Source organism: Barbus barbus (assembly GCF_936440315.1).
Source record: "Barbus barbus genome assembly, chromosome: 36".
NCBI classification, from domain to species: domain Eukaryota; kingdom Metazoa; phylum Chordata; class Actinopteri; order Cypriniformes; family Cyprinidae; genus Barbus; species Barbus barbus.
In genome coordinates this window covers 24,597,221-24,669,309 of record NC_136714.1, presented here as the reverse complement: position 1 = coordinate 24,669,309, position 72,089 = coordinate 24,597,221, and the positions used below count along the sequence as shown (strand labels likewise).

The following is a 72,089-nucleotide window of genomic DNA, read 5'->3' as shown; positions in this document are numbered from 1 at the left end:
CTGACACCCATTTCAGGTCTTGGAGTTGCTACTAATGAGCTGATGAGTTGAATCAGGTGTGATTGATAAAGGAGACATGCAAAATGTGCAGTGTTGAGGAGGCAGGAACGAGTTTGGGAACCCCTGGTTTAAGGTATTAACTTGTCGGGTTTTACAGTGCACAGTATTTCGCTTCACATGACATTATTTGATGGACTAGAGTGGTGTGGATTATTGTGATGATTTATCATCTGTTGCCCATTCACTCCAGAGGATCCATTGGTGAGCAGGTGATGTAATTATACATTTCTCCAGATCGGTTCTGATGAAGAAACAAACTCATCTGCATCATGGATGACCTGAGGGTGAGTAAAGTTTCAACAAATTTTCATTTTTGGGTGAACTATTCTTTTAACTACTTCAACTGTGGTACAAACCTATTATTCAACTTTGCTTACCACACTTTGTCATAACAAAGAGACAAAAATAGTCTATTGTTGCTCATGCATGAAAACAAACTATCTGAGATGTTGTTAGACACTGACTGTATTCAAATGAACCTTTGACCATAAGTTCATACACCACTGCTGCGGTTTAAAAATCTGAATATTATTTTTGGGAAAAAAATATTTTTAAAGATCTCCGTAAATACATGTATTTGTAATTGCACTGTAAGTCTAACCCTTTCAAGATAAGAACTCTTTAATAATTTTTTTTTTATTGATAGTTTTTGCATGAATTATTTTAATTATCTTTTGTGCATCTTGGAATTTTTTTTAATCATTGTAGCAATGCATACTGGAATCTTGGAATTCTATCTTTTTAGGATACGTGTTATACTGGTCTTGTGATGTTAAGCATACAGTCTTGCACAGTTATCAGTTCTCAAATATATTTTTGCTTCAAATCAAATGTAATTCAGTTTGAATCAAATTCTTCATCACAGTGCTGCAACTAAACTATGTTGTGAAGTTTGTTGGATATGTTGAACTGCACCTGATCTTGATGCTGTGACTCGTTTGCCGTCCCTGTTTAGGTAAAAGAACGCCGCCAACAGACAGATGAATGGCAGACTTCTGAAAATATAAATGATCACAACCTCCCGCGAACTACCTGTGAAAAACAATTGATCTTTTAAGACAATAAAACCTAACCAAACATCTGGTGTTTGTGGCACACCCTACGTTTTAGAGAGAATTTGAGGGAATTGCACAAAACTAAAAAAGGAGAAAACCTAAGTTAGAAAAGCCAAAAACACTAATAAAAAAAAATAAAAAATCCACGTTGTTTCTACACTATCAGAAAAAAATAGATACAAAAGCTGTCCCTGGGGTGGTACATTTTAAAGAAGTATTAATATGTACCATTTAGGTATGCTACTATGTACCTTTTAAGGCACTAATATTCACCCTTTAGAGGTAAATAAGGTACATAAAGTGTATATTTTGAAAAGGTACCTAATTACTGTATGCTGAATTTTTACATCGAAGACAAAAAGTATCAATATTCATAGTATCTTACCTTTAGGATCCAAATAATTATGCTTCTCATCTTCTGGATTTCTCTTCGGATTATCAAGTACATCTGGCTTTACTTTAATGAGAAATATTAATTTTGACACTTGACAAATAGCCTGCTAATTTAAGAAACTATTATACATTTAAAATATTCTGAATGTATTATTAGACCGAGACAACAGAGAGTGACCAGACAGCACTGAGAAACCCAAATCACTCACATGATCCATGACACACATCCAGATAATAATTAGCCAAAAATACATTCAGTAACATGCTATAAGTACTCACCGACTGATGGGTTAAAAAGTGTGTGAACAATGACTGTAAAACAGCAGAAGAATTTGATTATTTCTTTATGCAACAGTCTAATATTGCTTAAATGACACTGCATGTCTTCCATCTCCAGTTGTAGTGTTAATGGGTTGGAATTTTTGTGATACAGTCCCAGTTGTTGAATGAATGAACGTGTTTTTATTTCCGCATATTCAAGCAGGAATGGTATTTCCTGGAAAAAAAAAAAAAACTAACAACCTACATAAGTTTTATTCAATAGACCAGTTCAGCATTGGTGATGCCTGTGAAAGGATTTTGTGCTGAAATTCTTTCTGGGATAAGACTTCCAGACTGGTTTTATTTCAGCAGCAGGGGCCAGTTGTTCAAAAAGCTTAATCTGGATCTAAATTAATCTGCCCCCTGGTGATTTGAATGAAATTTAATAATCAGTCTTTTAATAACTTACCAGTTGTTGTCGTTTCTAGTTGATCGTCTTTGACAGATAGAGCTGTTCCATTACCTCTCCACTGCATCAGGACTGGTATGTCTTGAGTTACTATACAAACATAATGACCTGTAGCATTTTTAAGTATGTTTGTGAAGTTGAGTATTGAACAGTTCTGTGTTTTAGGTTCATAGAGTTCCTGCTTCATATCTGAAAGTCTTGTCTCATCGATGTACCAAGTAACTTTAACTTTAACTTTGATTTTACTCCAGCAGCAGGTGATTTGAGCAGAATCTCCCTCTTTCACAGTGAGGCTGGATGGACTCTGAATCACAGACAGCTCCTCGTGCTCATATGAATCTGTGACTGAAAAATGGTAAACAAACCATTAACATCTGCATTTATTCATAAAGTAGATCAATTTGTGTTGATCAATATTTCTGGCATTATGCTGTACATTTGATATTTAGAAACAACACCTACAATTAACTTTTCTTAGTAGTATATGAAAAGTGAATAAGAGGTGTGATTGAAGCACATAATGTAATTATGTTCCATAAAGGAGTCCTATAGTTCATCATAAAAAATAACAGCTACTGTAAATTCTTAAACAAAAACATCAACATCTTCCTCATATTAGCTGTATATAACACGCACCCCCTGGCCAAAAACAAGTCACCATTTGGATTTAAATAAGCAAATACTTTAGAGTCTAGCTTTATAGTCCACTGTATAGCTTTTCATTTCTTAATGTTGAAAGATGTCCATATTGCAGGATGAAAACGCTAAGATTCATTGGACTCAATTTGTGAAGTAGTGGTTCAGTGAGCTTGGGGAATCAGTTTATGAATTGGTCACTGTGGAGTCCTGAGCGGAACCATACTGAAAGTCTTGAGGATGTTCTGGAGTCGACTTTACACATCAATACAACATTTCGGCGAACAATAAATGCAACTCTTGACGGAAATAAATGCTGTGATGTTGCATGAGGTTGTTGAAACAATGCCACGACAAATGCACACAAAGCTAAAGGGGATCAAATAAAATACTAGAGTGTGCAACTATTTTTGGGCAGGCAATGTAAAGTCTATAAGGCCACATAACACACTTATGACAAAAAGAAAAACTCTGTATGGTTGTTCCTGGTCTTTCATATTTAGGGAGGATGGGATGAGGGATTTTTTTATTTTATTTTTTTTTTACAATCAATCAAAGCAAACACAAAACATAGCTACACTGAAAAAAAATCTTATGTTATTGTACGGGTACATACATCATTGATATGCTGACATACCAATATTTTAAATTCTAATATGATCTGTAATAAAAAAAAATATATCATAAAACAGAAGGCAATATGTAATAAAGTTTGTAAAAAATTAGCTCTTGCATGAATTATGGTTGGTAAACATGTATTGACAGATAAAAAAGCCAAAACGCCATCAGCGTAACATAGCAAAATAATGCTATAAACCCTGCCTAAGCAAAGCACACCCTAATGTAATAAAACAGATAAGACACATTAAATAATAGGTGTTTAGGCCGGATGGGGCTCTTACCGCTGAAGCAAATGCAGGACAAAATGAGCCCACAGATCAGAGGGCAGGAGAACTCCATTTCGAAGCGTTTAATCACAAATCCAAACTAAGATAACATGCGCTGTCACACGCGTTCACATTTAAACACACCATCAGTCATTACTTCCTCGAGTATCAGTGTCAGTGTGCCCAAAGCTTCATCTCCCCCCTCTCTTTCACTTCTGTCTTCTGGTCAAGGTGTGAAGTGTGCAAGTGTGGCAGATAGATCATAGTTAACCAACAACACCTTTCATTCTTCCCAATATTATCAAAACGCATCTAACTTTACCCAGTACTTACAATGAATTTCTGTGTAACTCAATAAATGACTAGGCTGGTTTGATTTACTAAAATAAAAATGATAAAGTATACATTTTACTGTTATAAAATGTCCTGCTCATTCTGATGTTGAAATTTATATTCAGCATAACACAATAAATGGATGCACAGGTAGTTTGCTAATGCAATGATGACATTTTAGTGTTTAGTTAAGTTCAACATATCAATTTAACTAATTGACATTCTTAACGTTGACCTCCAGAATGGCTAAATGCATGCTGGGCACTTCATTAAAGACTTTATGCTCTCCTGCCTGCAGTCTTTGTGAGTTAATGAAGCCAGCTGCAGCGGTTGCTTTGGTTTGGGCCCTTCAGCACTGGGGTCTGCTCTGCACTGATGCACGTGACGCACAATGATTGTTTTCCGCTGCTGGTTTGATCACCGCTGTACTGCTTAAATAGAACAGCAGAAGCAATGATAACCTGAACGACACAAGCTAGTCATTAGCCACTGAGATAGAGATACTGTGAACAATTAAACAACAACTTCAAAACATGATTGTATTACAAATGTATACATTTGTGCATGTATTGACATTCATTCCAATACTTTTTCCTCAAACGGACACTCATTCCACAAGACCTTCCAGATCCGAGCTCATTATGAGCTCTAAATTATTTTAAAGATCATACCTCAGCTTCATCCATTTGATACCACAGGGCGTCTTCTCACAAGGTACTTTGCCAGGAAGTGGTCAAGACACCATCTTGATAAACAGGAAGTCCATCAATGGCTGGGTGGGCTTGTGGTTATCTATCTGTTACAGAATATGTCTTTTAAAACCTCTCAAACTAGTCTATTAGAGAAAGCTGTAGGGAGTCTCATTTGTGTCCAGTTGTTTCCTGTTTTCAGTTAGTTCAGTTAGATTTTCTGATCAAGAGGCTGAATTTATTTGATCAAAAATACAGTAAAAACAGTAATATTGTGAAATATTGTTATAATTTAAAATAAATTCTTTCTATTCAAATATATTATAAAATGTAATTTATTCCTGTGATCAAAGCTGAATTTTCAGCATCATTACTCCAGCCTTCACTGTCACATGATCCTTCAGAAATCATCTTAATATGCTGATTTGCTGCTCAAGAAACATTTATTATTATCAATATTGAAAACTTTGGTTTTTTTATCCATTAAAAAAAAAAATCTCCATTTTAAAAGTATTATGGTATTATTGCATACCTTGAAGAACATTATAAACCATACGAATATGATAAACTTTTAATACCACAATATGTATATATCATATTGTACCGTTGTTCTAACATCTGATAGCATGGCTGTGGCTTTAAACAGCTTTGTATTCTCAGGTGGAGAGAAAGTAGAGGAAATACCCCTTCAGAAAAAGCTCAAACAGATCTGAGTCTTCCTTCAAGCACCGCCCCACTAAATTCCCAAAACAACAACAAAAACCTCAAAAACAACTGGAAGAGATTCCCCCACCTGCTTTAACTTTTTATCCAAGCAGATAAAGTAAGACTCACCATTTTCCCAGAAATCACACTCACTCTAGAACACAACATTTCCACACATCAATCTCACCCCAGCAAACAATTATTCTTTGTCCTCCACTCAACTGAGAGCCTCTCAGTAATAACCTGCAGCACATTCCTCCATTATCTGGCTCCTCCCACATTTGCACTCCCTGAACGCATGGCAAAGACTGACAAATTGTTCAATAAAGTCGTTATTTTTGTTTTGTATTTTCATAGCTTCATAAAATTACGATTGAACCACTGATGTCACATGAACTATTTTAACAATGTCCTTACTACCTTTCTGGGCCTTGAACATGTCAGTTGCATTTCTGTTTATGGAGGGTCAGAAAGCTCTCAGATTTCATCAGAAATATCTTAATTTGTGTTCCGAAGATGAATGAAGGTCTGGCATATTTGGAACGACACGAGGGTGAGTAATTGTAAGGGACCATTTGAAATATTGTAATTATGTTCCTTGTATAGAAAGTATGGATGAATTGTTATGAAATAATGAAGATGTATGTGATTTGATTCGTGATTGACATTTTCTGTATCTTTAATGTTTTGTACTCTGCGCGTGTTTACCTATTGAAATCGGAAGTCATGAATATTCGTGCTGAAATTGTTCTTCTTGGACACCGTAGTGATCAGGTGGACTAATGAGCTTAATAAGGTGGCGGGTGGACTAATGAGCTTAATAAGGTGGCGGGTGGACGCTATTGTGAGACGCAGATTGTTGGAGACTATATTGTTTTAATGTGAAGTTAATTCGACTCACGTCTGATGATGACGAAAGGATTATTCTATTTGATTTGCATTCCTTGGTGAGCGCAGCGAGGTATGTTGATTGTAATTAAAGAAATATTTGAATGTTTGTGTAATGTAATCTATTGTGATGCTTACTTGTGATGTTTATGCAATTCAACATGTTTTTGAGTCTGTTTGAATTATGAATTTGTAATTTGTATGTGTTACAACAGTTTTCACGATGCTGTGGGGTGTTGTGAGTCGCTACAAGATGTACAGAATAAAGATGCTGATTGAATACGTTGCATTGTCGTTGTGGTGAAGTTAAGAAAACCTCACGCATCAGTCGAGGCTCTCGGATCCAAGGGACTGCTACAGTAATTATTGACAGAATTTCCATTTTTGGGTGAACTATCCCGTTAATGTTACTGCATTTGACTTACAAATTTGCTTACACAAGGTAATGTCCCAAATTATTATTATTTTTTATAATTTTTTCTTTCTTTCTTTCTTTTTTATTATTATTATTATTTCTTTGATCTTTTTTGTATTTTTTGGGGAGGTTTTTTTTCTCACCTTGTAATTTATAGTCTTTATCCAAATTGAGACTATTTAATTTTTATACATGTTCCTATCAGCGTCATTTATTTATTTATCTATTTTTCGATAATTTTTTGTACTTTTGGGGGAGTTTTTTTTTTTCACCTTGTTACACCTGTGATCAAAAATAGTGTAGAAAGAATTTACACTCAGAAATTGAAGTAGGATGACATTATAAATTATATTTTCTTGTAAAATATACTCTAATCATCTTTTATTTGCAACCTTGAAAAATATTTTTTTACAGTCTAGGCTACAAAAGATACATTGCTTGCCAATTACTTGTTATGCTATGCTATAACCAAATATTCAATATCTTTATCATCTTGTTGTCTTTCATTTAGCACATGAATGAATGATCGTCAGAACCTCGGTTTTTTATTGTATATAGCGAAAAACCTCACGCATCAGTCGAGGCTCTCGGATCCAAGGGACTGCTACAGTGAAAACTCGACGCTACATTTAGGTCGTCTGCTACACTACAAACCTGTCTTCGAACTGTCGGGGATTGTTGTTTTACGTATTCAAGTAAGATCGTAAAATTGATACTTTAAGCAAGCAACGACTGCAGATGCGGTGAGAGACCTTTTAACGAATAATTGTCGTATGTCGGATTTCATTGTTATTGTGATTTTCACATGAATATATAAATTATAGGCTCAAATGTTTAAGAATGAAGTGTTGTTAAGTTACAATTATTCATGAAACGTTAAATGATTTTCATCTTTAAATTTGAAATTGTTCACAACTTTCACCTTGTTGAAGTTAATTTGAATGGGTCATTCAAAAGGTATTAAGCATAATTTTTGTATTTCATGATTGATGTTGTTAATTTTGTTTGAAAAGAAATGATGTCATTGTTAGAGGAAAAGGGAAATCCTGCTTGTGGGGAAACCTTAAGTCCTGTAGAAGAACCTTTGATAGGAAATGTAGATGAGAAACTCATTGTTAAGCAGAAAGTTCGCTCTAGTTCTCGTGAACGACAGCTTACAGAGAAAGGTAAACAGATGCGTGAACAGGACGCGAAAAAACATTTAAAGGCATTTTTTAGGGCCTATGAATCCTGGAAGAAGGTAGCGAGAGAAGCTAGGATAAGACTTAAGGGATTTTGTGTGAAAGATGACCTTGATAATATAAATGAAACCGTTCAAGGCGGATATGATTGTGTAAATCAAACTTATGAAGTTCTTCAGCGCAATTCTCTTAATACCTTAGATGTTGTGCAAAAGATGGATGCTTGTATTACACTAACTACAGAAATACGTGATCTTGTTTCTAAACGATTTGAAGTTGGCCTAGATCAGGGGGGTTTTAAAGAAGTTGAGAAGGAAAGAGTGCGAATGATTTTAAATAAAGATGAATATAATCTATTTTTGGCAATACAAACACAGAAGGCGTCATGTCCGAGAAATTAGACAATTTGTCAGTCATATTAGTTCTAAAGTTTTTAGTAACAGAGTGGATGCAGAAGTAGATCTTGCAGCTAAATTGGAACAAGCAAAGTCCATGCAAGAGATACAAGCTCAGGCAGCTAAGCTTAGTAAGCTTGAAAGTGAACAGAAACTTCATGAGTCACAGATGGTGGCAAAAATGAAACTAAAGCAAGCTGAGAATAGCCTGAAGCTAGAAGAGGAGAGAACGAAGTTAAAAATTATGCAAGTGGATATGGATGTTAAGGTTGCTGCAACCCGGGTTCGAACATATAATCAAATTGAAGATAACGTAACGAGAGAACCTAATACAGCTATTTTCACTGCTGGAACAACTTTGGATGCAAATTTAAATGAACATACAACGGTGGCATTATCTCAATCACATGCTACATCTCAGAACTTAACAGCTGACTTAGCTGAAGCAATTGCAAGTTCATTAAGTCTGAATCGTTTGCCTGTTCCTGAACCAACTATTTTTGCTGGTGATCCCTTGAAGTTCGTAGATTTTAAGATGTCATTCACAATTTTGATTGACAGGAAACCTATCCCTATCAGTGAAAAGATGTTGTATCTGAAAAGCTATCTTACAGGAGAAGCACGTAAAGCCGTGGAGGGATTCTTTTATCGGAGTTCTGAGGATGCATATGAGGGTGCCTGGACAGTTTTAAAGGACAGGTATGGAAATCCATTTGCTGTGCAGAAAGCCTATCCAGACAAGCTTATGAAGTGGCCTAAGATCGGTCCAAATAATTTTTTGGCACTGAGAGATTTTGCGGATTCTTTAAATAGCTGTGCAGAGGCTATGCCTCATGTTAAAGGATTGACCATTTTAAATGATAGTGAGGAGAATCATAAGCTGTTGAAGAAATTACCAGATTGGGCGGTACGCAAATGGAGTAGAATTGTTGTAGAAGAACTTGATGCATCTGGAGAATATCCAACGTTTAAATGCTTCGCTGAGTTTGTGCAGAAGGAAGCTCGTATTGCCTGTAATCCCATCACATCTTCCCTTTCGCTGAGCTTTAGATCAGTAGATGACAAGCTGCCTAAAAGGGCAAAGACCTTTAGTACGAGTGCCCAAATGAAAGATCATAAATCGAAGACTTCGGAAAGGCCATCTGTTTTTAAGCCAAAGCTGCCATGACTTGTTTGTAAAGAGGACCTTCATGGCATTGCGAAATGCCCGACCTTTGCTGCATAAAGAACATTTATATATCAGAATTATTTGTGTTTTGGTTGTTTAAGGAAAGGACACATTACTAAAGATTGTAGAACGCGGCATATCTGTGGAATATGTGGTCGACGCCATCCGACCTGTTTGCATGGGGAGAGAGAGAGAGGAGGGCTAGGGAAGTAGTAAATGAAGTTTCTACTCCCTTAGAAGGAGAAACTGGTCAGGATGTCCACAGAGTTTTGTCTTGTGCGCTAGTTCGTAATGCTTCTGCCACTTCTAGCATTGTCCCTGTTTTCTTGTCATCTGTAAATGAACCTCAGAAAGAAATTCTTACATATGCTCTTCTTGATACGCAAAGCGATTCAAGCTTTGTTTTGGAAGATCTTGTTCGAGAGTTGAATGTAAATGCTTGACCATTGCAACTGAAGCTAAGTACATTGACTGCTACAGATACTGTAATAGCTAGTCAAGGTGTGCAAGGACTACGAATTCGAGATTTTCATTCTGAAAAATATATATTATTGCAGCAAACATATACACGTGATTTTATTCCTGTTGATACGTCTTGTATACCAACTAGAGTCACAGCCCTGCAATGGTCTCATCTTCAATCTCTTGCGAATAAATTGCCATCACTACAAGATTGCGACGTGGGACTATTAATTGGATATGATTGTCCTTCGGCTTTGGCTCCTCTTGAAGTTGTCATGGGAGGCGAAAATGAGCCATTTGCACAGAAGACTGAGTTGGGATGGAGTATAATAGGGCAGTTAATCCTCATTTGGATAGGCAAGGAGGTCAAAGATTCGTGCACAAGAGTTTTGGTAAGAGAAACGCCAGTTCCCTCAGCTACAGATATTTTGAGAGTTTTGGAGTCAGACTTCAGTGAAAGGAATTCTGAAGGTAAATATATCTCTCAAGAGGATGTGCGCTTTATACAGCTTCTTAGAGAGGGTATTCATCAGAAGGAGAATGGTCATCTTGAAATGCCGCTTCCATTTAAAAGCTGTAGTCCTCCCACTTTACCAAACAATAAGAAGTTGGCCATCATTCGCTTGCAGCATCTACAGAGAAAGTTAAGAGTAAACCCACAGTTTTATGATCATTATAAGACCTTCATGGAGGAGGTGATCAGAAATGGTGATGCAGAGTTGGCCCCAGAAGCATCTGTGGGAGATAATGTATGGTATATTCCTCATCACGGAGTTTACCATCCAAAGAAACCTGACAAGCTAAGAGTTGTCTTTGATTGTTCAGCTAAATTTCATGGCATCTCCTTGAATGACACCTTATTGAAAGGACCCGATTTGATTAATTCCTTGGTGGGAGTTCTTTGTCGTTTCTGAAAGGAATCAGTTTCCATCATATGTGATATTGAAAGGATGTTCCATCAGTTTTTTGTTGTGCCTGAACATCGCAAGTATTTGAAGTTCTTATGGTGGGAGCATGGAGATCTTGATCAAGAGCCCAAAGAGTATCAGATGACAGTTCATCTTTTTGGTGCTGCCTCTTCCCCAGGCTGTGCTCATTTTGGTTTAAAATATTTGGCACAGTTATATAAAGCCAGTAGTATAGGATATGGTGCATGTTCTTATTTGAGATATAAGAACGATGAAAATGGAGTCCATTGCAGTCTCATCATGGCTAAGGCTAGAGTTGCTCCATCAAAGGTCACAAGCATTCCTCGTTTGGAACTTTCAGCTGCTGTGACTGCTGTTAGACTGAGTGTTCTTCTGAAATCAGAGCTCCATATTGAGATTGATGAAGAGTTCTTTTGGACTGATTCTCAAGTTGTTCTTTAATATATCAATAATGAAGCGCGAGGGTTCCATGTTTTTGTGGCAAACCGAGTCCAGTTGATAAGAGAGAACACCAATCTAAACCAGTGGCATTATGTTTATACGTCAGAAAACCCAGCTGATTATGCCTCTAGGGGACTTCGTGCATCTGATATCTTGTCAACAAATTCCAAATTCTATTCCAACAATTGACCTACTGGTTGGTGATCCAGAGGTTAAAGCAGTTAAGGTTTTTGTTACAAGAAGTAATGACTGTGCAGAAACTCTTGATTGTCTGTCAAGGTTTTCATCGTGGACAACACTTCTTAAGGTAGTCGCAAGAATTAAGAGATTGAGGTCTAAAAGCAAGAATCCTGATTTTGTGACCTCTAAAGAGCGTGAGAGTGCTGCTAAAGCAGTAATAAAGCTTGTCCAGTCGCAGACATTCAGCAAAGAGATAAAGGTGCTTGAAACTGAAGGAAGTCTTCCTCGTTCTAATCCTATTTTTAACCTCGATCCAATATTGAGAGAGGGTATACTTTGTGTTGGTGGAAGACTTAAGCATTCGTCTCTTAGTGAAGCATTTAGGCACCCATATATTCTGCCAAAGGATAGTCATATTACTCAGCTTATTTTGCTACATTATCATTCTCAAATATGCCATCAAGGTAGAAGCCAAACTCAGATGGAGCTCAGAGCAAATGGCTTTTGGATTCTAGGCTGCAGTAAATTGGTGGCTAAATTGATAAATGGTTGTGTGCAATGTAGGAAGGTGAGGCGGCCAGTTGAAGAACAGCGTATGGCTGAGCTCCATAAAGACCGAGTTGAAGCATCTGCTCCATTTACATATTGCGGAATGGATTGTTTTGGACCTTTTATTGTTAAAAGGAATCGTAAGGAGTACAAAAGGTATGGTCTGATATTCACTTGTTTTTATTCTCAAGCTGTCCATCTGGAAATGTTGGAAGATCTTTCCACAGACTCCTTTATTAATGCCCTGCGCTGTTTTATTAGCTTAATAGGAGCTGTGTGCCAACTCTATTGTGATCAAGGCAGAAATTTAATCGGAGCCAGAAATGAACTAAAGGAAGCACTTAAACAGTGTGATAACCAGGCTTTGCAGAAATTCCTGGTTGAGAAACAGTGTGAGTTTGTCTTCAATTCTCCATCTGCAAGTCATGCTGGTGGTGTGTGGGAGCGCCAGATACGTACCATTCGAAATGTATTGAATGTTACCTTGGCTCAAAGCTTGGGAAGACTTGATGATGCTTCTCTTAGAACATTCTTTTATGAGGCCATGTCCATCGTTAATAGTCGTCCTCTAACAGTAGATGGAATAAATGATCCTAACTCCCTTGAGCCTTTAACGCCTAATCATCTGATTCAAATGAAGTCAAAGATTGCTTTTCCTCCTCCAGGAGAATTTGTAATGGAAGATGTGTATGGTACCAAACGTTGGCACCGTATTCAGTATCTGATTGAACAATTTTGGAGTCGGTGGAAGAGAGAGTATCTTTTGAACATCTCCATGCGGCAGAAGTGGCATGTGGCACGGCGTAATCTCAAGGTGAATGACGTAGTCATGATAAAGGAAGATCTTTCTCCGAGAAATCAATGGCAGTTGGGACGAATAGTGGAAACTACTGTGGAGAGTGATGGATTAGTACGAAGAGTGAAAGTGCGAGTTAGTGAACAGAGATCATTAGGAAAACATTATCTTCCATCTAAATCCTCAATTATAGAAAGACCAGTTCAAAAGTTAGTGCTCCTGCTTGAAAGTGAAAGATGCAGCGCAGTAGAAGATTAACGTACACATTTGAGTATTTATGTTTAACCTAGTCATGTCAGTATAATTAAATGCTTCCTTGCATAAGGTGAATTATTAGATGGCCCTTAAGAATTGAAATCATGTACGATTTATTGGTGTATTTATGATGTCATGATTGGTGGGAGTGTAAGGGACCATTTGAAATGTTGTAATTATGTTCCTTGTATAGAAAGTATGGATGAATTATGAAATAATGAAGATGTATGTGATTTGAATCGTGATTGACATTTTCTGTATCTTTAATGTTTTGTACTCTGCGCGTGTTTACCAATTGAAATCAGAAGTCATGAATATTCGTGCTGAAATTGTTCTTCTTGGACACCGTAGTGATCAGGTGGACTAATGAGCTTAATAAGGAGGCGGGTGGACGCTATTGTGAGACGCGGATTGTTGGACTCTATATTGTTTTAATGTGGATTTTATATTTTGTGTCACTTTGAAGTTAATTCGACTCACGTCTGATGATGACGAAAGGATTATTCTATTTGATTTGCATTCCTTGGTGAGCGCAGCGAGGTATGTTGATTGTAATTAAAGAAATATTTGAATGTTTGTGTAATGTAATCTATTGTGATGTTTACTTGTGATGTTTATGCAATTCAACATGTTTTTGAGTCTGTTTGAATTATGAATTTGTAATTTGTATGTGTTACAACAGTTTTCACGATGCTGTGGGGTGTTGTGAGTCGCTACAAGATATACAGAATAAAGATGCTGATTGAATACGTCGCATTGTCGTTGTGGTGAAGTTAAGAAAACCTCACACATCAGTCGAGGCTCTCGGATCCAAGGGACTGCTACAGTAATTATTGACAGAATTTCCATTTTTGGGTGAACTATCCCTGTTACAGAGGAGGTTCCTGTACCGCCTCCCTCGCACCACCAGAGGGAGCAATCGCCTGAGTATTAGTTTTTCCATGAACTCCATTTCCCATAAGGCCTCATACCTGGGACTGATTGCACTTACACCTGCACCTCATTTACACACACGCTTATAAGCTGCTCACACACACAGACTCTTCGTGAAGTCTTGATTTGCCCCGGCTGTCAGTTCTGAGCGTTCTTACCCGTACTTGATTTCTGTAGTTTTGACCCTGGACTGTTTAACGTTATTGATTGTTCTCTACCCGCCCTGACTTGGATTTGTTATTTGGATATGGATTCGGATTCTTGCTGCCTGCCTCGACATACTGCCTGTATTCTCGACTCTGTCTCTGCCTCGCCTCTATTGCTCAGTTTGCTGTTGATTGACCCTGCTTGTTTGACTATCCTTAATAAAGAGCTGCAAATGGATCTCACCCCGTCTGGTTCTGCGCCACAGAAGAATTCGACAGTGATCCAGCGGCCCTCGCGTAACTCTCCAACGAATTATCCGCTCAAGCATCTCAGCTGGCATCACAACAATACCAGCTGAATCAACTGACGACCCTGACAGAGGAGCTAGTTCAAGCATTGCAAAGCATCCGTCCGTCGACAACCAGCACCATGGCAGCCCAGCCATCAGCACACAGCAACCCCACACCGTCACTGCCTTCTCCGGTCAGCCCGCACCTCGCCTTCCCGGAGCGGTTTGATGGGACACCGACTAAGTGTAAGGGCTTCCTGTTACAGTGCTCTCTGTTTGTCAATCAACAACCGCTATTATATCCCACTGAATCTAGCCGCATAGCTTTTGTTTGTTCGCTATTAACCGGGAGAGCGTTAGAGTGGGCAACAGCAGTTTGGCGAATGGATGGTTCCACTTTTCCCACGTTCGAGGCTTTCCTTCAACAGTTTCGGGAGGTCTTCGAACATTTTACGGAGAGAGGAGATGCTGGTGAGCAATTGTTAACCTTAACTCAAGGAAGGAACTCGGCAGCTGAATACGCCCTCTCATTCCGCACACTCGCAGCTCAAACCACCTGGGTCGAAGACACACTGAAACTGCTATTCAGAAGAGGATTAAGGACCGAACTACAGTATGAACTGGCCTGTCGTGACGAGGGTAAGAACTTGAACGAATTCATTGATCTCACCATACGAATAGATAATTTGCTCCGCTCACGACGCTCTACACGAGCCCCAGTCCGTGTCTCTCACGAGACGGTCATGGATCAGGAACCAATGCAGCTCGGAACTACCCACATCACGCCTGAGGAACGTGAACGCCGTATGCAGAATCACCTCTGTCTTTACTGTGGTCAACCTGGACATATGAGGAATTCTTGCCCTGTGCGTCCCTCATCAAGATCTCAACCGGTGAGTCAACATCCAAAAACACCCACTCCTCATCTTGCTTTAATTTACCAGCTCAGTTAATCACTCAGAACAAAGTATTTAAGACATCTGCACTCGTAGATTCTGGAGCAGCAGGAAATTCTATTTCGAGTGAGTTTGCTACTCAGTGCCAACTGAAACTAATCCCCTGTAACTCCCCCTTGGCAGTGGAGGCGCTAGACGGACGACCAATCGGCGAGGGGAGGATCCTTCAGATCACTGAGGAGGCTACACTTCTCATTGGAACTTTGCATACAGAAACCATCCGCTTCTATGTCATCAATTCATCCACACACTCCATCATCCTAGGACTATCCTGGCTGCGCACCCATAACCCTCACATCTCCTGGAGAGAGAATCAGCTCATTCAGTGGGACCCCTCTTGTCAAGATTGCTGCTTGTCCAAAGTCTCAAGAATCCAAAGTAAGATTTCTGACTCCTCTGCTCCAGATATTGATAAACTAAACTTGCCAACCGAGTACTCTGATCTAACCGAGGCCTTTAGCAAAAGAAAAGCCTCTCAATTGCCCGAACACCGCTCTGTAGACTGTGCGATTGACCTTATGCCTGGTACCACACCCCCAAAGGGAAGAATTTTTCCCCTATCACAACCCGAGTCTGAAGCAATGAAACACTACATCGAGGAAGAATTAGCCATGGGCTTCATCAGGCCTTCATCTTCACCAGCTTCAGCGGGATTCTTCTTCGTGAAAAAGAAGGATGGGCGATTGCGACCCTGTATTGACTATCGTGGCCTGAATGAGATCACTGTGAAATTCCGTTACCCGTTACCACTGGTACCAGCTGCATTAACGCAATGCCTATAATCTCATCCGCATTCGTGAGGGGGATGAATGGAAAACTGCCTTCTCGACCACTAGTGGGCACTATGAATACCTCGTTATGCCCTTCGGCCTAGCCAACAGTCCATCTGTCTTCCAGTCCTTCGTAAATGATGTTTTCCGGGACATGCTTAACAAGTGGGTGATAGTATACATCGATGATATTCTAATCTACTCAAACACCCTGGAAGAACATGTCCGTCATGTTCGGTCAGTGCTAAGTCGTCTGATCCAGTATCAACTATATGCCAAAGCTGAGAAATGTGAATTTCACCAGACCAGTACATCATTCCTGGGCTACGTGATCAGCCAGCAGGGAGTAGCCATGGAAGACAAAAAGGTTAGTGCTGTTCTGGATTGGCCTCTACCTCAAACTGTGAAAGAGCTCCAACGCTTCTTAGGATTCGCCAATTTCTACCGCCGATTCATCAGGAACTTCAGTACCATCACCTCACCTTTAACCACCATGACAAAACGCCACACAACCCGTCTGAGTTGGACCACAGAATCACGTCAGGCCTTCGACGAACTTAAAGCCAGATTTACTTCAGCACCCATCTTGCGACACCCAGATCCTGAACGGCAGTTTATCGTCGAGGTCGACGCTTCTAGCACAGGGGTGGGGGCAGTCTTGTCGCAACGTCATGGAGAACCGGCCAAGATGTATCCATGCGCCGCCTTCTCTCGAAAATTGTCTGAGGCCGAACGCAATTATGATGTGGGCAATCGTGAGCTCCTGGCAATGAAATTGGCTCTTGAAGAGTGGCGACATTGGTTAGAGGGATCCACACATCCCTTCATTGTACTCACCGACCACAAAAACCTAGAATACCTCCGTTCAGCCAAACGTTTGAACCCACGTCAGGCCAGATGGGCGCTGTTCTTCACTCGATTTAACTTCTCTGTAACCTACCGTCCAGGATCTAAGAACACGAAAGCCGACGCACTATCCCGCCAAACGGAAGAATCGATTCCTACCACCTTTACTGAGAACATCATCCCCGAGAGCCTGCTCGTAGCCCCCGTTCAATGGGACATCATGACAGAAATCAACCAACTGAACAGTCAAGAGACACCTCCAACCGAATGTCCAGCCAACCTCACCTATGTTCCCGAGACCCTCCGCAAACAACTCATCACCCAGGTACGCACAACACCCAGCTCAGGTCACCCCGGAATCATGGCCACAACACAACTCCCACGAAACCGCTTCTGGTGGCCCACCCAGTTTAAGGACACTGTCACATTCATTCATAACTGCACCAGCTGCGACACATCCAAAACTCCCAGACAAGTACCAGCCGGCCTTCTGACTCCATTACCCACACCACAACGACCTTGGTCACACATTGCTATCGACTTCATCACTGACCTGCCCAACTCACAAGGTAACACCACCATACTCACCATCATAGACCGTTTCTCCAAAGCCTGCCGCCTTATTCCCCTACCCAAACTGCCCTCATCCTTAGAGGCCGCAGAACTTCTTTGCAATCAAGTATTCAGATTCTACAGCCTCCCTGAAGATATTGTGTCTGATCGAGGACCACAATTTACCTCCCGAGTCTGGACAGCCTTCTTCAAGCATCTCAACGTCAATGTCAGCCTCACATCCGGATATCACCCAGAATCCAACGGACAAACTGAACGACTTAATCAAGAAGTTATCCGATTTCTGAGATCATACTGTCAACGGAACCAAACTGATTGGAGCAGATATTTGTTCTGGTCGGAGTATGCCCAGAATTCCCTCACCAAACCTGCCACAGGAATGACTCCATTTAAATGCATCCTGGGTTACCAACCACCGCTATTCCCCTGGTCAGGGGAACCCACCGACCTGCCTTCAGTAACGGAGTGGCTACAGAATAGCGTGGCCGTCTGGGATCAGGCTCACACCCATCTGCTCCATGCAGTCAGACGACAAGAACATCAAGCCAACCGTCATCGACGCCCTGCTCCGGCATACACCCCTGGTCAGTGGGTCTGACTATCCACCAGAGACCTCCGCCTCAGATTACCCTGCAAGAAACTCAGTCCCAGGTATGTCGGTCCATTCAAAATTATTAGACAAATTACCCCAGTATCATTCCATTTGGATCTGCCTGCTAATTATCATGTTTCTCCTACTTTCCATGTTTCCCTGCTTAAACCCGCTGGTGGTCCGAGCGGAGCGACGGAGGAAGGAACCGTATCCCAGACCCCCCCGCCTATCCTGATTGACAGCGAGGAGGCGTACCGTGTGCACGAGTTGCTCAATTCCAAATGCCGCGGGGGTACACTACAGTACTTGGTCGACTGGGGGGGATTCGGCCCGGAGGAGCGTTCATGGGTCAATGCTGATGACATTCTCAACACTAATGTAATGCTGATTGCACTTACACCTGCACCTCATTTACACACACGCTTATAAGCTGCTCACACACACACACTCTTCGCGAAGTCTTGATTTGCCCCGGCTGTCAGTTCTGAGCGTTCTTACCCGTACTTGATTTCTGTAGTTTTGACCCTGGACTGTTTAACGTTATTGATTGTTCTCTACCCGCCCTGACTTGGATTTGTTATTTGGATTTGGATTCGGATTCTTGCTGCCTGCCTCGACATACTGCCTGTATTCTCGACTCTGTCTCTGCCTCGCCTCTATTGCTCAGTTTGCTGTTGATTGACCCTGCTTGTTTGACTATCCTTAATAAAGAGCTGCAAATGGATCTCACCCCGTCTGGTTCTGCGCCACAATCCCGTTAATGTTACCGCATTTGACTTACAAATTTGCTTACACAAGGTAATGTCCCAAATTATTATTATTTTTATAATTTTTCTTTCTTTGTTTCTTTTTTATTATTATAATTATTTCTTTGATCTTTTTTGTATTTTTGGGGAGGTTTTTTTTTCTCACCTTGTAATTTATAGTCTTTATCCAAATTGAGACTATTTAATTTTTATACATGTTCCTATCAGCGTCATTTATTTATCTATTTTTCGATCATTTTTTGTACTTTTGGGGGAGTTTTTTTTTTTTTCTCACCTTGTTACACCTGTGATCAAAAATTACTACACTGAAAAAAATAGTGTAGAAAGAATTTACACTCAGAAATTGAAGTAGGATGACTTAAATTATATTTTCTTGTAAAATATACTCTAATCATCTTTTATTTGCAACCTTGAAAAATAATTTTTTACAGTCTAGGCTACAAAAAATACATTGCTTGCCAATTACTTGTTATGCTATGCTATAACCAAATATTCAATATCTTTATCATCTTGTTGTCTTTCATTTAGCACATGAATGAATGATCGTCAGAACCTCGTTTTTTTTATTGTATATAGCGAAAATTATCCACATGATGCTTTTTATCATTCAAAAAATGAGTTGCACAAGCACAGATAAGGCCTACCACCAATCAGCTCCCAAAAGAAATGAAAAGCCTGTGTTAATAACAACTGTGTTTAACTGTGTTAAAAAAAAAGATAACAAAAAAAGGTCCAATGTTTGGTGATAATATAGCATAATGAGAGATTTACAAGCCATTTTTAACCAGAAACACCAAATTAGGTAAAAGACTTTGAGCACAGTAAAAGGGTTAAATTTGATTGGAAATCTAAACCGTACAGAATCTCAAAGATAATTTTGTTTTCAATTATAATGAATCCTAAAACATAATTTCCAGGTTTAAATTAGATTTTGGATTGCAGATTTTCAGTGCAATTCTTGTATGTTTATGAGAATTAAATCAGCTTTTCTGTCATTTTGTACACCTCGTATCTTCAGATTATTATGACCTTTCCATGTTTTCTAAACCTTGGGCTTCCTGCAAGAAGATGGCACCAGCATTTTGACATGAAATAATCAATGCAGCACCACACAGCGGTTTACCTTTAGATTTCTGACAGCACGAGGGCAGGAGACGATGATCTCATCTTCAAGTCAAGAGCCTTCATATAGCCGTATGCACCTGCTCTTACTGTTTCCTAGCAACCAGAGCACCAGAGACAGATTGATTCTTCAGCCACTTTATGAGTATTGTGTGTCTGATCATGGCAGTTAAATGTTGGCTAATTGAATTGTGTTTTTTTTTTTGCTGAGCACTTTCAAGGCCGATGCCACGTTTGAGCTTGCGTCTCATAACTCGAGCGCTCCCAAAAACATCCTCACAGGCACTTTAGCCAAGACCGTTTAATTCTATTCACCTCCATTCTGAGAGGCCTTATCAATATAACGAACGATCATGTGTTATTATAACACTCACCGATTCTTTCACTGATTTTCTAACACTTCGAGATTCTAGTAACAGAATATTTATAAATATACAGTGACCAAGCTAAATGTAATCAATAAAACACATATAAATAAAGAAAAACATAGACATTCATGTTCTTGAAGTCAACATTAAATCAGACTAGACCCTATTTAGGCCTACTTGGTATTATTGTATACAATTCATTATTTTTTTCAATAATACCAAGTAAATATATGTTTTCATAGTCGTTTACCAAAAAGAAATGCATCTAAATATGTCTCCATTAATTTATAGTCTTTAAAATCAACATGAAATCCAAATTAAGCCTATTTATTTTTTTATACACGTTACTTATTTTAGCATTATTTATATACTATAAAAGTTTAGTCGTTTTGTTGACTGTTTTCATCTTTTTAGTAGATTTTGTCTTTTTATATATGTCTATATAGCTTTTATTAAATTTATTTTGGTTTTAGTTATTTTAATACATTAAATTATGTAAAAACGTAATTAAAATGAGAAATGTTTCTTTGGCAACTAGCTGAAATAATTTTATTTATTTTTTTAAATATCAGTTACCATGTATTTTATTTCAAATAACTCAAATGTTTTTAGTTTTAGTTTAGTTAACTGTAATAACCATAATATAAATTATGGTTCTTGTTCTTATAAAAATTTAAAAAATTCTTATAAACATTTTAAAAAATGAATACTAAAACAAACAATAAAAAAAAAAAATTAAATAGTCCTGTATTAAAATCATTACTTTCTCTACTGATGTAATCAAGGCCCTTTGGGTAAGAAAAATATTAATATTTAATAACATTAATCATTAATAATCACAGCCTAACATTTTTAACTTAATCAAATGCTAATGTACAAATTAAAGCCCTGTCCTACATTACTTGTCAACGAATATTCTGTTTCCCTCAGAATTACCTCACAATACCAAAGTTAAATGTGTTGTGAATGCTGTTTTGTAATGTTTGAATTATGTAAATGGACGCTGTCAGGTCACCTGTACACGTCTTTTCACCCGGTTTAATTGTTTCCCAGTCCTGCTGTTTGAAAACTTGCTGATAAATTATTCACACAACTTTAGGGGGGAATATCTCCCTTGAAGGACATTGTGTGAAAAAGAAAATCAATTTAGGGAAAGGAAGTGTATTTTCCTTAATTCCCAATGGGAAACTCCATAGAGATGTTTGTGTCAACAACAAACTTAAATTATTTGGACGACATTAGACTCACTACAGCAGTAAAAAGTCATTTTTGTCCATGCATTTTTGTGTTGCTGTCCATGCAAAACTGGTCACTATGCATAAGGATTTGTAAGTTTCAAACAGGAAGTGAGTACACATATAGATCCTTGCTTAAGTTTTTTTACAGCAGAGGATTGATGTTGCCCTCTGAATGAACTTCCTGCCTCTATATAATTTCCACCTTTGAATTGATGAAGTCTCTAATATGAACACATATACGTTCATTTCCTCTCTCGCTCAGTGTCTGTGCTATGGGGCAGAAACAGTAAAGTAAGATGATATTAGATACCAACAAATATAATTAAGCTTGCACACACACACACACATACAAATGTTCCCACACAAGGTGATTTAAATTCCCGCTAAGTACTGCTTTTACTTTCACAACATTAATCACTCTACAGTAACACACACATTAACACATTACTATTCCCGTAGTCATGGACACTAATATGGCATATTCAGCAAAAACTATAGAACATATAGAAGTTACTGAAGTGGAACAATATAGTACTGCTTTTCATCCTGTTACTTCACAAACACACACAGCTGTTCATGAGGTCCCACATGTGCAGTGTCTTTTGGGATGCAGTCCTTCATGAGTTTGATTTTTATCCACCTCAGGAACTCCCACATTCACTCCCATAAATGAAAATTAGCTGAAAATGTCCTCACCCTCAGGCCATTCAAGATGTAGATGAGTTTGTTTCTTCATCAAATCTGGAGAAATTTAGCATTTGCTTGCCAGTGGATCCTCTGCAGTGAATGGGTGCCGTCAGAATGAGAGTACAAAAACATCACAATAATCCACTGCACTCCAGTCCAATAATTACCATCTTGTGAAGTGAAAAGTTGTGTATGTGTTTGTAAGAAACAAATTTAACAAAAACATTTTGACTTCAAACCGTCGCTTCTGTCCAAAATGTGAGTCTATAATTCATTATTACATTTCCTCCAGTGAAAAAGTCTTTCTGCTGTTGTCCTCTCACATCAAAATCCACCCACATATTTGTATTTAGCTGTTTTGGACTGTTGTTTTTTGCTTGTAAATGGTGCTTGATTTTGCACAATTCTCTCCTGATTCAGATGAGATTATTTTTTCACTGCAGAAAGCAATATTATGGACAGAGATTCGTATTTTGGCCTGAAGCAACAGTTTGACATGAAAAAAATCTTAATGATGAATTTGTTTCTTACAAACATGCAGGTTTTCACTTTACACAACATTAATTGATGGACTGGAGTAGTGTTGATTACTTGTGGATTATTGCAATGTTTTTATCAGCTATTTGGAATCTCGTTCTGACGGCACCCATTCACTCCAAAGGGTCTATTGGTGAACAAGTGATGTAATGCTACATTTCTCCAAATCTGATGTAAAAACAAACTCGTTTGCATCTTGGATAGCCTGAGGGTGAGCACATTTTCAGCAAATTTAAATTTTTGGGTGAACCATTTCTTTAAAACTGAATAATTTCAACCAAGAGGACGAGGAGCACACTGCTCATTAAACAATTATTATCACGGAAACATCACTATCTTTACATGTAAGAGCCTGATAATGGCTCTATTGCTTTAAGATCCTCACTAGCCACTTGTCTTTCCTACTTTTGTTATTGATTAAATTTCCTGCCCTTCAGGGGTCTGTGTGTGAATAAGACCATAAAACCTTATATTGATTCCCCGTAATGTGGAATTTTATATGGAATCATGAATTTAATGCGAAATATAATCAGCGAAACAAAAGAGGCTTGTTCTGTCCTGCAGCTGAAAAGTGATTTTAATGTGTAAATGACTTCCTATTCAGCTCCACACAAGACAAAGGAGAACAGTGCCCCCTGTTGGCGAATACTATTTTTATTCAATATTCTGCATGTCTGCTGTGCATAGTATGTGAATTTTCTGCACTATGCACATAATAATACCTGAATGAAAACCTATTATATTTATTAAAATGTGCAATATACAGCAGAACACAATGCATGGCATACTGTCTCCCACAATGCACTTGTCTTGACCTTTCATTTCCAGTGTAATAAATGGACCAGAAGTAATATCAACTAATTTTAGTATCTCATTTTTGGCTTATTATGTAATTGATCTGCCAGCGTTTTAATAAAAAATAGGTTAGGCTATACATGTAAAATACTGTATTTAATTTTAGCATATCGTTATTTTTGAGAGTAACATTCAAAGGTTAACATTCAAAGCCTCTTATGCTCATTTTTTAATTAAAAATACAGTAAAAACAGTAATAATGTGAAATATTATTACAATTTAAAAATAACTGTTTTCTATTTGAATTTTTTCTTTTTTTATTCCTGTGATTCAAAGCTGTATTTTCAGCATCATTACTCCAGTCTTCAGTGTCACATGATCCTTCAGATATCATTCTTATATGCTGATTTTCTGCTTAATAAACATTTATTATGGTTATTAATGTTGAAAACAGTTGTGCTGCTTAATATTTTTGTGGAAACTGTGCTACACTTTTTTCAGGGTTTTTGTACGTTCAAAAGAACAGCATTTATTTGAAATAAAAATCTTTTGTAACAAACATTTTTATTGCCATGTTTGATCAATTTCTTGCATCTTTGCCGAATACAATGTTGAATTTCTTTTTAAAAAAATATAATAAATTGCCTACTATATAAATATCAATTAAAATATCCTTACAGCAGGAATTACTCTCAGAAAAATCCATTTGAAGTAAAATATCTTAAAGTTTGCCATTCCAATCAAATAATAATTTAAATAATAATTTGTTCATTGAAACAAACTGTCCAAACAAACCGACTCACTGAAATGAATCGTACTTCTCAGCGCTAACCAAGTGTTCTTCATCGATGTGTAACAGACACTAAAAATAATGGCTGAATCTTTTCTGCGGCACATGATGGAGCAGGATATCTAAAATCCCTCCTGCAGAAATTCAAGTGTATTGGCCGGATATCTGTCTCAGAGACACGCTCACTAACCTCCGTCCTGCAGTAATGACCATCCTCATCAAAAACACTTTACCCACAGTTCCCTGCAGGGTGTGTGAGGTTTATTCTGTGATCTGAGACAGAACAACAAAAAAATGTTACTGAACTGTATTTTTGTTAAGGAAAAAAATCAATACAGCTACTGCCCTTTGCCATAGATATGGGCCACTGCAGAGTAGCTGCAAGATTTTTTAAATAAAGTTATTGTTTTGACACTGAAAATCATATTACACGTAGTACAATAAATGGGTGACACTTTACAATATTGTTTCATTTGCTAGTTAACATGCACTAGAAATAAAAAATACTAAAGTATATATTAATCTGTCAATGCAAATTTCAGCATTTACTAATGCATTATTAAAATCCAAAGTTGCGTCTGTTATAATATTTAATGGACTAACATGAACTAACAATTAAGAATCATATTTATATTAACTAATATAATACACACTGCAAAAAATGTGTTGCTCACTAGTTAATATTAGTTAATGCATTAACCAATGTTAACTAATTGAACCTTATTGTAAATTATTACCAATAGATGTGTTTTCTATATATCCTAAAAATGTCTTTGCCACAAGCCTTAAAAGCAAGCAAAAATGTATTTAAATCTATTTTTAAATTATTTTCTCATATGAAGAGTTTATTTGCAAAAACAGATAAATCCGTTTTCAAAATCATGTTTTTTATTGTGTTTTATTGTGTTAGTTAGCTGAGGGGGGAGGGGGGGGGGGGGTATTTGTTTTCTAACCCAGTCAAAATAACCCAACTGCAGTTTGATTGAGATTAATGGGAATGCACAATGAAAAAACGTGATTTCTGAGAATTATTAAAAACGGAGTTATCTGTTTTTCTGCAAATTAACTCTTTGTATTTTATATAGATAGTGATATTTAATTTCACAGCAGTACCCGTGTTTTAAATACTAGGCGTGCTTTGGTTAATAAATCCAAATATTTATATTAAATTAGGTAACACTGTTAACTTTATTAACATTAGTTAATTCAGTAGGCATTATAAATTAACAATAAACAACACGTTTAATGCATTTATTATCTAGGTTAATGTTAATTCATGAATAAACTATACCATTCATTGTGAATTCATGTTTGTTCACTTAATCTGTACTTAAACTTAATGTACAATTTTTAATGTTAAACTTATTGTAAAGTTTTACCAAATAAATGTGTCCCTAAAACCAAGCATAAAAATATTTGAAATGTATTTAAATCTATTTTAAAATATTTTTGCATATTTTATATAGATATTAATATTTAATTTCACTGCAACACCCATATTTTAAACACTTGGTGAGTTGTTTTGTATGTTTTTTTGTTGTTTTACTAAATCCAAATATTTATATTAAAATAAAATTAACATCATTAACAAGCAGTAGGCATGATGAACTCACAATAAACAACAATTTTACAGTGTTTATTAACATTGTTAATTCATAAATATACAGTACTTCTGCGTATTGCTAATTCATGTTTCTAATTCATTAAACATTAACTTATTATACAACTTTAATGTTAAAAAATGTATTAGCATATGTAGAAATTAACATTCTAGACACTAACCTAGAAATTAAATGTTGTAAATCTACAGTTCATTGTTATTTCATGATACCTAATGCATTAATTAATGTTAATAAATGAAACCCTGTATTATTAAGTGCATAAATCAAAATACTTAATGAAACAGCACAAATTTCTCATGAGAGATCATTGGCTAGCAGCCGATTTACTCCTCGATTTCTCTGGGGACTAAAAAGATGTATTTATTTTTTTACTTTGGGAGCCTCCAAACTATAGCCAACTACAAAAATAGTAAACTGTACTCTGCTAAAATAGACATCCACATATTTTTGGGAGTGTACAGTATATTCAGGTGAGGACAAAGTCTGTTCAAGGGGACAAAGTAAAAGTTGGTCTGAATAAAACAAACTTTGGGGGCCAAAGACAAACATTGTTACAAGGTTGGCTTTGATGAAGTTGCCCGTGTGTTTGTGTGCATCCCATGTGCCCTACTGCAGGGTCAAACATACACATAGATTAATTTATTCAAAAGGCATATTAACAAAATCTCTGCTGAGTTAAAGGTGCCCTTGTAACCGGGTTTACAGGGACCTTCTGCCTGCAATAAATCACTCCAAAAACATCCATAATCTAAAGACAATTATCAGCAAGATAAATCTGCTGCCGTTGAAACCTTTGGGTCATATTTCATTAGAGGAAATTGGCAGCTCAAACCACAGGGACACAAACTTGTTTAGTGACACATATCTGATTTCATTCATCGGACACTTATTTTGTCTCCCTCTCGATCTTTCACTTTCCGCTCTTTTCTTATCATCACTAAATCATTGGTAATGATGCTCCTGAGCAATTTCCTAGATTTTCTCTCACTCTTACACCTCACTTGAATACTAACATGTTCATTTAAATACTCATCACCTTCATCTCTCTGCTTAAAATGTCTCTCTTCCTTCCTCATTCGTTTCACTGATTGACATTCAGATAAAATATGAGAGACAAGGACAATTTTCATTCTTTGTTGAATCTCTGGTGGAATAATCATCAAAGGAATAGTTCACTCAAAAAATGAACATTTGCTGATAATTTACTCATCTTCAGGCCATCCAGTGAAGTAGATGAGTTTGTTTGTTTATTAAAGTTAGATCAAATTAGCAAAACTTCACTTGTTCACCAGTGGATCCTCTGCAGTGAATGGGTGCCGTCAGAATAAGAGTTCAAACATCTGATAAAAAATCACAATAATCCACACCACTCCAGTTCATCAATTAACATCTTGTGAAGGGAAAAGCTGAGGTTGTAAGAAACAAATATATCATTAAAAGTTTCTAAATCATTGCTTCTGGACAAAATACAAGTCCTCTATCCATCAAAAATCTGAATCAGGAGAGAAATCTGCACAGATCAAGCACCGTTTACAAGTAAAAACAGTCCAAAACAGCTCTAAGCAAATATGTTGGTGGATTTTTATGTGAAAGGACAACAGAGGATTAATTTTTTTATTGGAGGAAGCATTATTATGGATGTGTATTTTCACCATAATTGACAGTTAAAATGTTTGATTTGTTTCATAAAAGCATGCAACTTTTCACTTCACAAAATGGTAATTGATGCTGGAGTGGTGTGAATTACTTGTGGATTACTGTGATGTTTTTATCAGCTGTTTGCACTCTCATTCTGACGGCACCTATTCACTACAAAGGATCCTTTGGTGAGCAAGTGATGGAATGCTAAATTTCTCCAAATCTGTTCTGATGATGAAACAAATTCATCTACATGTTGAATGGTACGAAGTTGAATACATTTTCAGCAAATTTTCATTTTTGGGTGAACTACTCCTTTAAGACAACACAACTAGGTGCAAAATAAACCTTTAAGTATCAGTTCATCATTTACTCACCATCATGTTGTTCCAAATCCATATGTCTTTCTTTGGTGGAGTAAAAATGAGTTATTTTGCAGACTGTCCAAGCTGCTCATTTCCATCCAATGAAAGTAAATGGTGACCAAGGCTGTAAGACAAAATTTTCAATGCAAGATTTTCAGTCTGTGCAAGAGTTTGGACACAATTGACTTCATTTATGTTTCTCATGACCTTTTGATTTAGAAGCTTGTGCTTAAATGCTTGAAATGCGTTTTGTAGTTGTGCATATGTATACATTTAGAAACAAAAATGCTTATTAAAAAAAGTTGTTGAAGAAGCTGAAATATAATATCATTTTGGTATAGTTTATGTCACTGTAGCACAGTTTTACTTTTAATTTGATAAAGTATGTTTTCTGTTCAAATAATTACAAAGAAATGGGAAGTGTGCAGAATGAATTAAATGTTTTGAATTAGAAAGTCTGAAACTGTATTTTCTTGTAAAACATACTTCGAGAAATTATTTTTATAGTAAACATTAATCCATTTTATCTTGCATATCAAGTGCATTAATTGTGTTTTGACTGATTACTGTATGTCCATTAATAAGAATGAATGAGTATTAGGTCAGATTTGTGTGTTTGTTTGTGTGCTTTGTTAATAAATTAAGTGCAAATGTCATTCATTCGCAGGAAAGCTTGAATATGCAGGTGCTGCAAAAGTATAAAGCCACATTCAGCCCTAAATAACTCCATCAAAATGATCAGAGAGAAACGAGCAGACGAGAGACAGTGTGTCTGCGACTGTGTAGGTGTTATAGGCAGACGAGAAGAGACAGCAGGTAAAAATTATAATGACAGCGAAACACATCTGAATCATCCGCCAAATCAATCTGAAAATCACACCCATTCTGTCTCCAGCTCTTTTCCTCCCACGCATGCATACAAATACTTTCTTCCCAATGATTCACACACATGCAAGGTCCCAATTTTACAGTCCAGATTTAGCAATGATACACTCCAGTGGTGCTAAAATTCTTAGATGATAAAACAATAGATACATTAAAATATATAAAAATAAAAAAAAACATGTCCATAGATAGTTAATGTGATGTGGTTACTCTAAGTCACCTGTTTGAACTAAAAATTATGAAATTAAAAATGAGAGGCAAAGTTAGTTTTGAGTAAATGATCAGCACAGCATTCAGAAACTCCAAACAGTCAGGCTGCCTTAATTCTCACACTAGTAAACAGCGCCACCATGTGTACAAACCCTGCTACACCATTCATACGATACAATAGAATTGCTAGTTTATTCTTAACTCTAATACAATTAATAAATATTAGTGCTATCAAATGATTAATCGCATCCAATTTATTATGTAAAATATGTTATATTTGTATATTAAATATATTTATATATAATATAAATTATATAAATAAATACATGTAATAAATAATATAACACAATATTTTCTAAATATATACTGTATGTGTGTGTTTTTATATATACATAATAAATATACACAGTACACACACACACACACATATATATTATGTAAACAAAAACTTTATTTTGGATGCGATTAATCGCGATTAATCATTTGACAGCACTAATAAATATCTGCATTCAGCCTTATTACTTATTCATCCCTTCAGGAATTAACCATTTAAGAGAACTTATCAATTTGACTGTCTGCTTTACAGTGTGTGAATGAATATATAATTGAACTGGTTATTATCATTAACTAAAACTATTTAAAACATTTTTGTTAATTGAAATAAACGTGAAATAAAATAAAACATAAGTATTATATGAAAAGTGAAAATTCTAAATATAGCCCTGGCAACTAACTGAAAATTTAAGGATAAAATTAAAAACAGAAAATAAAAAATAAAGCTGAAATGAAAATACATTAAGCCAAAATAATATTTTCAAAATTAATAAAAAAAATAAATAAAAAATAAAATAAAATAAATAAAATAATTATCTGTACTGTACGTTAGGCTAACCAAGACTTGAGAGTTATTGCTCTTTTGTTGGTTTTGATTGATTCTTATGTCCTCATTTGTAAGTCGCTTTGGATAAAAGCATCTGTTAAATGACTAAATAAATAAATTCTTTTTTTCATCATTTATACTCAAATATTTACTGTTTATTATCAGTATTACTTATTGTATATATTTGTGTTTGTTGCTATTATTAACACAAAGGGAAAAAAGGAAAAAGGAGAAGATATAGACATTTATATAAAAGAAGAGATATGAAAGAAAACCGATAGAGATAGAGACAGATGTAAAAGAAATGTTTGAATGGAAAGATATGAAAAAGTATTAAAAGGTAAAACTAAAGGATGTCTGTCTGATGGCTGAGCAGAGGTGAGCTTGAGCTGATGAGGTGAGAAACACAGAAAGAGCAGAAGGAAAGAGTGAGAAATGAGTCTGCTGGACTGAAGCTACCCACTGATCCACAAAATACAGACTACAACATCATCTCATGGAGCATTTATCTTCCTAAAGCGCTATCTGTCTGCCTCATTCTAACAAAAAGAATGCTGAGATTAATTATAATTATGCTATAGTGTCTAAAGCATAATATGAATTAATATAATAGCCAACATATGGTTAATGTTATAAAGAGAGGGCAGGACGACAGAATATCAAGTGAAGGTAGGTTTAATGATCAACAGTGGTAATGGTATCAGGTAAGTGAATGACAGAATCTGGAGTCGCTGAACGAACAGTCTGATGATCTTGGGTTTCCTTCTTGCAGGAGAAGAGAGGGATGAGGAGGCTGTGACAGACACACACCGCAGACTTGGGTTTCATCCGGAAACGTTCTCGGAACAGATGTCACTGGAGCTGGGTCTGGAGATTGCCTAGGAGCGAGCAGAACAGGTAAGTAATCAACAGGTAAGTTTCTTAGGTAGGTACTGCACTATGACTGAGCGTAGTGAGTTAGTCCTCTTCGTAGAAACGAGACTGGACGACTGGTGTTGGGCGGTGTGTGTCTTTATGCTGCGTGGGTAATGAGAAGGGAATGAGTGGCAGGTGTGCGTGATCAGAATTCTGGTGAGGGTGAGCGCTGTGATTGGGTAGCAGAACCTGGCAGATCTGTAACATTACCCCCCTCTCCACGGCCCGCTCCCGAGGGCCGAAAACCCCGACGCCGTGGCGGTCTACCTCTTCCCCTAGGGGCAGGGCGATCTGGGTGGTTAGAGTGGAACTCTTCGAGTAGCACTGGGTCCAGCACATCATCCCTGGGGATCCAGGACCTCTCCTCAGGGCCATATCCTTCCCAGTCTATGAGGTACTCTAACCTGCCGCCTCGGCGTCGGGAGTTCAAGATCTCCTTGATCTGATAGACCGTTCCATCCTCCAATACCAGCGGGAGAGGGGGTTCTTCCTCGGGACCAGGTTCTGCAGGGGGAGAAACAGGAGGGTGAAACGGTTTTAGCAGTGACACGTGGAAGACGGGGTGAATTCTATACTGTGAGGGGAGCTGGAGCTGGTAAGTGACTGGATTAATTTGTCTGATTATGGGAAAGGGACCAACAAATCTGGGACTGAGTTTCTTGCAGGGTAGACGTAACCTGATGTCCCTAGTTGACAGCCAGACCTTCTGCCCTGGATGATACACGGGAGCCTTGGAGCGGCGGAGGTCGGCTGTCAACTTACGTCTACTCACTGCGCGCTGGAGGTGGTGATGAGCGTTGTCCCAGACCCTCTCGCTCTCCCGGAACCAGTGATCCACGGCAGGTAAGTCTGAAGGGTCGCCTGACCAGGGAAACATGGGAGGTTGGAAACCAAGTATGCACTGAAATGGGGTTATACCTGTAGTAGGCTGGCGCAGGGAATTCTGGGCATACTCAGCCCAACCGATGAACTGGTTCCAGGAGTTCTGGTGGCCATGGCAGAAGGTTCGGAGGAACCGGGCTACTTCCTGGATCTTCCTCTCCGTCTGCCCGTTCGTCTGTGGATGGTAACCGGAAGACAGACTGATGGTCACACCCAGGAGCTTGAAGAACGTTCTCCATACACGGGACACGAACTGTGGACCTCTGTCTGAGACTATATCTTCCGGGATCCCAAAATATCTGAATACATGATTAAACATTAGTTCTGCAGTTTCCATGGCTGTCGGAAGGGCCTTAAGTGGGAGTAATCGGCAAGCCTTAGAGAACCGGTCTACAATCACCAAGATACAGGTGTTCCCGTCCGATGGTGGTAAGTCCGTGACAAAGTCAACTCCTAGGTGTGACCACGGTCGGTTGGGAACGGGCAGAGGAAGTAGCTTACCGGCTGGCAGATGTCGGGGAGATTTGGACATGGCACATTCCTTACATCCCTGGACGAATCTACTCACATCCTTGGCCATGTTGGGCCACCAGAAGCGCTCTCGTAGCAGCGAGAGGGTGTTGTTGGTCCCTGGGTGACCAGTGCCAAGGGAAGAGTGAACTGACTGAATAATCTGTGAGCGTTGGTTTCTGGGAACAAATTGTGTACCTGGTGGGCAGCCCGGCGGAATGTTGGAGGAGACATTGGAGGAGGTAAAGCTAGGAGAGGTCCACTGGATGGGGCAGACAAAAAGGGGTTCTGGAAGGACTGATTCTGGAACTTCATCGTATTCTTCATGGGATTCGAATTGTCGGGAAAGAGCGTCTGCCGCTGTATTCTTGGAACCGGGTCTATAGGAAATGGAAAAGTTGAAACGGGTGAAAAACAGAGCCCATCTGGCTTGCCGGGGGTTTAATCTTTTGGCTTCTCTGAGATATTGGAGGTTTTTGTGATCGGTGAGGACTAGGAACGGATGTTGGGCTCCCTCCAACCAATGTCTCCACTCCTCCAAAGCGAGCTTGATGGCTAGAAGTTCTCGGTTGCCAACATCATAATTCCTCTCCGCCGGGCTGAGTTTACGGGAGAAGAAGGCACATGGATGGAGTCGTGGTGGAGTCCCCTGTCTCTGGGACAATATGGCACCCACTCCTGACGTGGAGGCATCGACCTCAACCACAAACTGTTTCTCTGGGTCTGGATGTACGAGGATGGGAGCTCGGGTGAAAGCATCCTTCAATTCTTGGAAGGCATTGGTAGCGGCTACTGTCCAGGAGAGGGATTTGGGCTTTCCCTTCAACAGGTTGGTTAGGGGACTGGCTATGGAACTGTAATTGTGGATAAACCGGCGATAGAAATTGGCGAAGCCTAGAAAGCGTTGAAGTCTCTTTACCGTGTCAGGAGTGGGCCATTCTCGGATTGCCGTAACCTTCCCCTCGTCCATCTGAATACCACCGTGGCTGATGTTATAGCCGAGGAATTGCACTGAGGGTCGATGGAACAGACACTTCTCCGCCTTAAGGAACAGGTTGAACTCCCTCAGGCGTTGTAGGACCTCCGCAACGTGGCGACGATGTTCGGCCATACTCCGGGAGTAAATCAGAATATCATCAATGTACACTAGTACAAACTTATGGAGAAACTCCCGGAGCACCTCGTGCATGAAATCTTGGAATACGGAGGGGGCGTTGACGAGCCCATAGGGCATAACGAGATATTCATAGTGGCCTGTGGGCGTGACGAAGGCGGTCTTCCATTCGTCCCCCTCACGTATTCTGACAAGATTGTAGGCGCTGCGGAGGTCTAACTTAGTGAACACGGTGGCACCTCGCAGATGTTCCAGAGCAGCTGGGACGAGGGGAAGCGGATATCTGAACTTGACAGTGATTCGGTTCAAGGCTCGGTAATCAATGCAAGGTCTGAGCCCTCCATCCTTCTTTGCAACAAAGAAACTGGAGGCAGGAGAGGTGGAAGGGCGAATGTATCCCTGCTTTAAGGCTTCCCCGATGTACTCCTCCATGGCCTTCTGCTCTGGGATGGATAGAGGATATATTTTACCACGAGGCACTGGTTCACCCGGAAGGAGGTCAATGGCGCAATCCCAGGGTCGGTGAGGTGGTAACTGTGCGGCTTTCTGGGGACAGAAGACATCTTGGAATTCCTCATAACCAGGAGGAATTTCGGTGGATAGTTTCTCTGGGGGACTCTCTACGGAGGTGGTAAGTAACTTCAGGATCTCTGCGGCTGGTCTTGTTGGTCTAGGTATATGTGGAAAACACTCTGGAAAACATGACTCACCCCACTTAATGATCTCGCCCGTTCTCCATGAAATGATGGGATTGTGTTGAACTAACCAGGGTCGCCCTAAGATGATGTCCGTAGTAGCATCTTCGAGCACCAATAATCTTATATACTCTACATGGAGTAAACCTAATTTAAGGCATACGGGAGTAGACCATCTGTTTACTAACTTACGGCTTACCGCCTTGCCCGTCACCGATTGGATCTGGTAGTTCCTTGGGGTGATGGAGGTTGTGAGGCCGAGTTGTCTGCAGAGACTGCCCGAAATGAAGTTCCCCGCCGACCCTGAGTCGAGGAGGGCAACGACTGGAACGGAGAAAGTGGTGCCCATAAGAAGGGCCTCAGTGGTTAAAGGCTTGAGATTAGGGATCTCGGAATTCAAGGCACTCACCAAAAGGCGAGTTGGTCTTACTGGGCAGGTGACTCGGAGATGCCCCCTCTCTCCACAGTACAGGCAGAGTCCATGGGCATATCGGCGTGCCCTTTCTTGGGAGGAGAGACGAGAATTATCAACATTCATAGGTTCAGGACTGGATTCAGGTGGGTTCGGTGTGACGGGGAAATAGGAGCCATGACCCGGGTTGAGTTCAGACAGACACGTCTTCATGCGTGTGGCACATCGGATGGAGTGTTGAATTAAGCCCTCTAATCCCAGGGCATCATCAAAGGCGGCAAGTTGTAGACGGAGGTGAGGTGCCAAACCTTGCCGGTAGGCGGTTAACAGGGCTCGCTCGTTCCATCCGCTGGCCGCGGCTAGGGTTCTGAACTGTAGGGAGTAATCTTGGATATTGTTATTTCCTTGGCGTAACTGATAAAGTTGATCACAGACCGAGGAATCATAAGCGGGTTTACCGAACACATCTCTGAAGTGTTGGATGAAGGCTTGGGAGGATTGGGTAACACTGCCTCCTTGTGTCCATATGGTGCTAGCCCACTGCAGCGCTCTACCCTGGAGATGCTGGATAATGAACGCAATCTTGGCCTTCTCAGTGGAAAACAAGTGGGGCTGCATCTCAAACGCCAGGTCGCATTGTAGCAGGAAACCATTGCAATCTTCCGCCGAACCAGCGTAGGGCGCTGGTCGGACTGTCGAGTGGTTCGTGGGCAGCGAAGAAGAGATTGCGGAAGCACCTGGGCTGGGAGAGACCGCAGCTGGAGCGAGCGTTTGTTTTAAGATGGCAACCAGGTCCTGGAATGCGTCCGGATTGCTCATGCTGTTGATCGTTGATGTAAGGGTCCAGTCTTCTGTTATAAAGAGAGGGCAGGACGACAGAATATCAAGTGAAGGTAGGTTTAATGATCAACAGTGGTAATGGTATCAGGTAAGTGAATGACAGAATCTGGAGTCGCTGAACGAACAGTCTGATGATCTTGGGTTTCCTTCTTGCAGGAGAAGAGAGGGATGAGGAGGCTGTGACAGACACACACCGCAGACTTGGGTTTCATCCGGAAACGTTCTCGGAACAGATGTCACTGGAGCTGGGTCTGGAGATTGCCTAGGAGCGAGCAGAACAGGTAAGTAATCAACAGGTAAGTTTCTTAGGTAGGTACTGCACTATGACTGAGCGTAGTGAGTTAGTCCTCTTCGTAGAAACGAGACTGGACGACTGGTGTTGGGCGGTGTGTGTCTTTATGCTGCGTGGGTAATGAGAAGGGAATGAGTGGCAGGTGTGCGTGATCAGAATTCTGGTGAGGGTGAGCGCTGTGATTGGGTAGCAGAACCTGGCAGATCTGTAACAGTTAAATAGCTGTAAATAAATAATCTGGAATTGTGCTTTTAATATCCATTCTTAATATCAGAAATAAATATTTACACTGCAAAGTCATGGATACAAAAAAGCTATTCAATATTTGATTTTTTTTTTTATTGCCCAGGAAAAGCAATCAATTTAATTAAATGCATGGTGCTCTTTTGTGCCCAACTGTGGGGCATGTTGTCACACTATATAAGGAACATTTTCACATGGTGCCTGCAATTTGACAGCCTTTCAGTTTACCACTGTCAAATAAAAACGTCAATTATATGATGTTATATTATATATATGATCAATTAAATATACTACTAAAAATTTGAACACCTAATTTTATTACTATTTTTAATTTTTATAGTACAGTCTTTAAGACAATGCAGTGACAAATCATTAACATTTGAACTTCTTTGTCTAGATTTATCAACTATGAGAGAATTCTGAAAAAAAAGGTCAGAATTGCAAGATTTAAACTCAAGAATTGTGACTTTTTTCTCAATTCTCAGTTTATTTCTTAAAATTCTGACTTTTTTCCCCTCTGAATTCTGAGTTTTCGGCTCACAATTCTGTGATTTTTTCACCATGGAATAAAAAAAATAAAAAGATACAACTTTTTATCTCAAAATTCAAACTTTTTTCCATTGCCAGTTTATATCTCAAAATTCATGAATTTTCATTATTTCTTTTTTATCAGAATTCTGTGTTTACATCTCATAATCCATTTTTTTTGGCCACGGAATATAATAATAATAATAATAATATGTATATAATAAAAAATATACTTACGACTTTTTATCTCACAATTTGGATTTTTTTTTCAAGAAATTCCAAGTTTATATCTCCTAATTCTGTTTTTTGCTTCCACCACAAAATAATTATTTAAAAAAATGCTAATTTTCAATCAGATCACTCTGACTTTTTTCTAGCAATAGCCAGTTAATATCTTGCAATTGTGAATTTATATCTCATTATTGGGAGAAATAGTCTGAAATGTGAAATAAAGTCATTTTTTATTTTTATCTCGTGGCAAAAACAGACTTCCACAGATTCCAGATCTGCAAACTATGCACATTCTCTCAATAGCAATGCTTTTCACATGTATGATGGACACTTGTTGGCTTTTTTCTTCACCATTCAATCAAACCTAACTAAAAATGTGTCTACATCATCTGTCTACATCATTCCAGTCCGTTCTGCGGTACTGTGTCTTTAAGTGATTTCTGAAGTTAAGTCGGAAGGCAGACGCGTGCACGAGACGACTGCGCGCGCCCGCTCCCGTATGTGGACACTCCAAAAAATGTGTTAAGAATGACAAAAGCTGTATCTGTAACACTGGAAGATAAACGCAACAGCTGTTCATCAGTCGCAAGGTGAGCCTCATGCCGTTATCTTCCGCTTGCATGCAGCGGGCTGTTACTTCTGTGATGTTTTTTCGTTAGAGAGACACAATATACAAAAGAGGGTTTTGCCAAATGAACCGGTGAGAAGTGAAGAGGCCCCTTGAGCATCTCAAGGCGAACTTTAGCTTTCCTCCTTGCCATTCTTTGCTACATTTTACGGGACTGGTTCATTAAATATCACATTTAAACGCACGACTTCCGAACTTCCCCTGAACAGACCCTCTTTTGACACTAAACGGGTGTAAACACGGCCGGAGACACCGTGGCCGGCAGGCGGAAGGCGCTGGTTCCTCTACGGTGTCTCTTAGCTCCGCTCCCCGGTTTAGAGTGCAGGCAGAGCCGCGAGCTGCGCGCAGGGACAGCCCGGTGAGACGGAGCTCTGACGGCGGGTTGCAAAAGCACAAAAAACACTACCAGTTTCTCGCAGTGAAGTGCAAAGGAGATACAATGTCTCAGTTCGGCGAGAGTTTCATTGTGGCATCAAAGCTGAGGGAGTAATTTTGTCATAACTTACGGGAGTTTATTGTCTGAGGAGATGAAGCGGTGAAGGGGCCTCGGCTCGGGTGTCGATGCATGTAGCCGATGCACCCTTAAAATTAGCAATATGATTTAATATGAAGAAAGCCATTCTTATTCCTCTTAACGATTCTGATTCGTTAACGGTTCCATTAATGATTTTTTTCGTACTTGGGACGGATATAGTATTTTAAATGAATGTAATTCTTGTTCATATTCATTCTCCTCAGGCCATGATATATTTTAGCAAACGTAACAAAGCACAAATAAATATTTACACGAATTTTTCTGGTGTAAACCATTCCAATAATTGATTCTAACTATAAATTAGATAAAGACGATTAAATATTTAAATAAAACGCCACTAAATAAAAATTCATAATTTTTGTCATATATACAAAGTAGACAGTAACTACACTAAGCCTTACCTACAACATAACATACTGGCAGTTCTTGGCTAATTATAAGTAAAGAAAGTAATAATTTACAGTTCAGCGAGTCAGATTCATTCAGCAAAGGCTCCGAATCACAAGTGATTCACTAAAAGAATCAGTCCATAAGAGTCATTCTTTCGAAGCTCGTACCACTGCGGTCACAATGGTGTTGATTCAGTGAAACGAACCGGATCATAAGAGTCATCCGTTTGGGAATCGGACTACACTCGTCGTGTTGTTTGTTCTTGATTCACTAAGAAGAACCGGTTCATAAGGGTCATTAATTTGGGATTCGAACATCGCTATTTGTTCGTGAATGATAGTTAGATTGGCCAAAAAAAACACACACACAGTTTGGTTTGCTATTTCTATGTTCATAAGCAAATATTGGCAGGGTTGTATCTCATGCCACTGAAACACCTGTTCTGGTGTTAAATCTTACAAATATTAATATCATATCATAAAGTGTTATGTATTGTTTATAAATAGCTAATAAAGCTGAATATCCCCCACAAATGTGCATTATCAGACTCTTTTAGATGTTGTAGCCTATAATTGCAATACACTTCCTGTAAGCTTATTGAATTGTGATTTGCCAGTCTACATGGAACAACAAACGCTTGGCTAAATATTGTATTAGTATTAGCCATACCACCAAGTGAAAGATTAATTAGTTTGATTAAAAAATATATAAAAAGTACAGGATTATGTGGTTCGCTGCATTTTTTAAATTTGCATTTAGCATTATTTTTCTGTGCTGTCTTTGACCCAGACGTGACCCATATTTGAGTCGTGGGCCTACTCATTTGCCCTGAAGGTTGGGGAGCCCAACTGTAATTTTTATACCAGGCTCTGTAAAATTTTGTGACAGTGCTGCCTGTAATAGGGGAGACTGAGGAATGTTGTAACATCTGTTTGCTTTAATGTCAGTAACACTGTTTTTTTTACGAATCAGTCTTTTAAATAATTTGCTCCGAAAATATGTGCTAAATAATTGTTAATTGTGAGCATATACACTATCCCAATGTTGTTACAACGATCAGCAATTGTTCTAGTTCTTTTTTATTATTATTTATTTTAATATAGGCCTACATTTTAGATTAAAGTTTTGAGCAAATATGCATTTCAAATCAAATTAAACTATAGAATCTGCTGATGATAAAAGTTTTCTGTTAATATTTATAACCTGATTGCAATCAAATTGTAATCCATTAGTGATGTGAATGTTGATTTTTCTTTCTTTTTTTCACCACTAAATTGTTTAAATTGTTGTATGTGATTTCATCCCTGTAGAAAATTTCAACTCTTCCTGGTCCCACCTATCATTATTTTTTTAAATGTATCCTTAGTAGTTTAAATGATGTTGTAATCACACAGCTAAACACTGCTTATGCTGTCATTTAATGTTTTAGAATTAAATGTTATTAATGTTGTTAAAATGACATTCTGTTTTTTACATTTTAGAATGTAAACAAGATCACCGGTGGAGCTTCCCCATGCACCTACATCCCTTCCATTCCGACCTTCTAGAATGTTCCTGAAGACAGTTCCTCCGGTGGTGGCTATTCACTCGGAATGGAGGTCCAATAAAAGCTGCAGCCTGCCTCTCTTTTTCAATGACAGTGCCTCTGACAGTGAACTTGCCTCTGTTAGCGGCACCCCCATCCCACAGAAGATCCAGATGATTATAGACAGCCTCCACAGCACCCAGTCTTCGGACATGAGCGAAAACATGCAGACCGAAAATGCTGCTCATTCCAGCCACGAGGCTGGCTACAAGGGTCAAATGCGGCTCATGGACACTTCTGCAAGATCCCGGCGAACAGGGGCAGACACTAAGCCACAGACCGCCAGATCTGATACTGGAGATGATTCGGACAGTGACGATTCTGTGGATAGAGGCATTGAGGAGGCCATTCAGGAGTATTTGAAGGATAAGGTGGACCACAAGCGCAAAGGGGGTCCAATGACAAGTTCGCCCCCAGCGCCCAAGCTCCAGCGGAGGGAACCGACTGTCCCAGATGCTGCTAAACAACACACACATTCCAGTAGCGGTAAGGTGCTAACTGCTAGCAATCATATACAGAGAGCCTTGAGTGGGACACAGTCCCTAAAAAAGAAAATCAAGAAGAAGCTAAGCAAAGAAAATCCCTTTAAGAAAGCAGACACAAGTAAAGTTTTGCCTGTAAAAAGTGTTCCTCCACCCAGAGCTAAGAAAGGATCTTCTTCGTCTTCAGAGATGGACAGATCTCCACCTCGTCTCGTCATTAAAGAGGAAGAGGAATGGCTCGATTCAAGCAGCGATGATGGAATTGAAGAGGAGATTCAGAGATTCCAGCAAGAGAAAAATGAAAAACAGGAAGGTGAAAAAGATGCCCTGAGATCTTCACGGCAAAGAGAGGACTCTGAATCGAGCAGCGATGAAGGTATTGAGGAAGCCATTCGCCTCTTCCAGGAAGAAAAACACAAGCAGAAGAAAAAGAAATGTCCTCTCAAACCTGCCCAACTTGTTCCTGCGCAACGTAGCAAACCAGCCATCACTTCTCCTGAATGCATGAGCACTCAGCCACTCAAAGCACTGTCCAAGAAGAGCAAGAAAAAGTTGACAACCACAAAATCTAATCTCGCTGCACCACTGGGTGTAAGCCACTTTTTGAACAAGTGTACATCCCAGTGCTCTAAAGTCAAAGGGTGTGCACCACCCCCTTCAAACTCAAAACAAACCCACACTGAACATCAGATCCATTCCAGCCTGAAGGTCAACACTGCTGAGCTGATGTGTGCTGAAGCCATTCTAGACATCTCCAAAACCGTCATGCCTGAGGTATTTGAATCCAACTTAAGCATTGCTAATAGAAATTTGCTTCAGATGCCAACATTCCCCACTGTTGCACCATCTGCAGATAAAAGTGATGAAAGCTCTGTTGACAGTGAGGACGGGATTGAACAGGAGATAAGGACATTTTTGGAGCATAAAGCAATGATGAACAAAGAGCTTCCGACAACAACAGGTGCACCTCCACCAGCTTCAGGAGATCCCACTGCAAGCGAAGAGCCAAAGAAGAAGATGAAGGAAACCCAGCCAAATAAAGCAGTGAGGCTCTCCCTGTCAAAAAAACGCAAGTTCAAAGAAGAACAAAGCAAAATTTCTAGAGATGGTGACTTGGCTTTGAATATAAAAGAGGAGCCTCCAGGGACACCTCTGAATCAAAGTGACTCCACCAGACCGGAGCTTTCAACCACTCCCACTGTGACATCCCATTCAAGTAGTCTAACCAGCATGAAAATCAGCAAACCGAAGCAGAATTCCCCACCTCGCAAGGGTACAGATAGTAGTGTACTCAGAGACAAAGGTTCCACTTACAGTATGTCCAGTCCAAAGACTGCGATTGGCTCAGAGAGAAATGACAGCAGTGACAAAAGCAGCTCCCTGGACAGTGATGAGGATCTAGATGCCGCAATTAAAGACTTGCTTAAGACAAAGAAAAAAGTCAAAAAGAAAGTGAAGGACATAAAGGCGAGAAAAAGCGCCAGACCTTCAGAAGCTTCATCTTTGGATGCTATGAAAAAACAGAAACCTTTTACAGACCTGAAGTGTAGCCCACCTTCCAAGCTTGTTAAGTCTTACATCTTGAAAGGTGGCAAAGAAACACTGAACATTCAGACCAAGAATGACAAGGGTCATAAAAGCAAAGGAGTAAAAGGCAAATCAGAAGTCCAGAACATCAAACAATCTAAAAGCCCTGCACAACCTGACAAGGTGACTGGGAATGGTGAGATTCCTAAGACTCAAGATGTGGACATACCTTCTTCCAGTCTGCATGCAGAAGACGCCGACAGTTCTGTGGACAGCGATGATAGCATTGAGCAAGAGATCAGGAGATTTCTAGCTGAAAGAGCCAAGGAGTCTACACCTCTCGCTGCAAACGCCAAACAGGAGGAAGAGGCCGTAGACTCCTTGACCTCACCTGCGGAGTGTGACGTTAAACCAGAACTTCAAAAGATTCTAATTGAAACTCCAGTTTCTGCTTCAGCATCAACCTCTGGTAGACTCTTCAAAAGTGAAACACAAGTGGAATCCATTGGCACACCTGCAAGATCAACGGATGCACCTGCAGAACTCAACAAGGGACCAGTCCTGACACCTGGCAGCTCTTGCATTATGGGTTTTAGGAGGACCGAAAGTCAGAAATTTGAGATCTCGACCCCAAGAGATCCAAAGAATGGCAGCTCCCAGATAGGAAACGACACTCCGACAAGTCATGCCATCAAACCCAACTCCTTAACTACGCCCTCTGTGAGCTCAGAGACGCCCCGATCATCGGGTCATCAACACCAGAACCTATTCCTGATGAGACCCGTTAACAGTAGTATGAGTGACGTCAAGGAACTTTCCTCGGCAGACGGTAATGATCTTGCCGTCAGCCACCAGAGGGTACCGTCAGCCTCTAGGATACATTTGAAGGATGTCATTAGTTCTCTTTGTCCTTCGCCTATTTCGAAACCTCAAATTAGTTCCTCTGCTGTCACCACTGGTGACCTCTCAACCTCGGCGCCCCCTGGGGGCAGGACAGAGGGGCTTTACTTGCATAACCGCCTGAAAAGGGGCCGACACCTCTCCGATAGACCACACTTATCCCACACCACCTCACACCTGTACCAGACCTCATCTGTACTGCAGCCCCACGAGGGCGGCAGCGTAATCCAGGTACAACGGGACCCAATGCCCTTAGCAAAGACAAACCACCTGCAGGTCAGCCAGATTGAAGCGACTGTGTCCACTGCATGTTTAGGAGAAAGACAAAGGGAGGGAGGAAGTGTTAGCAAGGAAGAGAAAGAGCAGGAAGATGAGGAAGAGAAATGTGTTGATGAGACAGATGTAGAGTCAGATGAGGAAAGGAAAGATCAGAAGACAAAAGACAGGAAGACGCAGCCCCATAATCAGTGAGTACCCACCTGGCCTCTCTCCAAACACACACACACATCAGTTGAGGGAGCATGGTCTCCAAATCCCAGTACATAATCTACATATCCATACTCTTATTCCATCTAAGATACTAAAGACTGCTTAAAATAAATTGTTGACCTCTTTGATTTGCAAGTATTTAGCAAGATTCCCAACTATACAGCCGAAATTTTCCTTCGGCTTTAAGCATTAGTTGTTTTATTTTAGCATTAGCCTGACGGACTGCAGCGTCTCATCCTGCATTTCAATGTTTCTGACTTTTTGTACTGTATGATTTAGGTTCCATGGTACGTCATGTTGGACTCTTTGAGTGTACCACATCCTTTTTTTGTATGTTTGTACATTTATAAATATATTTAAAAGCAGACATGATGTCATGAAGAGAGATTAAACTTAGTTTTTTATTGTTTTTGTGTTTTATTATCTCTGCAGCAGCTGCAGCATTTCTGAATGAATCCTGCTTTACAAACTTTGCTTTTTGAGAAATTGATCCCAACTAAAAACCGTAGGTTTATGAAAACATGACAATATCGTTGGTGGGTTTACATGTTAAATAGTTACCAGGTTTAAATATTTGCCTTATCCATAAGGAAATTGTTTTGGGTTTTTTTCTGCAAAAAAATCTACAAGCTAAACAAAAACGTGCAAATTGCGTCTTTAAGTACTAAACTGTATGAAGGACTGTAGAATGTAAAGGCCAAGAGAATGAAAACGCTTTTGTTTGCATCAGTGCATATTCATTTGTTACTAGTTCACAATGGTTCAACTTTATCATTCAGACTCTTGACCTCTGAGAGGACGTTCTGAGTCACCTTTCGGTAACGTTAAAATAGTCCCTGAGGTTTCTAAATGAGGAAAATCTCAGTGCAACAATGAATGACTAAGATGGGCCTCATTTGTGAAACGCAAGCAGAATGAATTTCCTTTCAAATGTTCCCAAAGCCCCTCTTGAATAAATTGTTCCATTCAATTCAGTGTGACAGTCTACGCAAGAACAGTTTGATGAACAATTTATGGAGACATTTGTTCTGCTTGTTTCATAAATGAGACCCTTTAAGTTTACATATGTATATAGAATGTGTATGAAACAGCCATTAACTCTGTATTAAAATTTTACAGAAAAATGGCAGTAGCAATTATCATAACCTTTTTTAAATCTTCGAATAGATAAAATGCCCTCAATAAGCATTTTTTTCTCAATGTTCCCTTTGAACACATTTTGTGTACTTAGTTGGGAATTCTTTATATTTGTGTCATAACCAGGTTATTTTTGTACCACTGGCACTGGACGACATTCAAAGATTTATATCAGACTGCAAATTAAAAGGAGGAAACTCTCTCAGTGTCTCAAAATTCAGTCATCTTTCTCTTTTTGCACATATTTGCATACTTAGCAAATCACTTTTTTCAAGTCACACCACCCTTTCTCATCCCTCTCTGCACCTGTTTCTTAGTTCCTGTTTCTGTTGCTTATTATATGTAGGTGTTTCCTATGTGAAAAGAATGTTATTTATTTTTGTTTATAGAAGAGAAGAAAGTAAAGACTCATGCTGACTATGCTGGTCATTGCCAGTTTTCATAAATATTTTGCAAAAAAATAAAAAAATGATTTTTTTGGTCCCCTGCTCTGCACAGAGAAACGAAACGCAAACTGTATCTCTGAAGATGTATAATAAAAATGGACTTTGACACACAAGGCTGTATGGTTCTTACAGTGTGTGTGTGTGCGTGTAAGCATGCATGAATGTGTGAATACGTTCCTAATCAGTATCTTGCACCGCTTCCTCTGTTGTATCTTAATATAAAGTAGCTTCCTTTCTCACAGATGTCTAAATTGAAGCTAATGCCAGTCTGTGTTTCCTTGCATCACATGTAACTGACTGACAAATATTCAAAATATTATTACATTTTTTATAGTTCTAGCCTTATGAATGTTCATGTTTTTAATCCAGAGTTATTAAACACTCATCAGGACACAAAAAAGAATGGCCTGTCGATTTTTCATCACAAAAGAAGATTAGAGGATTTTCTGTAATGTGATACATAAATGATTTCATTATTTGTCATTGAATATTTTATTACATTGTGAGTGTACACGATGAGTGATGCAGTGTCATCTGAGGGCCTGAAGACCACTGGCATCCAACAAAGGTCTTCGGCCTTGTCCCTTACGCACAGAGATTTCTCCAGTTTCTCTGAATCTTTTGATGATATTATGCACTGTAGATGATGAGATTTGCAAAGCCTTTGCCATCTGACGTTGAGGAACGTTGTTTTTAAAGTATTCCATAATCTTTTTACACGCTCTTTCACAGATTGGAGAGCCTCTGCCCATTTTTACTTCTGAGAGACTCTGCTTCTTTAAGACATCCCTTTTTTTTAATAACTAATCATGTTACAGACCTGATGTTAATTAACTTAATTAGTTGCTAGATGTTCTCCCAGCTGAATATTTTCCAAATTTCTTGCTTTTTCAGCCCTTTGTTGCCCCCGTGCCAACTTTTTTGAGACCTGTAGCAGGCATCACATTTGAAATGAGCTCATTTTGTGGATAAAAGTGTAAAATTTCTCAGTTTAAACATTTATGTTCTCTATATTCTATTGTGAATAAAATATTGGCTCATGTGATTAGGAAGTCTTTTAGTTTTTATTTTATTCAAATTTTAAAAATGTCCCTACATTTTGGGAATTTGGGTTGTAAATTTTGATGTTTCGATTTTACTTAAAGCATGTACACTTACAGATGTGTTGCTTCAAACCTGTAAAGCTAAATTCCCAGTGAACACATCCTATGAATGTCTGACTGTGTGTATGAATGTGTAAATCTGTTTCTTTTGTTTGCTCCAGGTCTTTGTCCACCTCTATAGATCCAGGGTTGTTGTTAAGTCCATATATCGCCCTGGACACTGAGGAGAGAAGTCTGAAATTTAAAACCAGGCGCCTTCATATTCAAAAGCAGCTAGAGGTACATAAAAAGACTGTTTTAAAAAATTATGCATTTACTTGCACACACTTATGTAACACCGATTTGATACACCTAGCACATGTGAGTGAATAGCCTACCTGTAGTGGAGTTTTTGATATTGTGTGTGTGTGTGTGTGTTTTGTGTTGTGTGTGTGTGTGTGTGTGTGTGTGTGTGTGTCTGTCTCTCTCTCTCTCTGTGTGTGTGTGTGTGTGTGTGTGTCTGTCTGTCTGTCTCTCTCTGTGTGTGTGTGTGTTTTGTAGGAAAGCCAAACAGTTAAACGAAGGCTGCAGTTTGTGGTCAATTTGACGAGGTAAATACACTTGCACAGATAATACTCACTTTACTTTATATAAAATGACGGCTCGGTTTATAGATGTTAATATAAAACGTTATGCTTTATGGTTATTAAGAATTAGTGGAACGTGTCCATGATCTTTTGTTTTATTACAGGTAAACAAGCCGCTGGAAAATATATCGACGTTCACGTGTTCAGGGGAATACATGAAGTATATTTAAGAATATGTAGTTATTGTTTTATATTTGTTTTTACTTGTTTCTCTGTTTCAGTTACTAATTGTATTAAGCATTCTTTATTCCCGTTAATTATTTAAATTGTTCGTTGTACTGAAATTGACACCGGTTCGTTCAATAAAGTTTTTATTCGTTTCAAATCACTGGTATTTGTAGTTTGTGTGGTGTGCAATGCAACTGTTTTATCAGTCCAAAGCACTGTTTGGAACACAATTACCCACAATCCTGCACGCTCAGTGGGCGGAGCTTGAACGGAAACATGGCAGCGGGCGTCTTAACTGGAGGTGAAATAAAACGTGTTTTTATTCAATGATAATGCACTTAAAGTAGATTTTATTATGTAAACCATATTATAGTAACAGTTAAGCAACATTATAATATAACGTCTTTGCTTGTGATTTACAATGACATAAAACATTACGTGACCATCGAGTTTTTCTAGTGACTTTCTGAGCAGCTTTGCAACAGACTTTGGATCAAAATACATGCATCTTTTAATGAATGAATTTAATATGATCGGTTTCAGTAAGGCAGGTTCTCCGGGGCCCTCGGCTGGTCTCTGCTGTGTTCTCATGTCACGGACAGACTTTCAGCTCCGCAGCAGCTGCAGACACCGGTGAGACTGTCATGATTCATGAAGAGATTGTCACACATGTGTACAGAATAGAGAAAACCCAGCGACCTAGGGATATAGTTTATACTTATAGTATAGAAAAGGAATTTTACCTTGGGGCCACAGGGGAGTGTCAGGGGTCCCTGTGAAATGTTTACAGAAAAATAAATTAAATACATTTGTTTAAAACCATTTATTACAATAAATGTAAATATTGTTTACAAATAAACTAGTAATTCATATATAAAACAGTGCAGTACTATAGTGGATTTATAATTTTAATCTGTTCTAACACCAAATCTGTGTTTGATATCCACTTATTTAATTGTTCGCCTAAATTAATACAGATGTTACATAACGAGTCGGCTTGCTTTTACAATTATCCCTCTTAATTTGGAATATAGATTTTCATGTAAATATGTGCTTGATATGTTTTTTCTGTAACGAGCAGAACATTGTTAAAAACACTATAAAAAACTTGACTCTTATAAAGAGGTTGTACCATTCAAAGCTCGTTATTGTTTCTATATTTTCAGCTGCTACAGAGAAGATCCTGACCTTCCCTCTCACTCGACCAGACTATTTCCGTTTGTCTGAGCTCTTCACCATGAAGGACCTGTTTGAAGCCCGTGTCCATCTTGGACATAAGAAAGGCTGCCGGCATAGGTGGGTTATTGACATTAAAGGGATAGTTCACCCCAAAATTAAAATGTTGCCATCGTTCTCTTACTCTCATGTATTTCCAAACCCATGAGACTTTTGCTCATCTTTGAAAAACAATTAAAGATATTGTTTAAAGAGATCAATCCAAAAAGGTTATAAGGCTAAACAAATAAAACAAATCCATATATATTAAGTGGATGTAAATAAAAGGCAAATTTATCATAAAGCAATCAGATCTCTTCATTTTATGACACCTTTATAACCTTGTTGAATCATTTAAGTTTTGTTTACCTGGACTTTCAAAGGAGGGACAGAAATCTCTCAGGTTTCATTAAAAAAATTGCAAATGAATGTGTTTCAAAGATTAATCAGTAATCTTTATATATATATATATATATATATATATATATATATATATATATATATATATATATATATTAGTGCTGTCAAACAATTAATCGCAATTAATCACATCCAAAATAAGTTTTTGTTTACGTAATATATGTGTGTGTGTACTTTGTATATTTATTTTGTATAGATACACTCGCATACAGCATAGATTTTGGAAATATTTACATGCATATTTGTATATTTATATTTTATATAAATATATTTAATATATAAACGGCATATTTCTTTAATATATACATGCATGTGTTTGTATTTATATATACATAATAAATATACACAGTACACACACATTATTTAAACAGGTTTTTATTTTGGATGATATTAATCGCGATTAATCGTTTAACAGCACTAATATAACACACACACACACTCTTACACATAAATGAAGTTATGCATTTATACAATTTATTTAAATTTTTTCACATTTCGATTATATACAGTATTCAACATTTGTGGATCAAAAAAGTTCATCAAAATTGTCCGAAGACAACAACACATTTTGGTTTTAGGTTTGATGAAAGGCTTTGATCCACTTCAAATGTTGACTTTTATTTATATATATTTATATTTATATATATATATATATATATACATGAATCTATGCATTTATATATTTTTTTTTTTTTATGTACACACACGCACTTGTACATACAATAAGCATGACAAATGTCACAGAATCTGAACTTTCTTTCTGAATGCTAATGTGTGTTTCTCTGTCTAGGCTGATGGAACCGTATCTGTTTGGTTCTCGTCTGGATGTAGACATCATTGATCTGGAGCAGACAGCAGAGCACCTGCAGCGGGCGCTGAACTTCACGGCTCACGTGGCGTACCGTGGCGGCGTCATCCTGTTCGTCAGCCGCAGGCGGCAGTTCGGTCACCTGATCGAGACGACGGCGCAAGAGTGTGGCGAATACGCTCACACACGCTACTGGAAGGGCGGCCTGCTCACCAATGCCCCCATCCAGTACAGCCCCGGCGTCCGGCTGCCCGACCTCATCGTTTTCTTCTCCACGCTCAATAATGTCTTCCAGCAGCACGTCGGCATCCGGGACGCGGCCAAAATGAATATTCCCACTGTGGGGATTGTGGACTCTAACTGTAACCCCAGTCTCATCACGCACCCAGTGCCCGGCAACGATGACACTCTTGTTGCCATGGAGATGTACTGCCGGCTATTTAAAATGGCCATTAACAGAGCAAAGGACAAGAGAAGACAGATGGAGCTTCTCAGGGGGATTTCATCCTCAGTATGAAGCAGGTCAACGAGCTTCAACATCTCTATCAGAGTTTGTGTGGATGTGGATGTTGTCCACACAGAAAGTTCAGTGGAAATATGAGTCCAAAAAGTAATAATTCAGTCATATTAATGTATTATTTTGATTAAAGTTCAGTTCCTAAAAACTGTGGCCATCATAGCACTATGGAAGCCTATTTCTGCAACAGAATAAAAAAGGTAATTGCAACTTTTTATCTCCCAGACTTTTTTTCCTTTTGTTTCTCTCAGAATTTCAAGATGTAAACTCTGAATTGTGAGGAAAAAAAGTTACAATTCTCAGTTTATATCCCGTGATACAAATATTTTTCTCAGATTTCTGAGTTTTCATCTCATAATTGATTTTTTTCCCGACATTTAATAAAAAAAAGTAATGGCTACTTTTTATCTCACAAACCGGACTTTATCTCATAACTGAGTTTAAATCTCGCAATTTAGATTTTTTTTAGAAAAAGGCGGAACTGTTTGATAAAAGTCGCAATTACCTTTATTTATTTATTAGTTGGCAGCAATGGGCTTCTATACAGAACTAAAGATGTCCAGCTTCATTTGAAAATGTAAAATCCACTGGTTTCAAGCTGAATATTTATTGCTTTTTAATCAATTTCCATTGATTACTTGTTATGTGAACCCAATAAAGTTTCACAAATCCAAAATGTGATGTTTACTACATGTACTTATGTGCATAAATGTTTTCAAATTACTTTCAGAGGCGGTTTGACTTTTAAACTGAATTTTAATTGTCTGGTTAAATAATGCAAGCTTTAATTTGGTGCCACTAGCAGAGTTAACTGCATGTCAGTAATTTAAAATATTATTATTAATATGTATGTGTGTGTGTGTGTGTGTATATATAATATTGGACATATATATTGACACATTAAGAAAACTTTTGTCTCAGCTTCTTTGGGGGGCAGGATTCAGACGTTAATTCGGTCCTCTATGTAAATCTGCCTTTTCTGGCCCAGCAGGTTGCTGTAGTTCTACTATATAAATATCTGTAGCCACTCCTCTTGACTGGATATGTTCTTTATTCATTCTACGATGAAGGTGAGAACAACAACTATTATGTGTCTATACAGTGGAAAGAGCTGGAACCACACTGAACCCACTCTAGTGAGGGGTCTAATATACAAAAAATAAATTTGTGTACTAAAAAAGTGAACTAAAAGTATTCTACATAATCTCTCAATATCATAAAACTGCATAATAATTATATACAAATCAGAAAAATATATTTGATGAAGTCTAGCTTGACATATCACTTCAACTACCATCATGTGTGCAGTCTTGTGTAACGGTGTGTGTAGTTGTGTGTTTGTGTTCTCTGGGTTTTGCCCCATGAGACGTAACTCTGGCAGTGATGCCACTGTTGTGCTAAAAGTGGGCAGAAAGAAACTGGCTTGCGATCGACCCTGCTGTCCTGAATGGAGGACCGGGGGCTTGGAACGAGGCCGGATAACCCATCCCAGACCTCTGTGTGTTAGTGCCCATGTCAGTCTGTGAAACCCTTTCCAAATACTCCCATTATTCCCCATCAATGATTCTTTGTATTTGAGTATTGTAGATTCTAACGTGTTTTTGTAACTATGTGACTTATGAATTCAAAGCAGACACAAGACTTGGATGAAATTGAGCTGCATTTCACATGGGTTGTGACCTAGAGTCTTAAAACAGTACAACTCTAAACAGAGGTCAGAGGTCGACTCTACAGCAAGCTGGATTAGTAAGTAAAACACACTCACACACACGTTGTTGCTCCTCAAGGTGTTGCAGCACAGCTGAATGTGCCATGTCTGTGTCATGAGGAAGCAAAGAGCAGCAGGGCGCTAGAAACTACACTTTGTACCCATAATTCCACAGTGCAAAGAATGAATGACAGCCCCTACAAACCAGCATGAGACCCTGTTTGAAGCAGGGATGTGAATCCTGTAAGACTGTTCCTTAAACTCATCTTAAAGACCCAACAGAGAAAGTTTAAATAATTGACCAGTCTTTCCCATTTCCATTTAACTGTACATAGCTGTTATGCTGGTATCTACACTATATTTACAGTTTAGTAATATTTAAAGATGAACATTGGACTGAAGCAGCATAGGTTTACTTGATACATCAGTTTTTAGAAAAAGCATGTTAAAATGAATCAAATATGATCATCAGGCTTTTGAGGAAAGTTTATTTGTTCATCTCTCAATCGTCACTGTATTGCATCGCATTGTATATTTTGATCATAAAGCAAAGCATAAATATCATCCATCTCACAAAGACTTATTATTGGGAGATATGAGCACTGATATTTATATGCATTTAATGTAAGCAGTCTGTTCTAAAGAACTAATTGATTTTCAAGCAATCAGAATTTAATCAATTGAGTCCGAATAAAATTGTTTTTAAGAACTCTCACTATATCATACTATATGTGCATTAAACGCTTGGACTATCAAGTATGCTTCTCAATAAATGCACATATGCAACAATTTTTTTTTTATTATCTAAAGGTATAAACAGTTGCATAAAAACAAAATAAAACTGGCCTAATATTTCATGTCAGACTGTACAGGTTTAAATGGGGTCAAAAATAAAATATTTCACAGATGTCCCCTAAAATCTGTGCAGATATCTCCATGGTGATTATTTTTGCTTTCTCAAAAATGGAGCGTCGCTTTAATCTTTATTTTGCTTTAATTTCAGAAATGTGACAAACCACATGGAACAAGTCAGCTGACTGCAACATTTGTGTGTTACAAACCTGTGTCTGCAGTTGTCGATCTCACAGCTGAACAAGATCATCTGATCACCCACATTAATGCATGACACTTTATTCTTTAATGATCTACAAACTGTACAATTGTTTCAAATCAATAATCCATTTATCTATTTATTTTGAAGGCCATGTCAACTAGTCATTATCACAAAATAAAAGTTTTTTTGATGTTTTTATATCATTTATAAAGCTATGCTTATGATGCAGTGTTTTATTATAGCATATTTTATGAAACTAACAAATTGACAAATGTAATTATCCTTGTTTATTAGTAAAATCAATCAATAAATAACAGGTTTCAGGTTTGTCCAGCATGTGAATTTACATGTTTTCTTCCTTTTGGTAACATGTCCTTTTAAAGGTGAGGTGGTTTTGGGAGGCCTCCCTGGACTAATATATGCTGATGCCTTGTTTCTTTCTAAAGGTCGAGTAAAAGGATATGTGCTGTTGTGTTTGTCCTTCGAACAAGTGCTCTACTTTGTGTACCTGTGCTACACCAAAAAAAACAAGAAAAAAAAAACCATACACACAATTTAAGTTTCAAACATTTACTTGATGAATAACATCTGAACAAATTGGAGGTAAAATAAATTAGTATTTAGGAGCCCTAACAAGGCCCATGCTAATTGTGCTGCTCTCCTTACAGAGGCGCAAAATAAAATAAACTAATACATAAAATCACTTAATGTGATACTGTACTAAAGCCTAGTGCACACTAGAAGACAAAAGCTCCTCGTCCTTTGTGTCTCATGTCTGCAAAATCAACTCAAAATCACATACATGTAAATAGATCAAGTCAAAGGAAGAGAATGATCTTGAAAGTGAAAAGAGGAAACAGGTTTTTAAATGTGCACTTGGAACTTCTTGTTGGTTATCTATGGAATATGCCAGTTGTTCAGGATTAATGAAATGCAATTTGAGATTTGATTTGTTAGGCTAGTGTAAGAGATGTTTATAAAACTGCCTATTGTGAGTCAAGGAGATGTTTACATTATGCACACACACTTTCAGGTTTATATGCAGATGTGTTTTATAATCCAGCGCATACACAGTTACTGGCCCTTGATTCCTCAAACGCTGTACTTTTTTTACCGTGCTAACATAATTCCATTTCATCTAGGCTTAATGTTAATAGTAATCTTGTTCCAAACACATTCAGACATAAACACACAAACCCTGAGAAACACCGTAAGTAATTTCACAGTTCAAGTACAAATCCCATCACAAACTCTCCAGACCGCTCGAAAAAGCAGTATTCTTCCTGTGAAAACTACAACATGAGAGAAACATCCTCCCAGAACAAGCGCACACACACACACGACCACAACATACACTCTGTAAAAAGACATAATATATAACCTTCACTCGTTCCCATTTTGTGAATTCAGTGTAGACGTCTTGGTTGTGTTGCAGGTTTTGGCGTAGAGTCCCAACATTTCCTGACTTCAAAGGAAGGGTGCTTCCAAACATTGCTAAATAGCCATATTCTTCTGAGCTGAAAGTCAAAACGGGTGTGGCTATAGTTTATCCTTCAAAAAGCAACTCAGAGGAGCATTCCAGGAACAATCCTGCTGTTGCAACTAAAAGTTGCGCATCTTGCTTAAGGGTGCTGTGGTTGTAGGGCAAAACCATCCTCATAGAAACTCTTTCCTTGGGTTACTTCTTGGAATTGACCCTACTATCCTTGTGCTTGCAGCCCAGGTCCTTAGCCAAAAGTTCACCAAAAAAGACTCATTTGGGAAGGGGTTGCATGGTTAAATAAATGTCCTCTAGCTCCTTACTGGACATTCTAACTTCACCTTGGACCTTAGAGCCAAAGGAAAGAGATTCTTCTGAAGATGTACCAATAGGGTTAAAGGATCTTCAGATGACTCGTTCAAGTAAATTAGAGGGTTTGGATGTAGAGTAAGACCGTTCTCTCAGGAACTCTCCTTGCCTTGGGATAAATCTTGGAACTCACCCTATTATCCTATAAGGATATCCAGATCCTTATAGGAAAGAAAAAAAAAGTCCTCCAGTTGGTTTTCTCCAATTAAGAACAGTCTTAACTTGGCCATTTTGGAAAAAGGAAAGAAATTGTTCTGAAGGTTTTTCTATTAGGGTTAAAGGGTCTTCATTTGAGTAACTAAAGTGAAAGAGAAAGGGGATGTAGGGCAAGACTATCCTCTTGGAAACTCGGGTTCCTTCTACTTGGAAATAGCTCTCCTATCCTTGTGCTTGCAGCCAAGATCCCTAGCCAAAGGTTCACAGAAAGGGACACAAAAAGGGGCTGCATGGTCAAAGAAATGTCTTCCAGTTGTCTTTGTTCCCACTGGACAGTCTTCACCTTGGAACTTTTGGGCAGAAGAAAAGGAGTCTTCCATAGGTGTTTCTATAGGGTTTAATATTCTTTAATTGAGTTTAAGTAAAACAGAGGGTGGAGATATAGTGCATGCCCTTTCTGAACTTGCATTCACCAACCTCCTATGTTCGCAATTGATGTTTGACAGATTTGAAGTCCATAGTGGCTAGCAGAGTTCAGCTATTCTGTTGGACCTCCAGAACTTATTGTACAGACCCCACTTTTGTTCTCTGGAAGTCTCCAATTCTCTCGCTCATCATTGCCTTTCTCTTAATCATCCCCATGTTGGTCTCAAGAGTACTTGGTATTTGAGATCTTCTTCCACAATAGTGTTTTGAGGTTGTTCAGAACAAGGGAATGGTGCACTTCCATCTGTGAGGCAAGTCCGCTGAGAGTCACACAGGTGCGTAGCTGTTTCTCCAGGTCCTCCCTCAGGTCCGACGGGGCTCCGAAGAGTAGGAAGTCTTGCAGGAGTGCACACACCTTGGCCAAGTTGGGCTGCACCACCTCCACGTTGCACTGCCTTGCCAATCGGTCGCACGTTGCGGTACAATCCCGCCCGTAAGTGCAGTCGGCATTTGCCTCACAAGTTCTCCCTCGCAGAAACCCCTTGACGGTTGCCTCCGATGCTACGCTTTGAAGGTCTGCCATTTTGAAGTCGTATTTTGCATTGTAGCCGACCCGTCTTGTGCTTGCGTCACATATGTAGAAGCTTCCGTATACGCCATGGAATACCTCTTCAACAAACTCTAGCAGGCCGATGGTGATTCGGGCTCTGCGTGGCCACGCAGGAGCAAGCCACTGGTTAAGAGCGACACCCAGCGCCTCAGGAAACACTGGCTCCAACCAACCGGGCACCTCCAGCCTGAAGAGGGCGCTGTGTGCTACGTGTTCAGTAACGTAAAGGTCTCCGCAGAAGCCCAGCAAGTGGGGAGCATGTTCTTTATCTTGCAGTGCCACCATTAAAACAAACTCATTGATCTGAAGCAAAGCCCACACAGATTTCGCCTCCGCTAACGAAACTTTGCCATCACTGTTGACATCCGCCAGAGAAATCACGCGAGTTACAAGAGTGCTAAGAGATGACTGCTCACCAACACTGTCCTGTGAATGAATGGAAAAGGGAGAAAGACATTTATTTATATAATTTATAAGACATTTAAATATAATTTATTAGTAATTGACATTACAACATTTTTACATTGTTTCACTAACCAGCCAATTTGGCTACTAAATATTTAAGTTACCGGTCATTTATAACTTACACTAGTCAAAACATAAAAATAAAAATTACCAAAATAAACCAAAAGCTTGCGGCTGTCCGCACTGGATGTGAAAAAGTGTGCATTGTAAATCACTTGAACTTTGTGTCAGTATGTCATAAATAGAAAGAGGCATCAGTTTATTGTCTGGGATTTGTCATGTCACGCCACATCCAGTGTAAACAGCATCACTGATCATAATGGGCTCTATTGTATTTTGTCGTGCCACTCACGTCCGGTGTAGTCTTCAGTTGTTTTTTGACGCTTCGTTATTGCTTCAATGCAAAGGAAACTAAGAGCGCCTGCCACACCACTATTTGTCGGGTATGTTCAAGTAAGCTAGATGTGCGCAGATATTGTGCAATTAGACTGTATTTAATATATCAAAATGACCCACAAGTTCAGTATTTGCACTAAATCTGCACAGATTAGGCATAAATGAACTTGCCCAAGAAATTAATGAGTGAACATAGTTTACAAAAAGTAACCCGCCAAATTGGCAAGTGATTTGACAGCTGATTTTTACCCGCATTTGGTGGGTTGGAGGATGTTAATTTCAAACCTTGTACATAAGCAATAATAAATAACAAATTATTAAAAAAATAACAAAAAATAAGATGTGAATAGCCATTTAAATGGGAGCAACTGTATTTCCTGCAATTTTCCACACTTCATTGGGGGTAGGACATTGAAAGTCTTGTTCTTTAAAAAAAAAAAAAAAAATAGCCAGCAATAACCTTTATCTTACATCACAGTCATGAACTATGATTTACTACTTTCTATTTCTAGTCAGAGGTGGGTGGTGTGTATGATTTCAGGAGAAGGGGATGTTTTCATTCTAGAGAACATTTAATTAGAGAAAAATCTATATATTTGTGTCAGATGAGATCATCATGTCAGCATTTTTTGGATTGTTTTCTTCTGAGATAAAGAGTAAAAATAATTTGTCAATTTTAGTTGTAGCTAGCAGCTATATACACTAGCATACAGATAAGCTTCAACATGAACCTACATGGACTACAAACCACAAAACTCATTTTTATTTCATGAGATCTTTAAAGTACGGTCTTTATTAGCATTATGCATGTATAATGAAGCATACACGGCCATTTACAGCACTTTGTGTGGGTTGTGTTTAAGTGTGTGTGTTAGTGTTGTTCTTCACTGTGACACTGAAAGTGAGTGTATTCTTCTGGCTGTGATCTTTTCAAGCTCCTTCAGTTATTTTTGGCTTCTCTTCCGTTACCCCACTCCCTCTCCTGCTCTTTCCATTTTCACCCTCCTACAGGAGATCTTGAGGAACAGCCAAAAGCTCAGAGAGGGTTAGACTGTCTTATATCCGTTTCTGCTTTGAAAAACTGTGTGGAAACACCGATTTTAAGCTAGAATCTTATTTGAATTAAACATTCTGAATCTGCTTGAAAACAATGGCAGTTAGGTTAAAATAAGGGTTCATATTAAATGCATATATTGGGACAGCTATTCATTGTCATCAAAAGATTCAAAAATATTGATATACAATATTTTTTAGCTGTATCTACCAGCCTTAGTTACAACATCTGTACCACAACAATTCAAGTTCAAATTATAAACATCAAGATCTATAGAGTTCTGGCATAAAACTCTAGATAGCGCATTCCGATAGGTCTAACTTAATATGACCTAATGATATCATTATCACATGGCACAGCTGATTGGTTCTTTCCTGTATCGGTAGCCAATGAGCTCGCTGCTCAACATTCAAATATATGACTAGTCCTCGCTGTAGCAGTTTGCTTCAGAAACCCCCCAGCTTCCCCAGCTCCACCTGTATAGATCTGCTACGAGGTGATTCATGTATGCTATATGGGGGTTATTTCATGTATGTTATATTTGCAGCAGCAGTATTTCTTACATGCTCACAGCAGCATTTTGTGGATATATTGGCAGTAGCAAGTCTCGGTACTTGCTCTGCCGCAGCAGCAGCGTAGCAGGTCTTCCACCAAGACCAAATACATTAGCATTGTCATGTACATTACCATGCCAATCCCTCCGAGAGTTGTCATGACAGAACTAGAATTTAAAGGTCCCATGAAATCAAAATTGGAAGTTTTTTGGGTGTTAGTATCAATGTGTTAGCCTTAAGGTTATCTGTATGCCAGTGTGCTCCAAAACAGTGACAAACTTCACATTTAGAAGATATAAGCATTCAAAGCTTGCAGTTCGCCACTTCCGCCAAAACGGCTCAATGATTTTTTTTTGACTTCACATCATCTTTTCATCAAACTTTCTGTCCAATCAAATGCTCTCTAGAATTCGAAGCGCCCGCCCCCTACACTATAAATAGACGCTGAATCCACGGCTGAAATAGGTCACTTGTTCACAGAATTATTATTTTCTGTACGGCGAAGGGCACGTAGTGCACTATATAGGGGACAGGGAACGATTCAGACAGTGTAAATATGCTTTCCATTGAGGTAAAAAAGAAGTCTGGTTTCGCGCTGTGTCACTCTTAACTACCGCACCGCACACACACTCTGCTCCGGTCCCGAGACACGATAGCACGGAGCAGACCACAAAACGTATCGGACCTATTTGAATTCTACACAGAATGCCATATTTTATAGCAATATGGATGAGATTGTGGCTGTCATACCCTGTCAAATGGGGCTTTACGGAGCTCAACGGCTCTGAACGGCTTTGACCCAAGCTGTGATATAAACGAACGCTATTAGCCATTTTAAAAAGGTGAGGGCTGCTTGATATGTCCCGCTCTGTCTTCTTGTTTCAGTTAAAATGAAGTCAACACAAAACATAATGCTGCGTGTTTCAAAGCATTTCAGGGGACCTTTAAGGACATAAAACTGGTTTCTGTGTCAACTACAGGTTTGATTTATTGTTATATTTGTGTATACTGTGAAAATTAAGAAAAAAGTAGATAAAAAGACCTTGAGAAAGGAATGCAGCATCGCTCTGAATTCATCCATGGACGTTCCACGGGTGGGTTTATCATAGAGGCTGTTGTCATGCTGTAGTGGAGAGTCAAGACCGTCTTCTCCTCTCATGCTCTCTTCAATCCCACACTTCACCAATACAGCTTTCTCCTTCCACACAGCACTGTATATCTGCAATATAGTATATTACATATAAATACATATGTGTGCCAGATGTTGAATTGAATATATGGCTTTTTCACATTGTGACAATGTAAAAAAATGACATACATATATAATGTCAAAAAATATATATCACACTTTCCCCACATATTCTAATTACTGTAATGTAAAAATAAATAAATAATTTGTATTGAAAAATATTTATACCAAGAATTTGTAGTAAATTAAGCTATACAAATACACTGTTGTTCAGAGTTTGTTGAATAATAATACTAATAATTACTTTAAAAAACAAGATAGCAAAATTATTTTATATATTGCAGTATTGAGAATCCCGTAAATTAAAAAGCAAATATAAGTAAAGATTTTAGAGGCATTACCTATTTTGGTATGTAAAATTATCATTTAAATATGACCTGGACATTTTTTGTGCAAATCAATTATCTGTGTGTTTTTGAGAGTTTACCTGGTGCGTCGGTGACGTTGAAAGACAGCGTTGAAGAGACAGTGTCTTCTCCTCACAGAGAGACTTACACACTGACCCAGAGATAATACCTCTGCGATAATGATCACACTGAAACACACACACACGAAACAGACAGGCATTAACCACAAACATCTTATCTTTTCTTGATTTAGCAGCCTTGAGCCAACAACCGGAGGACAAACTGGCCAGTCAGAGGGCTTCATGACGTCATGATGGACTGGCGCTTGGGCAGACGATGACCCACAAATGCCCAGATCAGCCTAAAGGCAGTATATTACTACTTCTCATCTGTGTTCTCACTTTTCCTTCTCGTTTTCATTTCTGATATCTACCAAAGTGGTTGTCAGTACACGTTGCAAAACAAGAGCTGAAAAGGCCTTTTCCTCCCCTCGGCCTCACAAAGTGTCTAAACTACAACACTGACACACATATATAGATGTATATTCTATCATTATTTTAAGGCTCTGAGAGACAAAATGTTTTTTAAAGGGATAGCGCATTAAAATTGCTCAAAGTGAGGGTTTTCACCAACTAGTACCTTAAAGGGATAGTTAACCCAAAAATGAAAATGTGTCATCATTTACTCACCCTCAAACCTGTATGAATTTCTTTCACGCAAAATAAGTAACAAAACGGTTGACAGTAGCCATTGACTTTCATATTTCAATACTATGGAAGTCAATGGGGACCAGCAACTGTTTAGTTACCCATATTCTTCAAAATATCTTCTTTTGCATTTAGCAGAAGAAATAAATTCATACAGGTTTGGAACAACTTGAGGGCAAGTAAATGATATCAGAATGTTTAAAAATTTCTGGGGTGAACTATTCCTTTAATTCTAGATTTGGAATATAGTGCACAGATTGTATGGCCAACTTTTATGGAATTTTTTTTTGTCATTTTGAAGCTTCACCACACTAGTTACGATACACTTTAGTTGTTTTGAAAAGCAAATTTCTAATTGCAAAAATATTTATTAGTAGATGATTTTTAAGAAAGATTATATGACTGTGAATGTAAATCATCACAGTAAGAGGAAGTTCTACCTTCCTGAGGGGTTTCTGTTTACATCCTGAATACAGAATTTGTGATTAAACGCAAATCACACGGCATAATGTTACAATAAAAAAGGGAATATTTAAATTTGGCTTTCATAATGGCATAATTATGATCGGTCAACAATCTTGCTTCCTCCTTTTAATTTTCTAGTTCCTCTCTCATTCTGCAGTTATGTACAAGGGCTTCCTGTCAGTGAAATGCTAGAAGGCAAAACAGCATAAATAGTACACCATCTGTATGGTGTATGGACTGTATGTGAACACACTGAAGTGTTTGTAAATCATCATGAATCATCCTCTGACTCTCATTCTCGGTCTTAAACTGCAATGCAATAAAGTGGCTAATCCTGTCTATTCCATGTTGGTTTCTCCTAAGTGACGAGGAATGGCGCTCATGGGAAGGGATGCGCACCTAAACTCATGCATTATAAAGGATACTGTGACTTACGATGAGCATGGTACAGACGTGTCCTCTGCAGAGCTCTGAATAAGAGGAATACTGCATATAGATCACCCAGCTGGCCACCAGAATCCCAAACCATGCCACCAACAGGTACTTGACCTTAACTGCAGGTAAACGGGACTGAAAGAGACATGATAAACAAATATACACACAACAATATTTTACACAACCTATACACTGCCCTCTAAAAGCATTGGAACAGTAAACACAAAATTGTTCCGTTGACTGTGGAGTCAAGACATTTACAAATATGATTAAAAGATGAATATGAGACAAAACTACAGAATATCACGTTTTATTATTGGGTGATTCAACACATAGATGTTTTACCAGCTAAGAAGATCAGCACTTTTAGAGTTTCATCCCTCTATCTGATGTGAGCATAAGTATAGGAACAGTTGCCTCAGGTCTTTCTAAGTGATCAGCTGTGTCCTGTTGCATTAATTCTTCAGATATTAAAAGCAGGGAATGTGTCGTATCAGTTATATCCATTACTTCTGTATTCTGAATCTTGCATTCGATGATGACACACACAAACCAGGATGAAGATGAGGGAGCTGACTTTGAGAGAAAAGCAAGCAATTTGAATGCTAAAAGAAAAGAGGAAGTCAATTAGAGCTCTAGCAAAAACAAAGGACATGGAGAAATCAAGAGAGGAAACCACCACCAGCGACACCAGCAACCAACAACGAACTGATCGGCTGAGAAAACAACAGTAGTTGATGACAGACAAATCATAAAAGCTGTGAAAATGAACCCTAAAAGACGTGTCTGTAAAATCACCAACAACTTCCAGAAAGCTGGGGTGATGCTCTGACAATCTACTGTCCTCAGGAGACTTTGACACAGAATTACAGATGCTACACAGCAAGATGCAAACCTCTGACCAGCACCAAAAATAGAAAGGCAAGATTAGAGTTTGCAAAAAAGCACAAAGGTGAGCCAGAAGAGTTTTGGAACTGTGTTTATGGACCGATGAGACAAAGATGAACCTTTATCGAAGTGATGGGAAAGCAAAAATGGGGAGAAAAAAGGGAACTGCAATGATCCCAAGCAGACAGCCTCATCTGTAAAGCATGGTGGAGGTGGTGTCATGGCATGGGCATGCATGGCTGCCTCTGGAACAGGCTCTCTCAACTTTACTGATGACTTAATGTATGATGACAGTAGCAGAATGAATTTGGAATTCATACATTACAAAACATAATATTAATTTGCATAAAATTAAAAAGTTTTTTTTTAAATATTCATTTAAAATGAAAATTTAACATTTATTGATGTACATTATGTCTCAAATGTTTTGCTTTGAACCGTGACAGCAGAAATGTAAGCAGGAAGCCCAGTGTGCTTCTATAGTAAGAAAAAATTATATTGAATTACATCATGAAATGTGATGACGTTATGATGAATATGCCAGGGTGGGGTGTTTTATGCATAAAAAAATGCATTTGAAAATAAAATCAGAATTGAGAACTTGGCTTGCAATGTGAACACGGCTTATGCTATTTTGAATGACTGAGAGGGAGAAAGTGACAGAAAGAGATATTAGTGGTCGTTAGCATGTGCCCTAACAAGATTAAATGTAGTCTCTTGGACAGTTTTCAGGTGTAAAAGGGCAGTGAATGCCGAAGGCAGCAACTGTTCTCTGTGCTAGACTCTGTGAAAACACACTTATCTGATTACTGCCTGTTGATACAGACAACTGTTATTAGATACCTAAATTTACACACGCTACGCTTCATCTGACTAGTAAGCCAATTCTCAAATAACTGCTATGATGACTTTTGTTCTACCCACTTAAAAGATAGAAGTACTTGCGTTGTCTAATCTATACAGACTGTCTGTTCCCCGAATAGCGAGGTCAAAATATAAATTTAATGCAGGATCTAGAAAAAATCTGATCGCGATTAAACTAGAAAAACGCAAAATAAATGAACAAAAACTAGTTTTAAAGCTTGGGCTCCTAAACATTAGATCACTCGCACCCAAAGCAGTTATTGTAAATGAAATGATCACAGATAATAATTGTGATGTCCTCTGCCTGACTGAAACCTGTCTTAAACCAAATTAATATTTTGGTCTAAATGAGTCTACTCCACCAAGCTACTGTTATAAACATGAGCCCCGTCAGACTGGTTGTGGCGGCGATGTTGCAACAATATATAGTGATATTCTCAATGTTACTCAGAAAACAGGATACAGGAGGTTTAACTCATTCGAAATACTTCTGCTTAATGTTACACTGTTAGATATGCAAAAGAAATCTCTCCTATCTCTTGATCTGGCTACTGTGTATAGACCGCCAGGGTCATATACAGATTTCCTAAAGGGATTAGCAGATTTCCTCTCAGATCTATTAGTAAATGTTGATAAAGTGCTAATTGTCAGAGATTTTAACATTCACGTTGATAATACAAATGATGTGTTAGGACTTGCGTTTACTGACCTAATAAACTCTTTAGGAGTCAAGCACCGGGCCCACTCATCGTTTTAATCATACGCTAGATTTAATTATATTGCATGGAATGGATTTTACGGATATAGATATCGTACCTCAAAGTGATGATGTTACTGATCATTTCCTTGTATCGTGTATATTAATTATATGGCTCCATGTTATCGTCCGGGCAGAACTATTGTTCCAGCCACCAAAGACAGATTCACAAATAACCTGCCTAATTTATCTCAAATGCTCTGTGTACCCATAAATACACATGAACTAGACGAAATGACTAGCAACATGGGCACTATCTTCTCTAATACATTAGAAGCTGTTGCCCCCCTCAAATTGAAAAAGGTTAGAGAAAAATGTACTGCGCCATGGTACAACAGTTATACCCATTCTCTCAAGAAAGAAACTCATAATCTTGAGCGCAAATGGAGAAAAACTAACTTGGAAGTTTTAGACAGGCTCTAAAAGCTGCCAGGGCAGAGCATATCCCCAAACTCATAGATAATAACCAAAACAATCCAAGGTTCTTATTTAGCACAGTGGCTAGATTAACAAATAAACACACGCCACCCGATCTACATATTCCCTCACAGTTTAATAGTAATGACTTTATGAATTTCTTTACAATAAAATAGATAACATCAGAAATACAATATCAAATGTAAATTCTAATGCGTCTAGTATTTCAGCTTCATTCATCGCACCCAAAGAAAAACTTCAGTGCTTTACAACTATTGGACAGGAAGAGCTAAATAAACTTATCAGTGCATCTAAACCAACAACGTGTTTATTAGATCCTGTACCCACTAAACTACTGAAAGAGTTGTTACCCGTAGCAGAAGAACCGCTTCTCAATATTATTAACTCATCGTTATCTTTAGGTCACGTTCCAAAACCATTCAAGCTGGCGGTTATTAAGCCTCTTATTAAGAAACCACAACTAGATTCTAATGAACTGGCAAATTACAGACCCATTTCAAATCTTCCGTTTGTGTCTAAAATTTTTGAAAAAGTTGTGTCTGCTCAATTGTGCTCCTTCTTGCAAAAAAATGATCTCTATGAAGAATTTCAGTCAGGTTTCAGGCCTCACCATAGTACAGAAACTGCACTTGTTAAAATTACAAATGACTTGCTTCTTGCTTCAGACCAAGGCTGCATCTCATTACTAGTATTACTTGAACTTAGTGCTGCGTTTGACACTATAGACCATGACATACTCAAAGTCCACTAAAGGAGGTAGAGCTTTTTCACATTTGGCTCCCAAACTCTGGAATAGCCTTCCTGATAACATTCGGGGTTCAGACACACTCTCTCTGTTTAAATCTAGATTAAAGACACATCTCTTTAGCCAAGCATTCACATAATGCATCTTATAATCTTGTACTGCAGTTATATCTGCTAAATGACTAAATAAATAAATAAACAAAATAAATATCTGATCAAATGCACATTATTATTATTCTGATAAAAACATCACAATAATCCATAAATAATCCACACCACTCCAGTCCATCAGTGTTTGTAAGAAACAAATCCATCAAGCCGATTTTAACTTAAACCGTTGTTTCTGGACAAAATACAAGTCCTGCTTGTAAAATACAAGTATTTCTCAATGCTTCCTTGAGTAAAAAAGTCCATCCCCTGTTGTCTTCTCACATTAACATCCACCCACGTATTTGTTTAAAACAATTTTTGCTTGTAAATTCTGCTTGATCTGTGCATATTTCTCTCCTGATTCAGATTAGATGACTTCTGTGTGTTATTATGAACTAATATTTTAGCTAGAAGCAACGGTTTGATGTTAAAATGTCTTTAATAATGGATTTGTTTCTTACAAACAGGCAGCTTTTTGCTTCACAAGATGTTAATTGATGGACTGGAGCGGTGTGGATAACTTGTGGATTACTGTGGTGTTTTTATCAGCTGTTTGGACTCTCATTCTGACGGCACCCATTCACTGCAGTAGATCCATTGCTAAGCAAGTCATTTAATGTTAAATTTCTCCAAATGTCCTGATGAAAAAACCAACCCATAGACATCTTGGATGGCCCGAGGGAGAGTAAATTTTAAGCAAATTTAAATTTTTGGGTGAACTATTTCTACAAATGCAATGAGGCTTTCAAGCTTTAAAACATGCAAATGTTTATATGACCAAAATGTAATTAATTATCTACTTATAGTTTTGAAACATCTAACCTTAGCACTTCTTGGCACATGCATTACAGTTCATGATGTATGCATGAAATAATTATTCTTTTGAGCCCATCAATTTCAATGAATTCACTGATATAATTCTTAATTTCCAGCTTGAATTGTTTGTTCACAAAATGAACTTATTCGGTTCTCAAATTTAACTCAGTAACTCTAACATCAGTCTGTTCCTTGCATAAAACTATTATATGGCTTTAGGAGACTTGCAATATGGAGTACAAGTCGTATGGACCACTTATGATATTTTTATAATGCTTATGCATCATTCTTGAAGACTGAAAGCCTCAGTCCCCATCTACTGTAATTGCATGGGGGGAGATACTACTAAAACACACATTTTTCCTTTTGTGTTCCACAGAGGAAAGAAAGTTAAACAAGTTTGCAACAACATGAAGGTGAGTAAATAATGACAGAATTTTCATTTTGTAGTGAACTATCCCTTTAATAATGGTCTGTTGTCTGCTTAACCAGAGGAACTGTGCTTTTGTTTAACTTCTCTCTTGTAAGAGAGAAATGAAAGATGCATTTGTCATCTGTGACATCTTCAGCGCAGGGTTCAGCAATGAATCTGACAGAGTTGACCTACACCGTCTCAAACGGTCGCAGTGTGCACTTACAGTGAGTGCACTTATGAAAGAGGGCTCTTAGTGCGGATCTACAGAAATACTGTGTGCATTAAGCACTCAGACCAGCCGTGTGTGTGTGTGTGTGTGTGTGTGAGCGCGATTAGCTAAAGCTAGAATTAAAGGCAACAATTAAAAAGACAGTTCCTCTTTCATTTGATTTATGTACATTGCCTTTTTTTAAAAATCTGAAAAATGCAATAGATATAAAACAGAAGCTACAGTGATGGTAGTGTATATGGATCATCACACGATGCATATCGTCTCACTGGCTCACAAAGACATTATTTCAGTATTTATAAGGAGTACAGTTATGCATGCATTTTCATTTTTTTATTATTTGACATGTTTATATATTACCTTAAATTTGCTTTTTTTATTGAAAAAACTATAATACGTTATTTTATGGCAGATTACCCCTATATAACCGGGGCATATTGTCACAAAATGGCAACATATATAACATAACCTTTTTTTCTGAGCAAAAATTGTGAAATGTTTAATATAGAGTAAAATGTGTGACAACTAGCCCCAGTTTTCCTTGTCATGGTGCTGAAGGACATGTTCATATATCACGATATTATTTACGTAACGTTAGTATTCATGATAATACCATACCATGGTGTCATGCCCAAAAACATGGTAATACCATGGTACTTTTGTGTTATTTCGCAAAATTAAGGAAAAATATAACCAAGTGAAAAGTTACCTGTAGACCCTTAGATAAGGGACAGAAGAGCACCAGGTGCACCAGCTTGCGCAAACTCCTCGGCATCTTCACAGTAACACTGATGATGCACAACACAAATAAAGATAGCTCTCCTAACACGCCTTCACCTTCTCATCTCGTCTCCTCCTTTACAGGCGGCGCGCCAGCAGTGTTCTCCAGCGCACACAAGAGCGAAAATACACATTTACTCTTATTTTATCGCCACTTGCTTTCGTTTCTACATGCAATCGGCCGTGCGATGGAGAAACATCCCATGCTGCTGGAGCTCAACTCAAGGACACGCGCGCACGCGCTGCATCCAGAGACACGCGAGAGCTCCAGGCATCATCCTCGCGCGACGCGGCCAAACATGCATTAAAAACCAGCTTTTACATCTGCGCGTTATTTATACCGATGTTTGATTCTAAAGGACGTATTGTCCCAAAGATCAGCGCAAATCTAGTGAATGAAATGGTGCTGGAATGAGAATCACTGACGATCAGCTGGAGACGCGGCCTCTCTGCGACTCTACAAAGCGTCTTAAAGGGGAAGAGACCCTGATTTACGCACCGACAGAAAACAAACAACACTGTGGCTGTTTCTCAAACGGAAGGCTGCATCCTCCGGAGGTCCCATTTATAGGCTGCATACATCATCAAGCCTGGTTTATTTCAGTTAACAGAGCATTTCATTCGCGAGTCAAAAGCATATTACAACAATTTACACTTAACTAAGAATAATGGTCAAATTTATCACTTTTAATATTCTAAAATAAGATCTTCTTTATGATGCATGCAGCCTACAAAAGCGACTTCCGGAGGATGCAGCCTTCCATTTGAGAAACGGCCTTTAAATGCCATCTGGGGGGCTGTTTCATAAAATAAGTTTACCAAATAAGCCAGGCTTATTTCAGTTAGTCTGACTTATTTTGAACCAAATCAACTGACAATAATATTACAACAGCATAGAAATAAGAGGAAAATAATCTATCTTCAAATATCATCAAAAAAAATCTATATATTTAATTTCGATGTTTAAATACCTTTAACTTCGAACATAAGAACATCCATTAACTTTGACCACAGACAATAGAATATGATTTAAACAAAATAGCTTTAAATGAGATTAATCGCATCCAAAATAAAAGTTTTTGTTTATATAATATATGAGTGTGTACTGTGTATATTTATTATGTATATATAAATACAAACACATGCATGTATATATTTAAGAAAAATATGTTATGTTTATATATTAAATATATTTAATATAAAATATATAAATGTATATACATGTACATATTTTCAAAATATATACTGTATGTGTGCCTATTTATATATACATAATAAATAAACACAGTACACATATATTATATGTGTATAAAAACTTTTAATTTGGATGCGATTAATCGTTTGACAGCCATTGATTAAATACAATAAAATAAAACTAGAAACATACTGTAAGGATAGCCTATAATTAAGATCAAAACCCCATGGGGCTTAATAGGGAAAACAAAAATAGAATAAAATCCATTTAAAATGAATAATCAACAATAATGTTTTATAATAAAACAGAAAAAATAGATAATTACTTTAAATGGCGTGGAATAGAAAATAAGAAATATCTATAAATTCAACCATATTTTCTTCACATTGGGTTAGGGTTAATGTGACTAAATAGAAAATGATAATTTAAATTCAGCTGTGTACATTGATATTTGGTGGTTGAAGTGTCAGAATTATAATCAAATAGTAAACATCTAAAACATGAAAACACACACAACAATTCAGTTAGATTAGTGATTTTAAGTTATTTAAACTGTTTGTAAATTTTTATAATGCATGTGTAAAGCGTAGGCCACATTCGTGTTGTACTACGATGTCTGGTTGCCCTTTTCTTATGTCAAGTCTTCACATTCCTTCTACAGCCAGGTTTGTGTTTGGACAGGTTTGATCTTGCATGCAGCGCTTTGAGAACGAATCAGTATGCAGTGCAAAGGCAGTGTACAATAGTTTGTACGGTCACTGCAAGTGCAAATATAGGTTAAGGGTGATTGGTGTGTGTGTGTGTGCATGGGCAGTGTGTTTACTTCTCATGTGACTTTAAAACAGTACCTTAGTACGTAGTATTTTATATTTCACATTTGCTTACTTTATCATTTCAGGTTGCATACAATACAGTTTGCAAGTAGAAAAGTTTGTGCAATAAATTCTTGCAATTCATGTTAAGGACAACAGAGGGCGATAAAGGTTGATGGAGAGTTTAGTTTGATTTATTTTTTTGAAGTAGCTAATATATTTAATGATAAAACACCACTTCTTGTTATATTTCTGGATGACCTCGTTATGAAAGTTCATACAGTATCTCATCAGTGTGACAACATCTTTCTTTTTTTTAATCATTATCATGTAATATTTATTTGGTTTACCATGGGACACATCATTTTATTAATATGCTGTCATGCACAAGCATTAAATAAAATGATCATACAATTATAATTTTTTTTTAATTCAAATCCCGGTATCCATGTGATGATTTGTGTGAGGAACAGATCCAAATTCAAACCATTCAAACCATTATTAAAGAATCTACATTTATGAATTAAGTAATTTGCCAAAATCTAAATATTATTAACCAAAAATTCACAATTCTGACAAAATTACAAATATTTCACAGTTTTAAAATGAAAGTGAGGTATTACATACTTCAAGCTTAACCATAGAGATCATCCCATCATTTTTTTGAGAATTTGCATAAATAAAACAAACGTTCCAATGACTATATATCTGCAAAAAGTGCATTCATTACAATCCAAATGAAATCTGTGTCTGAGGAACTCATTACAGGGATAGATATCGTTAATCATTTTAAACTGAACTTCTTTTGCCTTTGGTAGAAGTGCAAAAGAGAGAAATCTTGTTCTAATTCGAACCACTTTATCTTCAGGATAATCAAAAACAAAAGGTCTCTTCTTTACTTTTGAAGGGAAAATCTGTGTATTTACTAATGTTCTTAAAACCCTGTTATTACAGCTCTGATCTGTAAAATGAATCCCAGAAATGATTAGATTGCCTAATCTTGGTATCACAGGTGAATAACACAATGCAGTGTGACAACATCTATTCTGGGACAAAGTTTAGCTCAAAATTGTCACTGACATGATGTGGTTCCTTGAACATTGCTCTCTGACGTCATGATATGAAGAAACTCTGCTGTGATTGGCTGTTTAACTCAGCTGAGAAAATGTCAGTTTAATGACATCAAAAGAACTCTTTCCATATTAATCCACAATAAGATACTAATTCAGTGGTTTTAGAAGAGGGTTCATATTAGAGTTCATATTGACATAATAAAGTAAGCACTAAAAACCATATACACACTTACATTTCAGATGAATTGTCTGGGAATAAACACACACACTGTCACAGAGCTGTAACTGTGGTCAGGTAAGCTTTAAACACTAAGTGACTGCATCATGAGGATCTGCTGTATCAGATTACACACCCTGATCAGCCATTTAATCTTGTTAACTGCGCCTTCTATAATCCTTAATCTGCCTACCCGCTTCTCAACACTTGGCATCATGATTTTACAAGCATTCTAAAATTCCAATAAACACAATTTTAGCAAAACTTCTCTTGCAATATAGCATTGTTATTTTAGTATAATTGAAATACTATTTTATTTTTGTTAGTTTTTTTCATTTTCTATTTTAATTTTAGTTGAAGTTTTAATAATTTATAAATAAAAATAATAAATACATAAAATAAAAAATAATAAAAATATGTATTAATACATCAAATTATTTGTATATTTTATTTCAGTTAACATTTTATTTCAAGTAAAAAAACAGTTTTATGGAATAATAACTCTGAATATAGCACATTATCAGTAAAGTACAGTATGTGTGCAGTGCCTATGGAACAACTTCTTTTTATTTAATGCACACACAGTATGTAAATTAATGAATAAATGAATGAATAGATGGATGGAAGGAAACTGACCTGGTCATTTTCTCCCAGGACATTGTCTAGTAATTGTATGGACATTTCCGTTAACTCTAAAACACAATGCAATGAAGTGCAAAATTCAAAATACAGGTAAAACACCTGCAAAACATCAATATGGAAAATTCCTTCAAATTAACGCAGTACATTGTGCTGTATTTTTACTGATGATGATTTTTTTTAGTGTGCAAAAATGAATTATTAATGCACTGCAAATTTTTCATATTTATTAAACTATAATTCTCTTTTTTTATTTAAAAGGCATGTAAAATACCCAGAAAATATACACATTTGTCTTTTTTTCCAATAGATATTTACATAATCAAATCAGATGTAAATAGGGTGGAATCAGTGCTCAGGACTTGTCCCTGTAACTTGATGGTCCTGTTAACAGTGCAGAAAATTTTCATAAGAAACTGCACACTGCACTGTTCCAGAACTTTCAAGGCATTTCTTACCCACTCCAAATGTTTGGCACACTCTTTGTTCTAATAAAGTAGTTTCAGGGTAACACCGCACTAAACACACATGACAGGGAAATACAAGCAACCAGTACCCGGAAACACACATGGGAGAGATTCAAACTTACAGCAGGAGCTTTTGTGCATTAAATAGAGCGCGGGGAAGTCCTGTTCATTTGAGCGAATCGGTTCGTTCGGACGGTTCATTTCAGTGAACTGAATACGGTTCACTGGGTAAAACCAATTCAACCAAATCCTCACTCTAGTACTTAAGATTTTAGAAGATCAAAAGTTTTTACGCTAACAATGTGGCATGAAGTTTTAATTTTGCTTGTTGATAC

At 38.1% G+C, this 72,089-nt stretch overlaps 4 protein-coding genes across 4 annotated transcripts in view; 2 read left to right on the top strand and 2 right to left on the bottom strand.

Moving 5' to 3' along the window:
- LOC306855567 (uncharacterized protein) overlaps positions 1-3,937 on the bottom strand; it is a 6,865-nt gene extending 2,928 nt beyond the window's left edge. Inside the window, exons 1-5 of the mRNA XM_079394332.1 lie at positions 3,777-3,937; positions 2,239-2,583; positions 1,788-1,820; positions 1,501-1,572; positions 976-1,092 (exon numbers count right to left, since the gene is read on the bottom strand). Coding sequence (XP_079250458.1) covers positions 976-1,092; positions 1,501-1,572; positions 1,788-1,820; positions 2,239-2,583; positions 3,777-3,834 — 625 coding nt within the window. The 5' untranslated portion in view covers positions 3,835-3,937. The remainder of the gene's footprint in view (positions 1-975; positions 1,093-1,500; positions 1,573-1,787; positions 1,821-2,238; positions 2,584-3,776) is intronic.
- Positions 3,938-37,279: 33,342 nt separating this feature from the next.
- Positions 37,280-46,989, top strand: LOC306856240 (uncharacterized protein). Its single transcript, XM_079395390.1, has 5 exons — positions 37,280-37,409; positions 39,854-43,333; positions 46,203-46,320; positions 46,582-46,631; positions 46,772-46,989. Exons 2-5 carry the CDS (start codon positions 39,921-39,923, stop codon positions 46,773-46,775), a joined length of 3,585 nt encoding a protein of 1,194 aa, XP_079251516.1. The 5' UTR covers positions 37,280-37,409; positions 39,854-39,920; the 3' UTR covers positions 46,776-46,989.
- Positions 46,990-47,073: 84 nt separating this feature from the next.
- On the top strand, positions 47,074-50,969 carry LOC306856397 (small ribosomal subunit protein uS2m-like). Its single transcript, XM_079395669.1, has 4 exons — positions 47,074-47,136; positions 47,379-47,468; positions 48,002-48,131; positions 49,261-50,969. Exons 1-4 carry the CDS (start codon positions 47,112-47,114, stop codon positions 49,793-49,795), a joined length of 780 nt encoding a protein of 259 aa, XP_079251795.1. The 5' UTR covers positions 47,074-47,111; the 3' UTR covers positions 49,796-50,969.
- A 2,145-nt stretch (positions 50,970-53,114) lies between these two features.
- LOC306856396 (divergent protein kinase domain 1B-like) lies at positions 53,115-67,822 on the bottom strand. The gene is made up of 5 exons (XM_079395668.1): positions 67,281-67,822; positions 61,271-61,405; positions 59,744-59,851; positions 59,110-59,286; positions 53,115-56,024 (listed from the first exon to the last, which is right to left on the bottom strand). Exons 1-5 carry the CDS (start codon positions 67,344-67,346, stop codon positions 55,212-55,214), a joined length of 1,299 nt encoding a protein of 432 aa, XP_079251794.1. The 5' UTR covers positions 67,347-67,822; the 3' UTR covers positions 53,115-55,211.
- Positions 67,823-72,089: the final 4,267 nt, after the last annotated feature.

Excerpts from the sequence above, each read along its gene's own strand:
- LOC306856240 (XM_079395390.1), top strand. The coding sequence starts at position 39,921 with ATGTTCCTGAAGACAGTTCCTCCGGTGGTGGCTATTCACTCGGAATGG. Across the intron at positions 43,334-46,202 it reads AAGACGCAGCCCCATAATCA|GTCTTTGTCCACCTCTATAG; the intron begins GTGAGTACCCAC and ends TGTTTGCTCCAG. Across the intron at positions 46,321-46,581 it reads ATATTCAAAAGCAGCTAGAG|GAAAGCCAAACAGTTAAACG; the intron begins GTACATAAAAAG and ends TGTGTTTTGTAG.
- LOC306856396 (XM_079395668.1), bottom strand. The coding sequence starts at position 67,346 with ATGCCGAGGAGTTTGCGCAAGCTGGTGCACCTGGTGCTCTTCTGTCCC. Across the intron at positions 59,852-61,270 it reads ACGTCTGTACCATGCTCATC|TGTGATCATTATCGCAGAGG; the intron begins GTAAGTCACAGT and ends TGTGTGTTTCAG. Across the intron at positions 59,287-59,743 it reads CAACGTCACCGACGCACCAG|ATATACAGTGCTGTGTGGAA; the intron begins GTAAACTCTCAA and ends ACTATATTGCAG.
- LOC306856397 (XM_079395669.1), top strand. The coding sequence starts at position 47,112 with ATGGCAGCGGGCGTCTTAACTGGAG. Across the intron at positions 47,137-47,378 it reads AGCGGGCGTCTTAACTGGAG|TAAGGCAGGTTCTCCGGGGC; the intron begins GTGAAATAAAAC and ends GATCGGTTTCAG. Across the intron at positions 48,132-49,260 it reads AAGAAAGGCTGCCGGCATAG|GCTGATGGAACCGTATCTGT; the intron begins GTGGGTTATTGA and ends TTCTCTGTCTAG.